Source organism: Poecile atricapillus, chromosome 2 (assembly GCF_030490865.1).
Source record: "Poecile atricapillus isolate bPoeAtr1 chromosome 2, bPoeAtr1.hap1, whole genome shotgun sequence".
NCBI lineage: Eukaryota > Metazoa > Chordata > Aves > Passeriformes > Paridae > Poecile > Poecile atricapillus.
The window spans coordinates 44,489,878-44,561,966 of record NC_081250.1 but is presented as its reverse complement, the minus strand read 5'-3'; the positions used below and the strand labels follow the sequence as shown (position 1 = coordinate 44,561,966).

General features: G+C 43.0%; 1 protein-coding gene and 1 long non-coding RNA gene across 2 annotated transcripts; one reads left to right on the top strand and one right to left on the bottom strand.

Annotated features, from left to right (window-relative positions):
- Positions 1-16,629: 16,629 nt before the first annotated feature.
- Positions 16,630-71,243, bottom strand: LOC131576708 (uncharacterized). The gene is made up of 3 exons (XR_009277047.1): positions 71,158-71,243; positions 32,507-32,593; positions 16,630-17,279 (listed from the first exon to the last, which is right to left on the bottom strand). It is a non-coding gene; the product is annotated as an uncharacterized LOC131576708 (long non-coding RNA).
- Positions 22,393-52,995, top strand: TMC2 (transmembrane channel like 2). Its single transcript, XM_058833666.1, has 20 exons — positions 22,393-22,438; positions 22,752-22,799; positions 24,720-25,059; positions 25,795-25,947; positions 28,171-28,261; positions 29,194-29,275; positions 29,562-29,668; positions 31,496-31,594; positions 34,789-34,931; positions 36,382-36,529; positions 36,957-37,145; positions 38,625-38,804; positions 39,618-39,770; positions 41,120-41,248; positions 43,410-43,477; positions 43,920-44,159; positions 46,045-46,170; positions 50,322-50,400; positions 51,492-51,612; positions 52,742-52,995. Exons 1-20 carry the CDS (start codon positions 22,393-22,395, stop codon positions 52,993-52,995), a joined length of 2,796 nt encoding a protein of 931 aa, XP_058689649.1.
- Positions 71,244-72,089: the final 846 nt, after the last annotated feature.

Genomic DNA, 72,089 nt, shown 5'->3' with positions numbered 1-72,089 from the left:
ACAAGATCAGACTGAGTCTGCTATAGTCCCTTCAGTGTGATATTTATCCTTGTCCTGTTCCTCAGAAAGAGAGCACCAAGATCTCCAGGAGATACTCAGCCCAGGTAGACACAGGGAACGGGAAGAAGGTGGAGATCTGCCTTTAAAAAGCTCCAACTTCTTCCAGACTGGTGGTGGTGTATTTTCTAAAATAACAAAAATTATTGTGACTCATGATTTTCATGGCTGGTGCATCCTAATTACAGATGCCTGTTCATTTTGTATGCTCATTATACTGAATTACATCTTAGATGGAAAGTTACCACTTAATTTAAAAAAAAAAACCAACAAAAAAAACCCGAACAAAACCCCAAATTTTTTATTTTTATTTTTTTAAATCAATTAGTTTCCCAGATGTTTGAAACTCCTCAATGGTCCCTTTCTGGAAATTCAAGTAATTGTTGAAAACAGTCTAAATCACTAAGAGCAACTGGAGATATTTCATCTTGCAGCCCTGCTATTTGAAGGTAAATAATGAATGTGAACTCCTGACTATGAAACCAGATGTTGGAAGGGTCACCAGAGTTCTGCCCCTACAAGAAAGAAAATGCAGGCAGAATACATTTCCCTTCAGTGAGACTGGGATGATGAATCAGTAGGAATATTCATCTTCCTTATTAAATAATCCCACTAATAAAGATAGTAAGCTAAAAAAACCCCAAAATATAACCCCCCATAAAAGGGCTTCTGCTTCTAGTCACTTATTTCGAAAAAACAGATTTCTAGAGTTGTTTTGTCAGCCCAAATAAAATAGACAATTTAAAGTCATTGCTGACTTTATAAGGCTTCTAAAGATTCTCCTGATACAGATTTTCACCAGCTCAGGTATTGTTGGCTCATGCCATGTGAAAGCTTATCTCACAGACTTCCATCAGCCTTCAGCAGGTTGTGCAGCAGAGGAGGCCACAGCTGTCTCTGAGACACATTAATTACTTAAAACTATGACTAAAAAAGCCAGCTTGAAGTTAAACTCCAATTTGCAGGCTTTGCCATTTTGTGAACTGAGTGAATTCCCCTCAACCCTGACAAATAATTGGAGAGCAGTATATGTGATACTATACTCAATATCTCTATCACCTGCATAGTCTAAGGCCATTTTTATGGCCTTCATGTTTTGAAGATAACAAACAATTTGTCAAATGTACAAAGCTTATGTTCAAGCTTAACAAATTTAACAAGTTGGAAACTAACTTCCAATAGATTCACTGCCAGCCTCGTACAATTGTAGATGCCACATAAACAGTCAGACCAATCTGCAGTGAATTTGTAGAGTAAAAACCATGATGGGACTAAGACACTGAGCAGCAGGTCATACAAGGTGTGTATGCATGCCCAGGCAAAGCCTTGGGAAAACAACCAGTTGGAAAATGTGTGATGATCCCATATGCTGCCATTTCCAGTGGTCTCCCTATCATAACACCCGCATCTGCACTGATACAATGATCAAATCATGTTTGCTTGGGACTCCAAGCCTTGATATCTGCCTTCCTCAAACTCCCTGTGGACAAAATAATGTAGAAACAATAAAATCTATTCTCATTTTGAAAAAAAAATATGTTGAGAGTGTAAATGCCCCCTGTGTGTGCTATTGCCATCTGACAAAAAACAAAACCAAACAAAACAACCAGTATAAACAAGTTGATTATGATGGGAAGGGAAAGAAATCACTTTTTTTTTTTTTCCTGAGTATTTTGGTGTTTGTTCTCAGGTTGTTGATATATTTTGTAAACTGCAGAGATTAAATAGATCCCTGGGGTTCCCAGGTGTGAAAGATCAGCACTACTGAAAGTAGCTGAGGGAGGGAATGTTCACGAACTATATCCTGTCATCATTAAATCATTTTGCTGAATACATCAAAATGCTAAACACAAATATTTACATATAAATCAATTCATCTATCTATTCATGTTGCTAGCACAAATATGCAAAACATATGCAGAAATTTAACAGGTCCCTCCAAGGGCTTCCCCCCCTCCCCAAAAATAATAAAAAAGGAAATTCACAATGAGAAAAAGCTACCTCATAACCTGAGCTGTCACACCAGCAGCTTGAGTTTGTAAACAAGCAAACCCAGCAGTTCAGAGCAGCATGAATCACCTCCGCTCATCTCAGTGGGGCATTAGTGTTGTTCCCAGTAACGAGCCTCTAACGCAGTAACACCGGGAATTATTTCACTGCTGACCAAAGTGTGCAATGGGTGGGAGCGAAAAAGAAACCTGCATTATGTGCTTGGAGCAATACCTTATTTTGGCACCATGGTGATGGAGAAGTGCCAGCTCCAGGTGGTCTCTGGGACATGAAGGAGCCACATCCACAGCTCTGGGGAGTTGTGCCAGGGAAGAGCCTGGCTCAGCTATTCCCAAACAGGATTTCCTTTCTCCATAGGGAGGGATTCAGAACTTCAGAACTGTAGGTAATTACCATGATCACCTGGCTCAAACTCAGAAACCCCTACAATATTTACATTGTGGTCTGTCTACACAGTCTTTACTGCTGCCAGCAATCTTGACCAGTTCTGGTAACCTTGCTGGAATTTTGGTTACCATTCCTTGCAGCACAGGCTTTGCTCCCCTCAAATAAAGGCAAGGGTTACAGAATTAGGCCTTGAGCATGGCAGGATAAAGGCTCCATCTATTTAAATTAAGGTATGGCATTAATTCATCCCCGCACAGGGTCCAAGGTGGGCAGGAAACAGCACAGAGCACCCACAGAGATTTTGTTTTCTTGCAGAACCCGTCATTGTCCCCTCTCATAAAACCTACATGACAAAAGGGGACCAAACTCCAAACACACAGTGAAGACTTTAGGCAATTATTGATTTTGCTATTCAAGTAGAAAGAGCAGTTCCCATGGCAACGAGCCCATCACTCCCTACCTATGGCATCGCTTCCTCTCATAATTCAAGCTCTTTATTTAAAGAAATATGTATGTTCACAGAGCTGCCCCTCAGAGACTGATTTCCTTTCATTTCACCCAGGCATAAGCGACGAACCACTCTGTGTCTGGCTGCTTGAAACCACATTGCCAGCTCTTCCCACATTCCACAGTTCCCACAGGGAGAGCAGTGGTTGCAGCCTGGGGGTGACCACCCAGAGGAGCTGGGGCTGATGCTGCTCCAAAGCACTTCCAGGTGAGCTATGTCAGGGAGCAGCCCCTTGTCCTGCTGACTGGGTGCACAGTGAAACCCTGCTCCTTTTGCATCAACACCAAGCAAGGACAGAGGAGCAGCCCCAATATTTCTTAGTTGAGTCACAGTCAACCTGGCATTGGTGGGAAGAAGATTTACCTTCACTGTATTTCTTCAACAAAATAAAACAAGTAAATAAGTTAATTAATTAAAAGAGATATCACATCACGACAGAAAATTATGGCAACTCTGATTAGGAAAAGTCAAGCACTTTTGATGCTTTCATCATTTAAAATAATGCACCAGCAGGACAGGCTGGCTCCTTGGGAGGTGTAAATCAGCACAGCTACCTGCAGTTTTAAAAGCAGTCAGGTGGCACAGGCTGATGAGCAGGCTCCACGTCACAGAAAGAGAAACACTGCTCAGAAAGAGGGGACACAGCAGGCCCTCTTAGGGTGGTTGGCATGGCAGCACTTGGGGAAAGCAGGTCACACCACAACCCCTGGGCTCACAGCAGGGCTTTATGTTCGTAACATGGCCCTCTCCATGATGAGAAATGGGAGGAAAAGGTCCCACATGCATCTGTGAGCAGCACCATGGCTGGGCATGCTGCCCCATGCTGCCAACAGGGAAAGCATTTGGGCTCGAACAAGAAATGTGAGAAGCAGCAGTGGCACTGGTTCACCTGGAAAGTTAAAGGCAAAGTCTAGTCCAGATGAAAGATTTTCTTTCTAAAAATTAGCCATTGAAAGAGAAGAAGTGGAGATTGACAGGTTTGAGAAAAGCTGTGGCTGGGATGAAAAAGCAGCTCACTTTGTTTCTGATTACACATGGGAGGAAAACACTTACAGACCCAGAAACTTGTGAGCAGGGTCTTTCAGGTGAAGTCCAATCTCTTGGCAAAATTTTATGAAATATAAGCTATTCCCAAACTCTTTTCTCACACATCCCCAGGGCCCTTAACTACATAACTGAGCATCCTGGCTAGAGCTACCAGTGCCCATGTGAGCAGGATGCTGGCCCTGGCTGCATTTCCAGATTGTGGTACCTAAGAGATTTGCAGCAAGATGCCTTGGTGGCTTTGCAGATCAAGATCAAGCCCAGCCACTCATCTGAGCTACAGACAGTGGGGTGGCATTGCAAGAGGTGCCAGGAGCCTGGACAGGGGGACCCCAAACCAGGCACAGAGGAAGGAGGTGAAGATACCCGTTTTGGAAGGTGATAGAGGAAATCATGGAGAGAATTACAGTGAGGGACATCAGACAAGTCTTGGCTTGGAAGAAGCAAAGGTGTTTGAGATGAAAAAACAGTGGCTAGACTGAGCAGAAGAATAAATACTAAAAACAACAGCTGAAGGATATAGATCAATTGGAATAGCTGGAAGTGAAAAGGTACAAGAACATCAGATGTATTATAGTGCAGATCCTCTAGAAATACAACAAAGATTGATGAGACTAATGGATTTAAAAAAAAAAAAATTAAAAAAAGTCCCCAGGAGATGCTGGATACAAGAAAAGATGATGTAAGGAATCTTTTTTGCCTTTCTATGCTAGTGTCCAGGTCCGTAAAATTCCACTCAATGCAAGGGAACATCTATTTCACATAATACAACTGGTTCAAGAGCATTAGCAAGCATGAAGTAAACCAAGGGGTGATAGAGGGTAGGACTTGTACTTTATCAGCCCAATAATTCAGCAAACAAAGAAAAAACTGGTTTTCCACTACTAATTTTCATTTTAGTCAGTTAATACAGCTGAAAATACAGTCCTAGGATATGATAGAATGATTAAAAATAAGACAGGAAAGAAAGTCACTGATGTCTTATATCATACACTGCTTATCTAATGCCACTGATTAATAGCAAAACTGCTTGTTTACCCTCAAGGCATAGAAGCCTAAGATTCTTGCTATTTTGCTTCCTTTCCTCTTTCCAATTTTCCACTGATTTTCATGGTGTTGAAGGCACTGTATCACATCTAAGGATCAGCTTATAGAGAGGCATTAAAGGCGGATGAGAGAGTTATTTCCTTTTTTACCGCAGGATGCTTTTATAGGAATTATCAAATCTTTTTCAGTGTTCGTTTTTGCACCTGCACAGAATGGCTGATGAGGAATCAGAAAGAAATTCTCTGGGAGTAACTGTGGGCATCAAGGTATTCCATACAGAGCCCCATCGCAGCACAGCCAGCTGTTGCCTACTCTAATGGAAAAGGAGCTGTGCAAGACAGATATCCATCTACATGAGAATTGCCATCAATTTGATGCAGCCAGTGTAGGAATAACAGAAGGCTTCTCCCTGCAAATATGATTGCTGCACTATTCACAGCAGAAAAAGCTGTGGCATGAGGGTTTGTCTTTTTTACTTCATTGCTGAGCAAGCCTGGGATGGAATAGGAAAAATGACCTTGACATCTCTTACAAAGGCACATAAACAATAATAAGCCTCTTCTTGATGTCCATTGCCTTATTCATGCCTTTATAGTGCAGAATTGAGAAAGAATTCTTTACGTATAAAGATGAGTAAATACATCTGTTTCACGATCACAGCCATTAGGATAGAAAGAAAGGGATTAAAAAGTAGACTTTCCTGATATTTAATCTTAGGAGAATGGATGGCTCTTTTTCTGTCCACATAGCATTATTCCATGAATTAGTCATGATGGTTCAATTATGTTCAAAGATGTAAAGCACAACCTTCTAAGTAGACTAATTTACGAGCTTGCTTCGTAGCCCTCTGCTTCAATTTACCACTTAGTCCTAGATTAAAGGACAATTTTCCTTAGTGAGGTGGCTTGGAGGATGTGATAGCAGTAATATTTGACTCTTTCCTCCTGCGAGAGCAGGGTGCTTCTTTCGTGTGTCATGGGATCAGAAAACTTGACTGCTTTTTCCATAGCACAGCTCAAAAAGAACACAATTGTCTCCTGTGTTGTCAGAGAATGAGAGAGACATGGCAGGGGGTTAAAATTTGCAAGTTTTGATCTTCTGCAAAGCTGCTCTGAGTTTAATCCATTGTTGAACAGCAGCCCCAAGCATCAGTGCCCTGTGGGGCTGTTACAATTCATGTGGTGGGCAGTTTGGTCACCTAGAGGTACCCACCTAAACCAGGTCATGATTAGCAAAAGCACTGCAGGGTTTATTTTCAAAGGTAAACCCAAGGCTAAATGCACAGGTACTTTCAAGGACCAGGGAACTGTGGAGCCATGAAGTGCTCTTGTGCTGGAGCTTCCCCCCCAGGATGTTTCAGTGCCTCAAAGCCCAGCTCAGGCTGCCACAGCCACAGAACCTTCCCTGCACTGCACCTTGTGCAGGGGAGGACTCCCATGCTCCTTTCCATCACAAAGCACCCGACTTGAAGGGGCCAGCAAAGTTGTGAAGAAGGTGGGAAATAATGCACTTAAAAAGACAGCAAAGGCATGTCTGGGACAGGAGAGAAGGAACACCCCAAGTTGAAATAAGCTGCAAACATTTCTATACCTACCAATGAAGGAGGCTGTAAAAGAGGATGCTTCTGGATGTATTTAACAGGATGCTGCTTCTGCACACATTTGAAATATGTTTTTGTTAATTGGCAAAAGCTCAGAAAATAATATTTTTTGAACTATCAATTAGTACCTTAAATCTTTTGATGAATGCAGTTCAATCTAGAACTATCTACACCTGATTTAGTAAGAATCCACTTGGACTTACAAAGAAAAACACGCATACATTTACAGATGAACCCAAACCATCAGGTAATTGAAATAAATGTATTCATGCCAAGATTCATCCCAAATAAAGTCTAAAAAGAAGGTGGAAGTATTTTCTACAATGATTGATTGAATAAGGTGGTTTGAAATGTGCTGGATCTTAGCTGTGCAAAGTCTTTAGCTTTTCAGGAAAGAGATACTTTAATCCAGCTAAAAATTTAGGCATTCACTAATAAGTAAAATGAAATTACTTGACCCACGTGGCAGGGAAATCCAGATTGAAGGGTCATGATTATTTGCCCAGCATTTTACTGGACTGATGCCTGTCTTGCTGATAGTCAGTATTAGTACCTCTGCCAGAAAAAATTCTTCAGGGATGGGAGGTCCTCAGGCTCTAGCTGAAGTGGAAAACCCCCTGAATAGGGCTACAATAAGATTTTAGATTTCTTAGCACCTTCCCATTCACAGATATTAATTTACAGTATCAAAATCGTAAAAACTTTTTCCCCCTTAATCATCTGGGAGCTACCTAAAATCAGGATTTTTACCATTCCCACAGGCACTACTTCTAAAAGCCTTCCTATGATAGGTTTATGCAGGTTTCTACAGAAACATTGATTTTTTTTTTCAGTCCATATATAAGTCTTCTTTTTGGAGTAGGAAACCAGATAGAAACTGATTAATAGGTATTAACTGTTTCAAAGACAAGTAATGAAAATGAAGCCAGGTGTCTGTACTGTGAATGCCCCAATAAATGAACTTTTAACCATTGATCAGAAAATAAGACACCTTCTGAGACTTTCCCTAACGCAGAGGTCAGACTCCAAGGAGCAACACAGAAATTCCAAGACTGAAGAGCAGTTTCTGATACAAACTGCAAAAGCAAGAGGATGATGGGGATGGACACGCCTCTCTGGGCTCTTTGGTTCCTTATGGATATTTGATACTGCACTTCAGAACTAAGCAATAGATTGCCACAAAGGTGCAGAAGTACAGCCCAAGACAAATTAACAGATGCTCTCTCCTTTTTCTGAGTCTCTTGGGGCAGGCAACTTTGGATTTAACTGCTGAAAATGCACTTAACCATAATCTGTTGCCAGATGTTTAAGAATTGAGTGGGATTCTCAGGAAAGGGTTCCCATGGAGGACGATCAGCATGCAGCTTTTCGAATGATGTGCCAGTCAGCAGGGTAGCAGCCTCCTCCTGGGATACACAAATTGAAGGTGGAGGGGCAGGAAGGTGGAGGTTTCTGCCAACTTCAGTCAAGAATGTTGATTAAAAAAAGAAAAAAAAAACCAAAGCAACACATTAAGTAAAAGCATTGCTTCCTTTACATTGCAAAACACAGGGCAACAGCACAGAGGGGCTGTAAGAGGAACAAAAGAAATCCTCTGCAACTGGAAGTCAGGAGACCAGCCAAAAACATGGTTTGTGTTTGCAGAGCTTCTTTAAATCCATGAGTCTTCCCCTATTTTAAATCCACAGGGATTTTCCCTTCCCAGGGAGCTAATTAAACTACACAGCATGTTTTGTTAGCTAACAAGGAGCTTAGATCCTTTATGGGACTATGAAAAACACCAAGAAAGTCAAGCCATCACAAGCAAGCACTGCACACAGAGCACTGACGTTGCCAGTGCTGTGTAATGCCAAACACACCAGCATTTCTCACACACTTTTCAGGCTTTCAGAGTTGTTTTTTTCCCACTATTTCCCAGTTTCCATCCATTTCCACCTGATGCTGACTTTTTAATTTTCCATCCAGGTGACCAGTTGCAGGCACAGCCAATATTGTCCCACACACGAGGGATGTTACCAGTCCAGGAGTATTTGCACAAAAACCAAGAGAAATAATTATGGATCTCATCTGCTTAAATGCAGGTAGAACCAGAGGAGGTGGGTCTGAAGTTTGGGAGTATGAAAAATTCATAGGGACTTCTGTCTGCCTCCTTCACTTGGGGAAAATGATGCAGTCTTGTTCCAGCAGCATCACGTGCCCAGTCCCTTGAGCTGGACGATCTCTCTGCAGACCATCACTCTCCAATGTCAGGAGATAACACTTAATTCACATTATTGTTTTCCTTGGCAATTTTGTCTCTCTGCATGGTCAATGTTGCATTTCAAAATCTGCACCACTTGCTTTGCTGTGCATGACCTTGGATGTTTCATTACAAGCAGCCCATATCTTGGCCCTGAGCTCAACGTCCAGACAAAGACCAGGATACAGGCAGTGCCCATGGGAAATCTGTGTGTTACAGATGAGCAGCCTGAAATCTTTCCTCTATGTCCCTGCAGCCATAGGGCAGATCCTGCCCTTGTGCACCTCAGCCTGAACCGATGGCAGCAGTGGAGGCTTCACAGAGATGTTTAGATCAGACTATACAGTCTGTATGGCTGAGATAAGAAGGATGAAGTGGGATTTTTAAGAAATCTAGTCTTTTCAAGGTGCAGTGAAGGACCAATATACATGGAACAGAAAAATAGCTGGAGGCTGAAAGAAGTTTTGGCTTAGGTTAATTTTGTTGCTCAGAAATCTTGTCTCTCATTTTGACCATTCTCTCTAATTAGAGATCAGAGGGCCTGGACATTAAGAGTGGTAGCAATTTTTCAAACACTGGGGGAGGGAAAGAAAGAAAACCAGCATGCAGAAGGAGTCTTTTCAATAATTTCATCTTTTCTTTTTCTAACCCTCAAGTTCCACATAGAAACTTCTTCTGAGAAAGAGATGTGCCTGCATTAAATGCACTGAACTATGATCAGAGGTTTGTTTTTTCTCTACTGAGAATAAGGAAGTGCCTCACAAGCCATTCTAGACAGCATGTATTTTGAAATACTAGATACTGTAATTATTTCTATCCCATTTTAAGAATAACACATCAATAGTCAAGCAGCAAATACTCCCTCCACAGCAAACTGAAGGAAGAGCCAGATAGCTTGTTTAAAATTCAACACATCAGCCAGAAAAAGTGCAGCCAGAGAGAAAAGCTTGTGTGCATTTCTGCTAACTGTCTTGAAAGAAGACAGAAGTCAGACACAGGCCACATCAGAGGTGACAGCAGTGACCCAGAGTGAATTCTGCCCAGCCAGCTTGCAGAATCCTACATCCTCACTGCCATGGCCCAGCCTGCCTGCACCTCATCCTGTACCACAGTGCAGTTAAGGCAGCAAACAAATACATCATCAGCTTTCCTTTCTTCTGCGAATGAAGGGACTTCCCTGCTTCACACGGTGCTGGGAAATTAATTTATTGATACTTGTAAGTGTACTAGTACTGCAGCAGTGCTTAAAAAGAGAACTAACACCTCCACTTTTCCAGACCATATCCAGAGCTGATCCTTTTTGTGTTACCCCATAGTTAAATTCCATCTGGGAAACTTGACCATAGTTTTCCCTAATGCTAACAAAATGGCCTAGCTGAACTATGGACTTGAACATATGACAGTGATTCATTTATGACATCTCCTAAAAACACTAACTGCACTCAAACCAGCATTTACTCTAACCCTGCTTTGGCCAGCACTTCTAAACTAGACATGTCTGGGGAAGTGCACCGCTAACAGAGGCAGCAGGGGTGTCTTTGGATACAGATCTGGCCAGGTTTCTTACACTGAATAGGAATGGTAATGATCTTCTGCTCTTCAGTACAGCAAGATGATTTATACTTTCTGAACCTCTAGGCATCACTGAGGTCCTCATCCTTATATATGAATCACAACCTTATTGCCACATGAATGAAATATATATATATATATACACACACAGACACATATATATGTATATATTCACAGAGCAAGGAATCTGCAAGAATTCAGAAGAATAACCTTCCTGTTTTGCAGTTCTGTGATTCTTGAGAAGAATTTCCAAAGCATTTCACATCACAGCAAGTTGGTTGAACATGTACCAGAGCTCATGATAAGAAGCTGAGGAAGAAATAAATTCAGATAAAAAGACAATGTGTCCCACCACTATGAAACCCAAAATTTAAAATGCCCAGAGGTTTCTGGCCAGCCCACAGGACATCCTTGCATCCCTAGTACTGTACATGTCCCTGTTACTGTTCATGCTTCACACCGCAGATTTCTGAGCGCTTTGTGCTCACTGTTCACTGCAGCACTCCCTGTGATGATGCACTTTCCCTGCTTTCACTCCAGCATAACATTTTAATTGAGAGCAAATTAACAAAACAATACTCCAGAATATCCTTATTTCCTCCAGGTAGTACTGAGAAGCCAATAGGTGCCCCAGCATATTCTTGCCTGCACTCCAGTACAGCGGCATGACGCATGGGCTTTTATAGCATGAGGACTGTAAATTGTAATTGGTTATTGATGGATTTGCTTATGATCAAAAAGTGCCATTGACTGCCAGGGGGTGGTTCTTCATCTTCTGTGACCTAGCATACACTAGCCTTTTTCTGCTTCAGTCTTACATACATTAAAATTCTGGCTTGTGTTAGGCAATGTAAGAATATACATATATGCCATTTGCCTTCTATTAAACCATGATGGCTTACAGATTCCTAAAGTCAAGAGTCCTATTTCCTTAAAGCAATCTTCTCTTCATCCTGCCCTGCATCTTTCAAAAAACTGACATTTAGAAACAGATTCTTTTCAAAATTTCCTTTCACAGATCATCTACAAGAGCTTGCTCTGATTTCACGCAGGATCTCTATAGTGTATTTCAACCTCTGCTACCAATTTCCACACTTGCAATTTTTGTTTGTGAAATCACTTTGGTAAAACCATGCACAAACAGTGCTTGTGTGCCTCAAAACTGAGAGAGGTATAAAAAAAAATAAAAAATCTAGCAAGTTAAACTTGTAAGAAACTCAGGGAGTGAAGAAGAGCAGCCTGAATACCATCCTGACAGCTGCTGGTGGTGATAAACACAGCAAGGAAGTTTGCTATGTGAAGAAAAGGTTGGATTTTATCAGCAGGGACCCGGGAGGGCCCTTCTGACAGGCAGACCAAGATGTTTTTTAAGGTGTGAATCTATTCAAGCAACTTTGGAGAGGCCTGAAGATTTGAAAACAAATATCTTCCTTTTATCTGGCAAATATCACAGTTTATCTTCCTTTTATCTTGTCTGAAAACTTACTTGTCTGTTAATGATACCCTAATTTTCCTTTAAAAATGCCTTGGCTGTTTGACTTCTATAGATTGATCACTACATAAGTCTGCTGCTGTAATCATTCTCTCTCCTCTGCATTTATAGCCTTGCATCCATTAGATTTGCATATATATATATTCAAATAGGCACTTGAATCTCTGAGTTTCTTGACAGAGCAATCTAATTTTTATAATTTATGTATTTTATTATAATAGCAACATCTCATTCCCAGTATATTACCAAGTTGTTTTCAGTGAGTGCAGCAACACAACACTATTTCTCTGAGAAAGCAGTAAGAATCCTCCCAATGTAACAAAACCCAATTGAGACAGCATCAATTTGCAGCATCTGGGAGAGGCAGGGGTCCAAAGTGAAACCCCACTGAAGTGGTACACCGCCATCAATGATAAGCATTTCTCAGATCCATACATCATAGTCAATATCATCTTAATTACAGCAGAAGAAATTGGCTCAAATTAGCACACAGAATTAGGTTTTGTTTCATCTAGGTCTGTCTTGGTTTAAAAAGCAGTAGCTTTCCCTCCTGGGTCACTGTTTGAGCTGTGGAAATCATCAAATATCTCATGTTTGATGATTTCAAGGACATCAAACATGAGATATATCTATGGGCTGTTACTCATCTGCCCCGCACTCAACCCACCCAGGATACAGTCAGGACTGACAACATGCCCCAGGCATTTGCATTTTTAGTTCACTCTACCATAACATCTCCTTTTGGTCAGCACTGTTCTCACAGAAGATGCTGCCCCTCAAAAAAGGTGCTGGGAGCCAGTGGAGCTCCTGGCCCCAAGATGATGCTTTCACATCCACTTTTCCAGATGCCTCTATGGCCACGGTCAGACACTGATAATATTGTGTTTCCAAATGAAATTTTTGCTCTACCTGGTTTGCATTCTCAACCCGGCCTAGTCAGCAGGGAAATGTCTTAATCATGGTTTTAGGAGTTGCAATTTAATAAAAACAGGAATTAGGTCCTACTTGGAAATCTCTAGCAGGAGGAACAGGTGTTTGCATCACAAAGGTGAGATACAAAACCTGCAAGTAAATGTGGGTAAAAGACAAATCTGGGGATTAGAAGACCAAAGCTGAAGACCTTCATTAATGTTCTGGAATTCATAGTTTAACACCCTTCAGGCTAAGTTCCCTATAGCAAAACAAGAATAAGGCTAGATTTTTCATGGAGCAAATTTTACTGATATTTTTCTATAGAAATACAAAATATATGAGCAGCAGTATTCTGGTAACTTTAAATGCCACACATTGAAAATTATTTCAGCATAACTTAACAGGATAAAAATTCGAGTCTTAGGCAAACCCCAGAAGAATTCTGAGTTTTGTGGGTCAAAAATGAAGGCCTTTCACATCTTTTTCATATTCATAAAGGCATGAGGTTTAGACAAAACTCTTCAAATTCCTATAAAGCCAAGAAAACAAACAGCCTGGTGTTCTGGGGAAACAGGAATAGGTTTCAGGCTGGAAGCAGCTGGTGTAATCAGCATTTCTCTCTGTCACACAGATGGAATCCTAGCATCCTTTTTGCAAGGAAAAGGAGGGATTAAGAACTCTAGCCCAAAGTAAAGGTTTAGATTATACAATCTAGGTTATTCAATGTAGATTAGCAGCCCCTCCTATGCCCTACAGGACAGTTCCCATTAGCTCACAAGTGCATAATATTTTAAAGTAAGATCGTTCAGGCTGAAAGGACACCTCAGGATATCCCAAGTTCAAGCCCTTGCTCAAAGAGGAGCTCAGACTAGGTTTCTTAGGTGTTTGTCCATTTGGTCTTGATAGATACAGTTTGATCTCTCTCTCCAATGGCTAGAGCAAGTTAATATGGATTTTGACAAGAGTCCTGCAGTCATAGCAAGCAGCCACAAACCAGAAGGCAGGTTATTAAGGCAAAAGCATGACTGTGTAGTGACACTGTAAATGAGCACTTGCTAGCAAATTGCCTCAGCAGCAGGGCAATGCAGTAAAAGCAAAAACAAAACCCAAAATCCATTCTGCACTCCACACAAGGGATTAATAGTTTAATCAAAAGGGTTTTGTCTTGTTTAAATAACCTATCTTTCAAATCCACTCATTTGCATCTTCATGGCAATGTAGTTCACCTGATCTCAATCTCACTCAAGGGTGATTTAACAAATAAAATAATAAAAGTCTCTGATCAGAGAAGCACCAAAAAAACTGAGCCAGTGACTATGTACTTGATAAAATTTAAAGCATCATCAGGCTAAATTTCACTTTGTAACACTACCACGTGAGCCAAGTTTAGCAGCAGTGGATCAGCAGTATCATTCAGGCTGATCTGCCCAGGGAACAAAAAAATATTTCTTAGGAGTTTGCCAGAAAATCTTTTCTCAGCCTGTTTCATCTTTCAGAAGATCATGAACTGCCCCAAATGATAACACAGACCAAGATGATGGAAAAAGTTCCTTGTACACACCTGCATTCAATATTTACTTTAAAGCTTCACAAAAAAAACAGTTTCATTGTGAGTCTGGAAGCCTCAGCCATACCAGCTCAGTTTTAGTTTTAACATTTGACTTATACAACTCAAAACCTGAATCCTCCAGAAGGTAAAGGCAATGTATATATTTGTAAGCTCAAAAGAATATGAACAGGAAGCCATGACCATAAACTAGGAGAGGCATGCAGAGGTGTTTTACATTATACATTATACATTATATTAATTACTATATGCACTCTATTAATGATAGCCATGAAGTTTCAGCACATAAACACACTCAAAAACACACAATCACAAATATATAGGACCACACACATTATTAATAATAGTAACAAATTACCCTCTTCTTACTTCTCTAAACAACAGGAGCTAATCTGAACATAATCTGCTACACACTCCAAGACAGCGAAGCACAGTCCTTTATCATTACATTTTTCTTAGTCACTATTTAATAATACACATTTTTAATAATAAGTGTGGAAATAGTTAACATTTAAAAATCTTGTAACTTGTTGGTGATTGCTACTTATTAGAAATTTAATTTGTTCATGAGACCAAACAACAAGTGTTTCTACTGAATTTAAGGAATATTTTTCTATGAATGAGAATCAAGATGTTTCTGAAGACATTCCAGCCTGTTGCCTTAAGATCTGATACTCAAAATGTACATTTAAAATGTACATTTAAATGTACTTTAAAAAATACATTTAAAAATGAGACATCATAGAAGCAAATTGGAATAATTCAGAGAGACAGCCCAGAATTTTTCTTTAACAAGGGCTTCAGGTACCTCTAAAAAAGATTTTCCAGCATCACTAGATTTACACCAGAAATCAAAGGGGTGTCATTTCTGGCTTTGTGTGCCATCAGAGACTCGGACTGGCCAAGTTTCTGAAACCATGCCTAACATAAAATATTTACATGGCAGGGCTGTAGTCAGGTGAATTACTTAGCTTTTTACAGACTTGCACAGCCTTACCCCCATATCTAAATGCTTTTCTATGATTGTGCTGAATTACTGACCTCAGATCCCAGGCTCAGCCCTCCTGTGTAGACTTGCTGAGCTCAGCTGTGATGGATGCCTCGTCAAACCACTCTGCTGGGAAATAACAAGTTTAATTTTTTCCAGCTCCTCCCCCAGCAGTTTGGGGCTCTTCTTAAAGATAGTTGTGATAAATATTTTGAAAACTGTTCGGGCTAATAGTCCTAAGAGACTTTTCTGATCTGCTTTTGTTAACAAAGTGGGAATTCCAACACCACCTCTGTTCTGTTAACTACAGGAAACACAAATTTATAAAAACGGAGAAAAAAAGAAAACAGATCCTTTAATAGCAAGATATTTAGTAATAGTGGTTAAAAGAAAAAACTAAGAAAAAAAGTTAGAATAGATAGAATATATAAAGTCTTCTATTAAGGACTTACACAATATGAAATTAATATTACAAATGGCCCGGCACGTCAGTCATGTGGGATAAATGAAAGTTTAAGCCCCCAAATCTCTCTTGCTTTCTTTACTTCTTTTCTGCTTTTTGGGGCCGTAGCTCCAATTCTGCCTAAGAGAGCAGAAGACAGCCATTTCCGATTTTAATCCAGATGAGGCTGATGTAGGAAATCCTTTGGCTGTTGGCTCGTGAGCACGCTAGGAAAATGAAGAAATACCAGTTTCACACAGGGCGAGCCCCCATTCGTTTATCAAGCGTCCTGCCTCTGCCAGAAGAGGTGGAAAACCAGCTGAAACGGGGAATTTGCCGTGCAAAGGGGCTGCCACAAGAGGGAGGTCCCATTGCACCCAGCTGGGCTCGCTCACCTCAGCTGCTTGGAGCATCACCCAGCCGGCCGGGAGAGCCTGGGAGCCACCCACTCCTGTTCCTCCTGCTTTCCTCCAGCCCGTGCCCCTGAAATGTGCTCCCTTCCCTTGAGACCTCACCTCGCCTCTCCCTGCCTGTGCAGAAGCCGTCCGTGGGCTGAAACTCGTCTTGGCTGCACATCACTCCCGAGTGGGAATACACCGGGAATACACCGGGAGCATGTTACAGGCAAGCGATGCTGCTTTCACAGGGGCAGAGCAGGGATGCACTTCTTGTGGGTAGTATCTGCTCATCACAACTATTCATCACAGTGGCACTGAGGTAAAGGAGGATGCAGGTTACTGTAGCATGATGTAAATGTATTAAAAGAATCCCTTAGAATGCCAAATCATTGCAGTCCTCTTCCTCAAACAAATTGGTCCTCTTTTCTCTCAGCTAGCTCTCGTGTTATGTGACTTCTGTCTTCCGCCATGATGCTGCGATTTATTATTTTAAAAAAACTGATCTGGAAAATCTAATAAAAATAAGTTAATCCAACACGTTTCATTAATACGGCTTTGCATTTTCAACAATGGCACAAAAGCTTATGGGTTTGGACCTTTTCATCCAGGACAAATCAACCACGTGTAGGGCCTTGATATCATTTGAACAGAGATACTGGTTCTGTATCCCTGTATCCCAGTCACCCTGTTACCTCTTCTTTTCTGACAGAAGCAGTAATCTTCACAGGGACCATCTGACTCTGAAAGAGCATTATGTGGAGACCCCTCAAGATCCTGTGCATCTCTGAGCGTACAATCCAGCAGAAGTCCTAGGGCTTCTGCACCACAAACCCATGGCTGGTGTGACTTGTCAAATCCTCATGAAAATCACAAAAGCTTTAGGAGTTTGTAGCAGCAGAGGGTCTGGCAAATGAAAGCAGAGCTTCTCTGGGAGCCTTTAGGAAGAGGTTAAAGCACATAAGATCCCCCGGTGCAAGATCCATGAGCACATTGTCAGGCAGCTTTCCCTCTGATTTCTAAATAAAAGAAAAAGAAACAAGATGCTTTTCAGGCAAAGAGATTCTAGGAAAAACGTGATTTTTTTTTCCTCACAGACCCAGAACCAAATAAAGGGAAATCCAGCAGCAGCAACCCTTCTGTGTCTGGAGGGACTGGACAGGAGTTAACAAAAAAGGCTCAACTCCTGTGAAGGGTGTTCTTCTCCCGATCTCACACCGTGACCTTCATATATGCCTTTTCAAGGACCTCCTTCAGACCTGAGGGGACCATGCTAAAATTTTCTACCAGAAGAGCAGGAGTATAAGGCAGAAAAGGAGCCCAGCAAAAATGTTCCTCAAAAAAAACCCTCCTACCTCAGAATCTGTGCAAAAAACATGCTCTTTTCTGGTTTTGCACATAAGTTCTCTAAACTACATGTCTTTTCATATAAATCCTATATGACAAAATCATTCTCCATTTAAGTCCTGCATGAGAGTGTTGACTCATTCATGTTTTAGATTAGTCCAGAAGTTTGCTGTTTTAATAATTTTCTCTTCTTGTCCTTGGAAACTTCACGAGAATTTCATTTTTGGATTTTATTTACTCTGCATTCATAGAGTAATTGCTTGGCAAAAATGTTGTGTTGCCTCCATTCCCTAAAAGGAGTGTGGGAGATGGATGGGAGGGGTCTATTCGTGCTTGTGTTTGGAGGTGATCTCTCACTTTTAAATGTCTCTCTCAGATACATTGTTAAAGGTGGCTCCTGCAATTCACAAGTTTTAGGTCCTCATCAAAATATCCACACACAGGTCAGGTATTATTACTATTATTATTATTATTATTATTGCTCAAAAACCCTCTCAAGTAAAGATTACTTATAGATGAGATGAATGTTGAATAAATGTAATCCATGGATTAATTAGCTAAAGCCCTATGTTAATCAGAAAGCAAGAAAGGAAGAAACACTAGCTCATTAAGCATTTACAAGTATGTTGTATGTGCTTCCAGGATTCAGTTACCCTCTCTCCATAACACAACTGTTTTTTATTTAACACTTGGATGTGTGTGAGACACCCAATGTCCTCATATGCTAAAACTTAAAACTGTCAAATTATATAGTGTTAGTCATCGCCAATGTGAGGAGAAAACTAATAAACTACACAGTAAAAACTATTTGTGCTACAGCTCCATAAATTGCATACACATAATATTTACATAAGTAATAGCTGGATTTGTGGCTGTGCATTACTTATTCACACCTTGTGCGGAATAACTCAAGAGGTAAAAGACTCATCCATTAATCTCCTACCCCCAGTCTATAATCCTAAGAAATCCTAAGCCCTGCAAGACACTCGATCCTCTTAGGAAAATCAGGCTCACGAGCTGAGGATGGTGGTGTGCTTGGTGCTGTAGCACTGCTGATGAGCTCCCCATTGTACGGCTGTGCAATCTCTGGTGGGCCCTGCCGTCAGATGGACACAGGCATGGAAAGTCCTCATGTGCCACCTCTCTGGCAGTCCAGGAGGCATCTTGCTGCTCTGCCAGGCCTGCCGTGCTGGCATCTCATTGCACCATTTTTGTGTATATTTCTCCCGTAATGGAGCACCTTCTACCATCAAAGATGGGTGTCAAAAGGACGTGAAGCTCACTTTTCTTACTTCACACACAGCATTTTGTAGAATATCCCACCAAAAGGTTTTTTTCTACATGAATAATTCCATGTTGCAATATCTTTTCTTTTCCTTTAAACTTTTTGGGGTTTTTATTGTTTGGTTTTTTTTGACCAATGCTATTCAGTGTCCACAAACTACAAGCAGACTATCACACAGGCAAAACCAGCCCAGAGGTATGGCAAGACCTCCACCAGCCTAATTCTGGGGGGGAATTACAGGTCTCTCTGCACTTAAAACAAAACAAGGCAAGCAAGGCTGGCAAGACAACTTAAGCATTTTGCACTTTTTCTTGGTCTCATCTTGCATGACACCACTTCATTGCACTGAATCCCACTCCTCTCCTCCTCAGGCTCTGCTGCCCAACCTTCCTCTGCATCATAGCCTCTAGCACTGCCTGGTCCACCCCAAAAGTGACAGTGGCTCTGCAAGTCTGCCACGTGCTGCCCTAAGGACGTGTTCCACAAAGAATCAAGATTCCAAGGTTTCTCATCATGCTTGTGTGGCTACACATCACAGCCTCAGGGGGACCATCATTTCCAGAGGAGTCAGACAGCATCAGATGGAGTAGGTTATTCATTTCTCTTGAGACTCTAAGGCAAAGGGAGCAGCATGTCATATGCAAAGGGTCTGTTGCACCAGAGGCTGAGCTGGCAACCTAATGTAGGGATTTCTCCTTAGGGGTAAGTTCTTGGGCAGACACTTTAATAACACTCTCCACTAGGCAGTAATTGCCAGGCATTATGCAACTCTCCTCTCCATGGGAGGGAGTCCAGTGGAGTCTGAGGTGTGAAAGATAAAGGTCCCTACCTACGAAATAGCGAAATGCTGCTACCCAGCCATTAACAGTGCAGTTTTATCATGGCCAGTCCTACCACCTTTGGCCGTGTAGGTACAGGGGAGCAAAGCAACAGCCAAGTAGAGCTTATTGTAAATATGCTGATCCATACTGACGTGTTGCTTCATGGGAATGATGTAAAACAGCCCCCTTTCCTGCTCTGTCCCATACACTGGCACCCCTCAGCTGTCACCCCCACTGTGAGGGGAGAGCAGGGCAGTCTTATCCCCCCATGTGGCCAGGGGTGCCCATGGCCTGTGTGACTGCTTGGAAATACCACACCCTGCCCCCACTACTGCAAAAATCAAAGAGCAGGTGTTTCATCTCAGGGCAGGAGACAGGTATTACCTGGCCACAGATTTTGGTAGTAAAATGAACTTGCAGTCCCCATCACTTTTCAAAATCATGTACTTGGTACCTCTGGGCATGCCAAGTGGCACAAGCAGCTTTGGAGCTTGCAGCTGTCCCAGCTCCAGTGCAGATCATGGGTGAATCACCAACTGTCTGGTGGAGTAGAAACCAGGACACTCAACTCTGCCAATGAGATGCTCACTTAAACAGACCTTGGACATACAAAAAACATCTGAGCATGCCTTGGTGGGAAAGAAGGGGTAAGGTCCATGAAAGGACAAGGGGTAATGATTTTAAACTAAAAGAGGGTCAATTTAGATTAGGTACAAAGAAGTTTTTTGGCAATGAGGATAGTAAAACAGTGGCATGAGCTGCCTAGAGAGGTGGTGGATATCTCATTCCCAGAAACATTCAAGGTTAGTTTGGACAGGGCTATGAGCAACCTGGTCTACATGCAGATGTCCCTGCTCAGTGCAGTGGAGTTGGAACAGATGGCCTTTAGAGGTCAGTTCTTGCCCAAAGCATTCTGTGATTCCATGAGGCAGAAGCAGTGCTATCACTGAGTACAGTACTGGGGGGGAAGAGGGTGGGGTGTGATGAGCATCCACAGCCCTTTTGCCTCCTGCCACACAATTCTTCAGAAACTTGGTCTTCATTTAACTAGAAGGTTTCTAGATCCTCTGTTTGGGAAAGAGATGCTTGGGACTGAGGAGACTGAAATATCTTGCAGAAGATCTGTTCTAGCAGCCTCCAGCAGCTGGGAATTTCTCTTTTTTCTTTCCTGGAGCAGTATTAATGCAATGACCTAGCGATCATATTGGAAACAAACCGCATCAACATATAGAGTTACAGGTGAAACTCATTCACTGGGAGGACCTTCAAAAGGCATTATCATTGTCTCCAGCCCCAGTCAAGCCCACCAGTGTGGGGAACACACAGTGAAAATGCCCTGTGCAATGAACTTGTAGGGTTAGAGCTGTTAATAATGCATGGGCATATACCATACATTATGTATTAAGCTCAGGAGAGCTGAGCTAAAGTCAAACATAGATCAAACAATCCATGGGATTGGACTTAAAGTACTTGAAAGGTGCCCCTGGACCCAAATTCAACGGGAAAAAGCAGCAGAGAGAGAGGTTCAGGCTGGCACCTCCTCAGTCACTACACCTGATCCAAAGCAGGAGTCATCAGCACGTGTCAGTGGTGGCAACAGCCTCAAGCTGATCTCCAGATCAGCCCTCTCTTTTGGAAGGGAAGGAAGGAATTAGTGTTAATCCTTGGAAAAAAGTCATTATGCCAGGTCCCTGAGGGACAGCTGTGCAAGCCAGGGGTCTGCAGTATATTTCATAGATAGTGTGAGGGTAAGCTCTCCTTTTGGGAAGCCAAGAGAAACCCTGCACCGGGAATGAACCCTTGGGTGCTCTCTGCAGAAGCTACAGCTGAGGCAGATGGTGCAGGTTTTGCTCTGGACATCACTCAGACAAACCTATTCTTGGCCCACTGAAAACTACAAGCTGCAGAATGCAATACAATACTTTGTGGTTCTAAAGGACCTTCCAAATGAGGGTCTCGCATTAATTAATTAAGCCTCAGAGCACCTAGAAGGAAAATCTATCCTATTTTACCAGCAAGTGCAATGAGTATGCAAAGGTCACACAGAATAAAGGAGCAAAGGAAAGAGAGATCCTGGTATCCTGACTCCTGACTCCTTGCTGCATCTATTAGCTCATGAGTCCCCTCCAAGGGACACGCATGGAGGACAAAAGGTGACCCACAGCTGTGTCCCAAGCGGTGCTGGCTGAGAGATTTAATAAGATGCAGGAGAATGACTAACAGGGTTACACAGATTGTCAGAGGTCAGTAAAGAATATGGCATTAAGAAAATTGATCCTTTGAAAGCCTCCAGCCACATGCTTATGTCAGAACCAGACGTGACTTGTGTCTGTGTTTCATACGACACCACCAAGTACCCACCAAAGGGCTTTCCTTCATGTTTAAATAATGAAATGCAATGTAATGCCAACAGGTGCTTTTTTCACAGGGAGAAGGGAGAAGAAGGGAAAGTGTTTGGGTTGGCTGAGGCAGAGCCCAGGTCTTCCCTGCCTCTCCCACCCCTCCCTGTCCTCATGGCTCATGAGCAAGAGGTCACTGAAGGCTGGACTTGCCCACCTGTCTGCAATGCCAAGGAGACAAGCACATGGGCACTGGAAGAGGGAGTAACCCGCGTATGACTGGGGCGTGTGTGCAGCGTAGCAGCCACGGTGTCGGGGCAATACAAGACGGGAGGCTGCCATGGGGAAGAAAAAGAAAAGTGCTCTACAGGTCATCCTGGAAGATGGTTGGTATCACTGTGAGATCATTTCACTTCACATGCTGCCAAATACTTGGCTAAACCCCTCCGGGCTTCCTCAACACACCATTTTGCATCACTCAAAGATCATACAATTTCAGTTTGTTTGAGAAGGGGACTGTTGTCTGTCTGCCAGACTAAAGTAAATATTAAGAGCATCGCTGTAGGGAAAGAATATAATTTACAATCAATAAGGGATATGCTGCCAAGCTCAGCTGGAACTTGAGGGTCAGCTGTGTAAAGCATCACATATGTAAATTCCAGCAAAAAATGCAATTACTCTTTGTTCTTTGTTTTGCAGCCGGAATAGAGTTTGATGGAGAAGTGGAAACTGACACAGAGAGTGAAGGTAATGTAGAGATTAAGAAATGTGGTCTTGTTTGAAATACAAGAGGTGATGCCTTTTCCTTTTCTCTCTGACTTATGACTTGGTCTACAACATGAACCCTTTCATGAGCTACTTGCAAGCAAGCAGATTTTTCCCTTGAGGTTTGACTTTTCACTGTGATATGTAAACACCATTCTTAAACAGTCCGTCCTCTTTTATCCATGTTCCCAGAGCTGGAGGCTATCAGAGCCCACATCCCTTGGGAGTCAGCCCCCAGTAAATCAGGCACTGCAGTAAAGCACCACCCTGTGCAGGGCAGGGGCTGCTTTGCGCTAAGCTGAAGTCGTGCTTGCCCTCCCTGTAATGCTTGCTTAGACCATAATACTCTGAGATCTTCATTAATCATGGCCACAAGAAGATAACGATGAAAATGGATTGAAGGGAGACTTATGACCGTGAGGGAAATCAGGAAAAGCCCGTGACAGGACTAAAACCACCTTTAACTCTGCATGTATAGTATATCTAAGGTGAGAGAGAGAAGAGGTAAGATCATAATAGCACTGGATAGGTGATACAAGTGTAGCTGTTACTGCAACAACAGTTCACAACTGTGTCTGTATTACTCACAGAATATGAGAAAGCAGGCAGCAAACTACTGGGACCTTTTTTTTTTTTTTAATCATATCAACCTTTTCCATATAGGCAAAAGAGGCAGTAAGATAAAGATAACAAATTAATGCTTCATATTTAACCTAATACTTGATAGGTTGCAGATAAAAAAAAACAAACCCTAGATTACTGGCCGTCCAAAATGAACATTTTCCCAAAGAGAGTAGGTGGTCCTTTGATCTAGATGATTGACCAAAATTCAGTTTAGATGGACCATTACATCGTAACTAAAACCTGCATAATGGCTCCTGAGAAATTAGTTGGAAGCTCCTTCTCATTCTCAGTGTCAAATGTGACAACAACCACTGCCTACTAATTTTTTACCACTAAAAACCAGGAACTATTTGCTTGTCATTAATTTCTAGATTTTCACCAAACCAAAAATGTAAATACTCAAATTCTTTTTTGCTTCTATTTTTCTCACTTTTTTGGCTCCTCATTTTATATGCTTTTATCACAATTTCCTTCTTCCATTATAATATCTCCAAGTCTTTATTTTCATCAGCCAGAAATTTTGGAAAATAAGAAGCCAGAATACTCTGGAAAACTATTAATTTTAATAGACTTGGTAGAGAAAAAGATGGAGAGACTTGGGGGTTTTGATAATTTTTCCCCCTTTCCATAAAATTCTGCAATTAAATCATGCTCCACTTCAATCCTTTAAGTTTTTCTGACTTCCGGAAAGAGGAGGCTTTTAGTTTGCAATGCCAGTAAGAATGAAATGTGCCTCAGAGACTATCTGGTCTTTTTCTTCCCTGAATATACACCATCCAGTATAAAAGAAAACTCAGAGAAAGAAAACCAGATACTGCCTGTGCTGTGCCTTTTCTCTCTATAAATAGAAGAACTCCATTCCCAGCCTTGAAAAGTAAACATCTTTCAAGGACATCACATCAACAAGCAAACTACACATTGTGTAACAGACTGCAATTTCTGTTTCCTTTGTTCTGCTGTGTTTACAGGTCAGGGAGATATCTGTCTGTGCTGCCTGATGGATGGGCTTTTGCATTTGTAACTAATTTCCAATTTTCTTATGGTCACATATAAGACACTGCTGTGCTAAATCGTGCTGTCTTAAATGGGAGTTGCACAGCCAGAGTTCCACCTGGTTCTTGGACGGGGCATAACACAAGGCCCATCGAGATCAACAGGCACCTGCTCTTTGAATTTGCCAGGGTTTGCATCAGGTGTCCTGGCTGCCCCTGCTCTTCTGATTAATCTTTATTCTGCCAGCAAGAATTTCCCAATGTAATTGTTTTTTATCGCTTGCAGAAGATGAAGTAAAAGACAAGAAAACTAACAAACAACACCTCAGGGAAACTGGCAGAACAAGCAGACTTCAAAGCAAAAGACGAGAGAAAGACAAAGAAGAAAAAGAAGACATAGAAGAAGATGAGAGCAAAGAGGAAGACAATGGCAGCCAACAAAACAGAGCTTCTAGAAGAAAAAATTACCAAAGGAAAAATAGAGATGGAAAAAAGGCAAGAGAGGAAGAAAGCCAGAAGAAAGACAGAGGCAAAACGGCTCCTACCAAAGATCAAAAGGATTCAGAAAACAAAGAAAAGAAAACAACCAAGAGAGGGAAGGAGGGGAAGAAAGACAGGAAAAACAGGTAATTAAACAAACCCTGACTATGGCCCCTTGTTCAGACTGGCAGCAATATTGACATGCCAGTGGCATATGGATCAGAATGGCAAAACCAATAGACCGCAAATAAGTTGCTGCTCTCCTAAAAGAGACACAGTAGAAAACAGCATAAAATGCCACAAAACCAAAAAACTGTTTCCAAGTCATTATAATTTCTCAGCCAGGATCAGGTCTATGCATTTAGTGGAGTCTTAGTACCTATAGCCAGGGGTAGAAAAGCACCCCTAAAGAAGGTACCTTGAGAAATTTGGGCTTGGAGACCTTTTTTTGGTTGGTCTATAGAAACATTCCAGTTAAAATGGATCCATTGTGTTTTCAGGTCTCTTCCTCTTCCAAATCTTGCTTGTCCCAGCCTTCGACTTCTCCCCGTATCTCCTATTTTGTTATGAAGGCATGAACACCATTTCTCCGGAGCCAGCTGTAGCCCTGGTAGCTGTAAGCTATAGCTGAAATGTGACTCAAAACGTGACATTGAGTGAATTGCAGTGGGGCACATTTGCCTCCTCATTATTCTGTCTGGAAACTGCCCTGCTCTGAGTGCCATGGGCACTGGCATAGCACTGAGCCAGGGGATGTTGAGGCACTCTGCCCACATCAGAGTGGAATCCCCAGGGCCAGCAGCAGTCTGCCTACCCCAAGCAAGGCCTTCCCTCTTACCCCTGTGAGTTTCTCTGTGCCCTTTATTTTGTGTGTCTTCCAGTACTTCTTCTGCTTCCTCCAACTCATCTGATGAGGAGTCACTGTCAGAGGAGGAGCTCGCTATGCTGAAGGAGCAGGTGGAGCAAAAGAAAAAACTGATTTCCACCATGAGGAACAAGCCCTGGAGGATGGTGAAGAAGCTGTCGGTGCTCAGGTACCCATGAAAATGGGAACCCCCACTCCTGGAGTCTCTGCTGGCTCTTGTCAGATGCACTCTGTCTTTCCTTGAAATTACATATTTGCTGCTGCTGTAGTACCATAGTACCAGAAAAAGTGACCAGCAGAACCTGGCCAGCCTGTCTGGGTTCAAACGATCAGAGTTAAAATGTGCAATCTGATTTTCAGCCTCTGTAACCAAAGAACAGACAAAGTGCAAATCTGTTCAACTGATACCCATAGCCAGGTCATTCTACCCTCGTGTTTAAAACCAAATGCCTCACTACAGTCAGGCCACTTGTTAAAGCAAACTCCGTACCCTGGCTTGCTTATTCATGTCTTTTGTCAGACAGAAATCAGAGCAGCACAGTGCCATGTTAGTGCACAGTCCTGAGATGGGGCTGATTGGAAAAAATGCTGTATTTTGAGAGGTTTATGGAGAAAAGATAAATCTGCCACACAGCCCCTGATGAAGGTGGGAACAACTCAGGCAGCAGCAGAGACCCCTTAGTGCTGGACAAAGGGGGGCAGGGGACAGAGCAGACCAGGCAAATCAAAACACATGGGTTGATAGGGAATGGCTTATAACAAACCATTCCCTTGTCAGGGCAATGATTCAACTCCCAGCTCTACTGCTTAAGGAACCTCTGAAACCCCTTTCTGCCAGGAAAGATTTCAAAATAGCATTGCAAAGCACACATACATTTTCCTGTTAACTAAAAACCAAGCTATGTTAAACCATGACACAGCCCCACAGGGAGTGGTGATGCCCGTGCTTTGTGTTTGCTGAGAGGTTGCTCAGAGCTGCAGGGACTGTGCTGTGAAAGCTGACAGTCACCATGTGTCTCTGCTTCTCTCTTTTATGTCCTGAAGGCCAGGACCTGTTCCATCTTCCAATAAAATCAGGAATTGTGAACTCTGCCAATTACTTCTGAAAATCTGGATAAAGGTCTATAACAGGGAACTGTGTTAAAGTAGCTTTTCCACCTCAGCTGTACTATGAGCCTGAGGTCTTAACAAATAAATTCTTATGGCCCTAAAATTCTAAATTTTTGTAGGAAAAGAAAAAATAACAAAGTAGAGTTATTTCTGATGCATTTTTCCCCTGTGGTGTAGGATCCTGACTAAAATTCTACTTAGAATTATGTTTGACAATGTACTTACATACTGTCATCTTATTTCTGAGCTATAGCAATCATCACTACCTACTAAATAGTCTAAACAAAACTGCTGCATTGCTTGTGCAGGGGTCTCCAGAAAAGCTCTCAGCACACTGCACATTCATTAGATAGTTTTGGTTGCATAAACTCAACCCTGAGAGAAGAAATTATTAGCCTCGTTGCAGAGATGAGAGGTGTAAAACACAAAGAGAGCGAAACAATATGTTCAAGACTTAGAAATCTTACTTTAGGTTTGCAAATGAAGTCACAGGTGATTTTCCCAAGGTTACAGCCTGACCTAGCCAACTATTTACACCAAGTGGAAGTCCATCTTTTCCACAGGCTTAGGATGGCAAAAAACCTCACAGCTCCTGAAATTTAATCTCTTCTCATTGGCAATGCCAATATACAATATTATTTTATTCACAAGCTCAGCACACTCAGCATAACAGCATCTACCTAGACTATTTTCTCTGTATTTCTCTTAGATATCCTAGTGTAAAACTAATTTCATTTTGCAGCTTGATTTTATTCCTGACTACATGAACGAGGGCATACACTCATTCCTCTGGTATTGAGATTATCCCCTTGGGACATTTGCACATCTCTGATATTTTTCCTGGGAGGTGTTCATAAAAGAAAACTCTGAACTCTCTCGGAGTTTATTTCACTAGGCAATGTTATTTTCTTCCTGACCAATGCATCAAGAGAGAGAAATTATAACAGGCATGCAGAGAGCTTGCAGTGAGAGGAACAGGCAGACTGTTAGTTTTCGCCCAGGGAGAAGTGTGACACAAGATTTGGGGCACTAACAATACTTTTAGCTAATATAAAACATCTCTACATGAACATGAGTGCTTTGGGGACCCAATAACTAGTCTTGGGTGGGTGTCTGAGCTCTACATGGCACAGGAACTGACCAGCAGAGAGAAGCTGGGGGGAGACACCAAGTCCCCACCTTCCTACAAAGCACAGTTGCTTATCCCACTGGTGCAGGCAGGGGTGAACAGCTGAAGACCCCTTTGCTGTTATAATAACCTGCTTGTTTATTTTACAATTAGGGAGGCACAAGATTTTGTAGAGAAGTTTGAAGGAGCTCTGGGAAAAGGAAAGGGCAAGAAGTTGTATGCATATAAGATGATGATGGCTAAGGTAAGTGCTACAGTGATGTCAGGGAAAGACTCGGATACTCAGTTATGTATTCAGAACATTTTTAGATTTATTGACCTCCATTTATATCTATGTGAAAGAAGCACAAGGAAGTCAGAATAAAGCTTCTTTCCCACTTTCAAAAAAATACTAGCTGGCTTCAAATCTATGACAATTGTAGAAAGAACAGGGGGAAATGTACCCTAACCTGGACCTCATTGTGACCTTTCCTGAAGCAAGGGAGGGTTTACAGGAGCAGGGAAAACCATGGCTTTCTGGCTGCAGTCTCCAAAACCTTGATATGTGAGAAAAGATATCCCTAAAGGGGAAAGAGGCCCTGCCAAATCCTTGTACAAGCCCTACTCCTGTAAAATTTCATCTTCTCCAGTGATGAGGAGATAACAGGGAGAATGATGGCTGTGTTTTGAGACTGAAGTTGGTAGCCAAGTTGCATGTTGTCATGGAGATTATATTGAGAAGTGCAAAACAGAGCCAGACTAGAGATTATGAAATCAGTGGGAGTTTAGCTGCTGGCCTGATGAGGCAAGATTCAAACTCAGTGTTTTATCAAATAAAATTTTGTTTTAAATAGAGTTGGTTCTGAACCAATTCTTTCAATCCAGCGCCATATCTGAATTTTCTACCCCTATATAATCTGATCAATCCATAGCACAGCTGCAGCTTTCCAAATGCCTGGAAAGGTTAAAACTCTTAAAACTCAAATCATAAATGTGAACACTTGGGAGTGAGGGGGATTTTTGGTTGAAGGGAGTTTCTGAAATAGTCCAAAACATAATACCCAGACCAGAGCTCCTGCTTTGGACTTTACACCCTCACCTAACCATGCTACCAAACTCTGATATTAGAAAGCCCTGCTTCAGAGCAGACCCCCCTCTTCACACCTCTCTGCTCACTGCAATGTTGTCTTGTTTCAGAAATGGGTGAAATTTAAGAGAGACTTTGAAAATTTTAAAACTCAGTGCATACCCTGGGAGATGAAGATAAAGGAAGTGGAGAGTAAGTTGAAATTGTTGTGTGGTGGCGGTGGGACATTTTCTAAGATAGCTCTGTCCTCATACAAACAATGTTCCAGCTTCCTGGTCCACAGTCTCCACTCGGCCTGGGCATCAGTGCCAAAAAGGAGCACACATCCCTGGCAGCCCCAGGTGTTGCTCTGTCCAGCAGTTGTGGGGACTGTTGGGAGGCTCATAGGAAACGTGTTGGGGAGACCTGAGGGCAGAGGGCTGCTGAGGACAGTTTAACTCTCCTGAACTCCTGACCATGAAATGTCTTCTGCTTTAAGGTCACTTTGGCTCCTCTGTTGCCTCCTACTTCATATTTCTGCGGTGGATGTATGGAGTGAACCTTGTCCTTTTTGCGTTAATATTTGGGCTGGTTATAATTCCAGAGGTGAGTGCTTAATTCTCCTCTCAGTAATATCTTTGCTTGACACAAACATGACATTGACAGACAAATGCCTTATAACTGGCATCGTTTTAGGAAAATGGAATACCTGAGGACAATTATTTACAAAGACTTACTGACACAGGATCAGAAGTCAGATTGATACCAGGAGACCTAAAATGCTATCAAAGATCCTGCCCATCCAGCAGCTGAAACAGGGGCTCAACAATCTATCGAATTCAAAGCTGATTTTATATTTTGACTAAAGTGAAGAACGTGTCATTCCAATCCTAGGCACCAGGTCTAGTCTGCAAGAGCAATAAGAAATGGATTGTGCTCTGAAAATAATGAAATACCCTCATTTTTGGCCCCTCTGAGGGGCATGGCCATGGGGCAGCAGCCATGGCACAGCCCCTCAGGGAATAGACATTTTCCCAGCACTTTGCTAGCTAACACTTGCTTGGGAAATAACCCCTTTTTGTACTCCCAATTCATATGATTCACAAGCAATTGTTTTATTTTTAGGGGTTTTTTTTATTTCTCACTCTTCTTGGAGAATTAGAAGAATCTCATAGCCAACTTTATATGATCATTTATTGAAGAATTTTTTAATGTAGCCATTACAGCTCTAGCTAAATTACTCAGTGCAGTATTTAAAGGCTGTGCAATCCACAGACAGTGGCATCTGTTCTGTTCAATGCAGAATTTTATGGAGCAAAAATGCACTGCAGAATGTCTCCTGAGGACCATGTTTTTATTCTCCTTAATGTGCTAGCTCACACTATGGAAAGGGAAAGCTCAGTTTCCTCCCAGGACGAGGAGACATAACCATTAGCACTGAACAATACAAATGTGTTTGGTTAGGAACCATGCATATGGCAGGAGCTTTCGTCTCTGAAGTGTGCACACTGTTACTCACTGCCTACTGAGCTGTTACGATATGGAGAGTAGCTGGGCAATAAACATTTAATCATAAATTATTTTGAGTGTAATTAGATAGCCCTAAAAAATTAGTGATAGATTATATGCTAGAACCTTTCTAGGCTATGAATGTTAATGAGATACTTTGGTATAGGCATCAGACAGCTTGTAAATATAATAATTCTCCATAGCCCTTGGCATTCTCTGTCTGAACTTCTACTGCTGCTCCAGCTGCAAGATCTGCTTTGCATGGAGCCATCAGGACAGGCTGTGCCATGAAGACTATTCTTTGCATCTTTTAGTTTTTCTTTTTTTTTTTTTTTCAAAACCTGATTGCCCTTTACCTCACCTTGAGAACATCTTTTGACTTAGGATTGAAAAATACAAATTATATTGCAAGCTTGACCCAGTGCTCTTGACTTCTCTCAGAGGAGGAGCTCTGCATAAATAGATGAAGCTAATCCCTTTACTGCATTAGACCCATGAAATTCAAGCAAAGAACTCCTTGCTAAACTAAGGACATTTCAACTGCAGCTGTTCATTGAAAGATACAGTTTCTCAGAAAAATATTTCCTGTGCAATGGATGTGCCCAGGGAAAGGGAAGTCCTCTGGTTATTTGTGTGAAATTAATGTTAATATTAACAATAAATTTAATTCTGTACATTAATAAATATACTTCATGCTAAATATTAATACAGATAAGTAATACTAAATAATTATTAATTAAAGTAATGCTAAGCAGTTTTTAAAGACTGCTGCTTTAGCATTAAGAAATAAAATATATATCAAAATCAACAGAAAACGAAAACCAATCAAAAGCATTAAGTTTTTTCTCATTTAAAAAAAGAAAAAGTTAAAATCTCTTTGGTGTTTTATAGAATATATGCATCACTGCTATTAATGTTCTCCAGGTCCTGATGGGAATGCCATATGGGAGTTTGCCAAGGAAAACTGTACCCCGAGCTGAACAAGAAACAGCTATGGATTTTTCTGTTCTTTGGGACTTTGAGGTAAGCACACGAGTGTTAATCATAAATGATCGGTTGAATTCCTCTTAAAACCCCTCAGAAGTTAGTGGTGCTACAAGGATTAATTTCTTCCAAGATAAACCAGTGGAGTATGTATTTCTTCCAGAAGAAGTCTGGAAAGCCTTTTGTTGAAACGAAATCTTTATGGATGCTGAGACTTCTGGCCAAAACAGAATGTCCACATGCAGACACCTCCATCTGGATTTGAACCCCTCCCATTATACCAATGTGCTGCCTGGTGTACATCACGTGTGTGTAGACACAAAAGCCGTTTTGCTTCCAACTGGAAAGGCAGCAAGCACCTTTCACCAGGTGAAAGGCTGGAGCTGCTCCAAACCAGGCAGCCAAACAGAGACTTAAGCTGCAGACCCCCTTCACAGGCAGGGAGCACCTTGCCAGACCACTGAAAGTGACTGGGATGGGGATTGCTCCCCATGTGCCTGCCCTCCCTGTTCCCCTGAAATATTTACATGAGACTGAAGTGGGAACCAAAGTTTAGGACTTGCACCCAAAGGAAAATCCCAAGTTTTCAGCCATCTCTGGGTGCTTGCCTGCAATACCAATTCACCTCCCACCCCAGCTACTTTGAAGATTTAAGGCAAAGGAATTAAGTGTTTTTTGGGTGGCAGCCAGAGACAAGGTATATGTGCAGGGGGTGAAGGCTTTTGGTTGTAACCAGTGCCTTGGGAAACCCCTTTGCAATTTCCTTAGCGAAAAAAAGAAAAAAAAGAAAAAAATAAAAAAATAAAAAAAAAAAGAAAAAAAGAAAAAAAGAAAAAAGAAAAAAAGAAAAAAAGAAAAATACTGAACCAACCAAACAGCTATTTTATTCTAAACCAGATTATTTAAACTAAGTTATTAATAAGGCTTTAATACTGGTGTCCGGGAACCTACCAGGGCCAGGCCTTCTTTTACCGCACATAGTCTGCTGAGGATGCTTTCTACTCTTCCTCTCCCAGCTCTTTCCCACACTTCCAGAATCTAGAATTCAGACATGAATTAGGGACATTTTTAATAGCAGTGTAAGGAATGAAAAGCTCATTTGAACGGAGCACTGTAAAAATACAAGAGGAAACATTTAAACTCATTAGCCAGGAGATAAAAAAACCAATAAAACTCCAAAATGAACAAACAAAAAAATCTGAGGGAGTGTTGATTAAATGCAGCTACTGATTTTCTCTGGGAGACCATAAGTAATAGACCAATCAGTAAGGAAACTTTTCTCTGGATGAGGCTGTGTGCTTCCAGGAAATGCTTACTCCCATGACCTGCCAGTCTCCTGCCTCTGGCTTGGTGCACACGTCTACATTCCCCTGCTGTCACTGAGGTGTTGGTCCTCTGAGCCCCTCTGCTGTACAGGTCCCCATCCAGTATCCATTCCCTTCTGGTCTGACATCAGGGAGTGACCATCCAAGCTCAAGAAGCACCTCCAGCTACCAGGCTACACTGTACACCAACACCCTCTGCAGCCAGGAGATGTCAAATGAAGCCCTGTGCAGAGGTTTGCCCTTTGAAAATGAAGAGAGGCTTACTTCAGCATGCTCCACGGGAGAGGTGCAGGGGGAAATATCCATCAGAGTAGGCATAAAAGAAGAGTCAATACCATTACCCTGAGAAATACCTTTCAGGAGAGAGGAGCTGGGGAAATGTATGCTTTGGCAGCAAGGAGGTCACATCACGGATTTCTAGAGGAGTAGAAAGGCATAAATCTCACTTGGACACCAGACACCATGTCTCACAAATGGAGTTTAAAGAACATACCGGATGATGTGAGCAGAGAAACTAATTTTTCAGTCCTTGGCATCTGATGAATCAACAAGACAAAGGTTTGGAATTACAACCTGAGAAGCAAACTTCGCTAGCTCCTTCCAGGGACATTATATTTTGAAAGGCTTTCTTCCACCACACTTCCCCAGCAGACACTGTGTGTGACAGGCTACAAGCCCCAAGCAGCCGAGCTGTGGTGTGCTAGCCCCAGGCTTGCTGCACTGGTAGAAACACACACAGAATTGTCCTGGACCTGTGGCACAGCGCTTTGTGTAGGGCAAAAATGCAGCTTCCATGGCACCTGGGGGTACCAAAGCTTTTTATTAAGCTGGGAATAAAAAGCCTAGAATTTTGGGGAAGCTTAGTTTAATTAATCAAGTGACGGTGGTCAAACACTGGAAGAAAGGCCCAGAAAGGTCGTGGGAGGTCCGTCCTTGGGGATTTTCAGAGCTCAGCTGGACACAGCCTCAAGCCACAACACTTCCTTTTGCAATTGGCTCTGCTTTGAGCGGGGGGCTTGGCTAGACAGCTTCCAGAAGCCCCTTTACATGCAGACCCTTCAATGTCTCTAGAAAAGATCATTACACAGGCTCAGATATGAGCTTCAGATTATGTCTTTCCAAAGGCTTGATCACAGGGGAGCTTGCTCAGCTATCATGGCCAGACTGACTAAGTACACTTCACTTAGGAGATGAAAGACAAGGGGCAAAAAATCGAGAAGCACAATGTGCAGTGATACACATAAACTTGGATGAGATATGACAGAAAAACAGGCAGAGATTGCTAATGTGGATTAGGTGATCTGCACGCTCCTTGAATGCCTAACAGATTGCACAGCAAAAAATAGATCTACTTGAGACAACATGGTTGATATTGTGTCTGAGCTCTGCTTTACACAGGAAACTAATGCTTTGATTTCTCTCTTTAGTTATATTTGCTCTGCAGGTGGCAGCCTGTAAATGGAACTAAATCTGCAAGGCACTGAGCATCAGCTGCCTCCTACCTGAAAGTAAAAGTTTCATATCATGGTGGGAAGAACCTTTGCTACAGATTTTCTACAAGATCTGAGTGTTTCACTATTGGCTTAGAGAAGCAGGTGGGCTACAGCCACAAAGAGAAATAAGGATTTCTTTCTGGGAAGGATGAAAGCGTGATGGATCAAAACTATATTTTAGTTTTAAGCCGCCGTCCTCTGACATGTTCTCCCTCATCTTCCCTCTCTTAGGAAGATAAACTCTTAAGAAGATGGCTCTCAAAGGTGCTAGGGCAGCAAACAGACAAGAATAAGACCCTAAAAACTTTTCCATGATTATTTTCCTTGTTTTAAATCTTCGGTTTTCTCTAGAAACCCCTTTCCTGCAGAAGAAAACTGCACAGCTTACACAGGATTGCTTTTGCTTTACCTCCAGGGCTACATCAAATACTCAGCACTCTTTTATGGCTACTACAACAACCAGAGGACAATTGGTTGGTTGAAATACAGGCTGCCAATGGCATATTTTATGGTTGGGATCAGCGTATTCGGCTACAGCCTGATGGTTGTTATAAGATCGTAAGTGCAGCTGACATTGCCCCCACTGCAAAATCCATCAGATGTGTCTCACAGCTGGGTTCCCCCTCCATGGGCACCCAGACTTGGTCCAGCCTGGGCTGGATGGTTGGGGAAATGTGGGGAAATGAGTGCCTGCTGTTTTCATGCACTTGGCCTCCCCATCCACCCCATTGGCTCTGGTGGGCGGGGGGGAACTGGGCACTCCACTGCTTCATCCCTGTACTCATGTGCACTATTCTGAACCCTTCCTACTCCAACCTCTTATTCCCACTCCTTCTTCCTCCCCTCCTCTCCAGATCTCTTTAACCCTTCCTCAAACATTACTACAGGGCCATCAAGCAGCTAGATTTTGTACATGAAGGAGGATTTTACTTGTGGTAAATTTCAAAGGTTCCTCTTGCATCCTTTCATTGCAAAATAAACATTCTTGAACACCAACGTGGGTCCTACAGATGGTGGAAGGGTTGCCGAAAAGAGACAGATGCTGCCAGATTGTATTTGTTGATTCCCTAAATGAATCAGTGTAGTTTAAAAGCACCTCTTGTGCACTGTCCCCAAACACCAGTGAGGCTCCCTCAGCATCTTCAGGGTACTCAGGATGCAGCCAAAGCACTTGTCAGTCCTTTGTGGTCTCTGCACAGTTGAAAATAAAAAAATAAGCCCTTCTATCTCTGCCTGAAGGACACACCGTGAAAAGGTGCCTTCTCTGGAAGAAAGAATAAGCCCATGGATTTGTATTGCTTGCTGAAACAGGCCATATTGCTGCACAGCAGAAAGAGCCTCTTGAGCCTTTGGCTGGAGTGGGACATGGGGATTTGCTGTACATTTGCCATGAAATTGCAGCATCTCTTGTCTTGCCTTCCTCGAGGGACTAGTGCTAGGAATTCAAGGGGGCCTTACAGAAGGATTTCAGGGATCAAGTAATAGAGAGGAAACAGCAGAAGCCATATCTACTCCTATGCTGATTAACAAGAATAATCCTTTTTCTCTCCCTGCATGACTTGCTGCAAGCTCTTTGGCTCCAGCACTGTGCAGCAAGAGAAGTCTCACTAAAATTTTTTGCTGCAGTGGGCATATTGGACAGGACATGGGGGTTTTGACTAAATTTAACTAACTAAAGGTAGCCATACCATATACTTCAGCCTAGGACCCAGAAGCACCATAAATAGACTTTCTTCATCAGTTGGAGGAAGCAATCCTTAACCTCCTTAATCACCTATGCTATCACAGTTTTAACCTGTATCACTATTTTTAATAGAAGACCTGCGTGGCCCTGATAGTGACAGTTCAGTCCTCCTTAGACCTAAAGTCCAATGGCACATTTTAGTCGTTCCCAAACCCCAAGAATGGTTTCTCCACTCCATCTTACCCAAGCTTTGCAGAGCTGAAGGATACGTGGTGGCTCTGTGGAACAGCGTCTGACCTTGTCACTGCACACATCTTTACACAGGATGGCACGCAATGCCAACGAAAGCACATCAGACGGGGATGATGACAACTTCATTTTCAGCTGGAAAATGTTCACCAGCTGGGACTATCTCATTGGCAATCCAGAGACAGCAGACAACAAGTTTGCATCCATCACCACCAGCTTCAAGGTAAACCTGTCCTCTGCCTGCCCCTGGAGATGCTCCCAGCACCTTAAATGGCAGAGATTTAATGGGAAATCTGGATACCTACTCAGCATCTCCCCATATGAGCAGGGCATGGTGCTGATCCAAGGCAGCTCCAGCCTCTGTGACCTGCTTCCCCTAACTCTCTTTTTTTTGGCTTTTAAAAGAAGTTGTATTAATTTAGAGTGTAGTTCCCCTGAGATAGGTCAGGTTCTTTGCCATTTGATATCTTTCAGCCAAACCAGGATGCCTCTATGAAGCTTAGTTTGGATTCAACCAAAACTACCAAGTTGGATACAGCCAGAATAGCAGAATATTGCATCTCATAGGGTGAAAAACCTTGCGGTGTGTCTTATGCTTGGTGCTGCATAGACATCCATTCCAATTTCTTGAGCACCCCTGGTTTTTTCAGGAGTCGATTGTAGATGAGCAAGAAAGCAACAAGGATGAAAATATCCACCTGAGGAGGTTCCTGCGAGTTTTGGCCAATGTCCTCATCATATGCTGCTTGTGTGGGAGTGGCTACCTCATTTATTTTGTGGTGAAACGCTCCCAGACATTTTCCAAAATGCAAAATGTTGGGTGGTATGAAAGAAATGAGGTAAGGAAATTTTGCTTCCAGTTTTCTGCTGGGATAATTCACTTTGGACATCAGCAAATTAATTGTCATAGGTTGAGGACAGAATCCAAGGCAGGGGGATTCCCTACCAGGGCCCAGAAGTCCCATTCAGTACCTTTGCATTTGTTGTAGCTGCCATGAACACTGATCTCATTGAAAGTTCCTAGGGAAAAATAACAACTCCTGCAGAGAAGGGAAAATACTCTTATAATAAATCACTAGAAAAGTCAATGGCTTTTCAGCATTTTCAACACCAATCACCATCATAAGAATCAAGATGCATTATAACACTTACAAACTCTGTTGCATTAGAAAGCTGTCTGGGTGATAGAAATGTCCATAATCAGGCATAACTCTAAAATCAAACCATTTTCATTTACCCTGAATAATAGGAATAAAATTTTAGAACCTGCAAAAAAATTCAAATTGTCAAAGTTTTCCTGTGTCTGATTTTCAAATGAGAAGTTCAAATCTTTAAGCTCTTCACACACAGCAAAAAATATCTCGACCTATGGAAAGGTTTGATTTCACCATCTACTACATTTCATGTATTTATATATCAAAGCCAAATTAAAGTCAAAGCCATGTATTTTCAAAATTTCATTCAGAAAACTTTAGAAACACAGCACTTGCTTACAAAATGCTTTGATTTATCTCTACTGATTTTTTTCCCAAAGAAAAAATCTAATTAAAAAAACCAAAAAGTTTAATGTCTGACCCTTTTCCTGGTGATAATATGAGATCTGAATAAATATAGTGCTGAGTACTGTTGGAAAAGAAAAGCAGAAAGAGAATTCAGAGACTGCCTGCCTGTATAGATACTGGCCATGGGCCTGTAGGAATATAAAAAAATTTAAAGCCTGTAAGTCATGCTTGAGCATGACTGGCCAATGACCTCATTGACCACAGTACAACTTAGTATCTGGCATGATAAAGAGGAACAAAGATACCACTGGGTCATATTTTCTTGAGCTGCAAAACTGAGATCTTGATGTGTTTCCGTTCAAGTCTGTAAATGCCTTCTGCAAAAGCAAAGGTGCTGAACATGGAAAATAAACATTAGCATTGATTAATTATCTTTATGCACACAAGCCAAGTCTTGCGCTTCCTCTGAAACTAAAATAAAAACCTTGGAGCTGATGCAAGCAGTACTGCAAGGTACTTGAGGAACCTGAATATTCATGAGTCTGGACTGACAGGGAGCAAATTCTTTGGAGCTCATCCCTTTGAGATAAGAGCAAAAGTGCTCCTGCAAGAGCTAGTCATGCAACCCAGCCCTGAAGTCTGACGCTGCACTGCCTGCGCACTAAGCAAAGGCAGAAGCTGAGTTTGCTTTGACTCCCTCCCCTTTATAAATCCTTCAGAAATATACAACCAGATGCTGGCAGCTCCTGCTCTGCTCAAAGTAAGATAGTCACTGCTGTTACTATTAGCAGTTATCTCTTTTTCCTCATGTGGCAGGTTGAAATTGTGATGTCCTTGCTGGGCATGTTTTGCCCTCCGCTGTTTGAAACCATCGCTGCACTAGAAAATTACCATCCCCGCATTGGGCTGAAATGGCAGCTGGGGCGGATCTTCGCGCTCTTCCTGGGGAACCTCTACACGTTTTTGTTGGCCTTGATGGATGATGTCAATGAAAAAGTAAGAGCAGAGCCAAAAAGCCACAGTCAAATAGCATTTCCCAGAGTTGAGGGTGAACACAGCCTATCCCCACAGCCAGCAGGGACAACCAGTCCCTTTGTAGCAGGTGCTTGCTCTGTCCCCAGTGCTCTTGAGCAGTGCCCCAGGGAGACTCACCAAGCAGATTCTCTGGCTTCTCACTACAGCCCTGAAAAGAGCATAGTTATTGTCTTCCTATAATCACAGCATGTTAGGCTAATTCTATTTTTTTCTCCGTCTGACACTGTTTGCAATTTCTATTACTGCAGACCCTGAGGATACAGTTTATAATCCTCTTCCCCTGCCTCCCCTCTTTAACATTATCCTGGTAGCGTGTTGTGGGCAGATAACTGCAGAAAAGGATAAATGTCTAACTTATCCACAGAAAAAAATTACTCTGTTTTAAACTGAGAAAAATTAGAGAAATCGAGGTGCTTTGCTCTGCCCTGAAAAATTATGAATAATGTGAAGGAGGAGGACTGGGTGAAGGCCACATCTGCATACAGGAGTCTTGAAGGAGGTCTGACTCCTCCATGTTCATGGAACACGTTGCTTGCTCCCAAAAACTCACAGAGTCTTGACCCGCTTTCAGCTGCTGCTCCCCTGCTCCTGGCAAAAGAGGAGTTTCTGTGCTATTGCCTGCACTGTAACTCTGTTGTGGACAGACGTTTATACAAGGGGTGGTAACTTGTAAGGAGGAGGGAGGAACTCAGTGCCTTGGATTTCTTCATACACCTCTATGTTTTCCATTTTCTGATGGTTTTGTCGTGGGGGTGGGGGGTGGTCTCATTGCAGCTGGCAGAAGAGGATGTGGTAAAAAACATCACGCACTGGACACTGCTTGGTCACCACAACTCATCTGCAGGGAATGCCAGCACTGTCACCCCACCTCCCCTTGACCCTGCAGACGTGCCCAGGGGACCCTGCTGGGAGACAACTGTTGGCATCGTAAGAAATTCATTATGTAGCAAGTCTCTGTGTTGGTTTGGCATGGTCCAGTTTGGTTTTCTCACTGATGTCTTCAACGTTTCCAGGCCTGAAGTTTCCCTCACTCTCATACAGCATCACCAAGGCAATACAAGCCCTTGGCCATGTTTCTCAAGCCATGGTGATGAAGTCCTCAGCTGGAAGCAGCCAGGGCATGCACAGCTCCTAGGCAGTGGCTGTGAAGGGCACGAAAGGCCAGGCAGTCTGCAGCCACGCCTGCACCATGCTCTTGTTCAGATCACAACTGTGCCTTTGAAGCAAACCTCTCTTCTCCATTCATTGTTGCACTTGTTCCAGAGAGGCTTGGGTGCAGGCATGAGGACATGCCTCAAGGGAACTCCTGGCATGTCCCAATCTATAACGCAGCATGAGGCCATGGGATGGAAGAAGAATTAGGCAAAAGCAACTCCCTTGAAAGGCAGGCAGGATGGCCTTCAGGCCCCCAGAATTTCACCACACAAATCCTCTCTGAAACATTTACATTGCACTAAGAATATCTGCAGCCAGACTATACACAACTTAAAAACAGATGTTTACTGGCTGACAGAGATAGTTAGGGCTTGCCAAACTACAAGGCTATTCATTCCTGTGCACACTCAAGGCATCTTCAAAAGCCAGGTAGTTCTCAGTCATGTGGGAAAAAACCAAAGATGACCAAAGATGGTCACCCCACAGACGGAGCTGATCCTTGGTGCAGCTGAACTGCCATTCAGCAGATCTTTGGTTTTTACCCCTCATACTTTAAAAACCTTTCTAGTAAGGTAACAAGGTTCTTGTAACCTTTCCTTTTGAATCTTTGGGCCACCAGTTATTTCCACCCTGTGAGTCTTCCTTCTGCCTGCAATTTTTTCTTCCTTGTCTTGCACATGTCCTTTCTCTACACTTACACACAGCTCCTGTTTACAACTGAACTATTTTCTTAGGAATCCACATAAAAGTTACAGAGCTGAGCCATACCAGAGCTACGCACAACCAGAACGACTGAGGGCATACATACATTTTATACCAGCAGTGCTGCAGCATTAGCATTCTGCTCCCACTTTCTGTGCTGCCACAGCATGCAGTGCAGTCAATAATGCCAGCAGCAGCTATCAGGTCTAACAGCTATAACAGAGCTCGTAGCTCCCAAGCACAGAGGTAAAGCTTAGGCACTGCACAGTGCTTGAAAACAGGCAGGGAGTTTGATCATGGCATGCTTTTGTGAAGATTACTGTCATATAAAGACAAATGGCTTAATAAAAAATACAGTCCTGAATGCGCTACTGAAATTACAGGAGTTAAATGGGGTTTTCTCCTTCTTTTTAATGCAGGAGTTTGTGAGGCTCACTGTGTCTGATATCCTGGTGACCTACATAACCATTTTGGTGGGAGATTTCATCCGAGCTTGCTTTGTCAGATTTGTGAATTACTGTTGGTGCTGGGACCTAGAGGCTGGATTTGTAAGTATCTTATAACCGAGCCAGTATCTTATAGCCAAGAAGATAAAAGCAATTTAGGGCCATTTGGTCAAACACTACAAATGAATTTGTTTTGAATGATTCCAGTGGCTGTCTGCTCTTGCTGGATAATTGGTATCCATAGTCTGTGCATCACTTTTCTGGGTCAATCAGCTCCATCCCAGTAAGAACTCTACAAAAATGCAGTTCTCCTCCCCATCTCAGAACTTTAAAATATGAAGCTGATTTTAAAGAGAAATAATCCTGTGTTCATTCAGTTGGTATAACCGCAAAACCTTGGGCCCTTCTATCCCTTTTCAAAGCCCCAGACCTTTCTGTTCATTGCCCACCCTGGAGGCAGGAACCTGCTTTTCTCACCACAGTGTCTTCTGATTGCTCTTGGAAGCTGGCACTTCTTCTGCTGCAGTGGAACAAGGAGCATCTCCTTCCCCTCTCATGTGTGTGTAACACACAACAGCACTCGACTCTTCCATATTCATAAAGGTTACATTACCAAAGCAGTCAGTGCTGAAGCTGCACAAAACACAAAATAAAATAATGGAGGAATGAAGTCCATAGATTCACTTGAGAGGAAATAAAACCAGATGGATTCAGCCAGAGATGAAAACACCTTACAAGATTATGAGCACATCAGTGCAGCTCCTGCCTTGGGAGGGTTCCCAGGAGTGGTTTGGAGAAGAGAAAAGAGGAGGGCTTTTGTCAAGGAAAAGCAGGTGGAACACAACAGACATTTTGCTGCTTGTGGAGCACTTTGTGTTTCTTCTGAGGGAGACACAGGACATTCCTCAGGGTGGCCAAGGGAGGTCCACGCAGCATGAAATTACTTCAATTGCTTGTGCAAAGATGGTTTGCTGACAGCCATCTAACCCAGCCTAGCCAGGGACACCAGTACAATTATATATATATCTGCGTTTTTCAAATGCAGATAGCAAATAAGCTTCTTGTTTAACCCAGCCTTCTCAAATAGGAAAGCTCAAGGCAGAGGACAGCAGACTCTGAAAGTTGTCTTTATTTTCATCTGAAAAAGAAGCCAATAGTAACTTCTAGCTAAAGATTTAAAGTAGAAACGTACCAGAATCAAAAGAACAAACAGTGTTTGCACCCATCCCTTCCCAAAGCAGTGAGAAGTCAGCTAAGCAAGACTCTGACTAGGCTCCCCTTGAGTTTTCAGCATAAAGCACAAACATCTTAAACTTCAATTTCATGAATTTCTGACAGTATTAAGTAAATGCAAACGGTATGAAAAACAGACATACCACATAGGGTATTCCAAAGACATAAGAGCATCACTTATCATTTCTTAGAATTCAGTTTTCTGCATTGCAGTTAAAAAAAAAAAAAAAAAAAAAAAAAAAAAAGTAGGGTTTTTTTCAAGAAAACATAACATGAAAATCTTTACACAAAGTTTCGTCTGCCAAAAATCACCTGAGTCTTGTGCACACAAAATTAGATGCCTATAGAAGAAATAGCTTCATCAGCTATTCATTAGACAAATCTAACAAAATAAGAATTTATAAATCAACAAATACTGCCAGTAGATCAGATCAGATCAGCCTGTTCTGGACCTGCCACCATTAGTATCCACATCAGATAGCTAAAATACAGCTTTATATGGAGCAATATATCAGCTAGCACGGAGTAAAATGTCACTTAATACCCATCAGGTCATACATTCCCTCATATTTCTCTCCCTTTGCCCTGTGCTTCTGGTCTTCAGCAGCTTGGACCCAGGGACACGGACATAATCCAGCACAGCATTTGTCTTCCAGCTCATAATTATCACTGCTTCAAGATTCAATATTTTGCCAGGGTAGAACTGCAAGTCCATAGCCAGGCACCAGCTGGAGTTTAAACATAGTCCCGTGCCATGCTCACAGCTGGTGTCATATTAGCAGGGAGAGAGAAACACAGAGCAGCTCTAAGCACCTCCATACATCTTTCCAGTTTTCAGGAAGCCAAGAGAGAAGCAGCAGCTACAGTTCTGTGTTCCCCACACTGCTGCTGGTCATTCAAGCAGCATGCACGCAGCAGGAGCCCTCCCAGGAATCCCTGCTTGCCAGCTTTAAATGAGCATCATGCACCCAGCAGAAAACAACAGCAGGTACATCTAGCAACAACACACTTTTCTTTCTTTCCCATCCAGCCGTCCTATGCAGAGTTTGACATTAGCGGCAACGTTTTGGGTTTGGTTTTCAACCAGGGAATGATTTGGTAAGATATTTCCTTTTTTTTTTTTAATTTTTCACATTGTTTGGAAAAGCTCTTAGTGGAGTTAGAAAGCTTGCAAGCCAGTTAGATAAACCGTTGGGTCCTGTCTTTCCTGACTGATTTGCTTTCTGTGCTTAACTATAAAAGTGGGTCTCTCCTGGTTACATTCACCTCCCATTTTCCAAGCCATCTCCAAGAACTTTTTGTCACAACCTGAAAAACATTCTTTCCAATCCCTGAGACGTCTGAGGCCTTGCTGGTCCTTCAGTGAGGGGGGCCATACCATGGGTGCAGGTGGCTTCTAGAGGGGTAGCACCTATCAACCTGCTCAGGCTTGGTTTGTGACCAAACTTGTCACCACACAAACACCTCCTTTTGTCTTCTTGAAAAGAGTAAACCTTCCAAGTCTGTCAAAAAACAGTGCCTGTCCTCTTTTCCTTTTCAGGATGGGATCCTTCTATGCACCAGGGCTCGTGGGTATAAACGTGCTGCGCTTATTAACCTCCATGTATTTTCAGTGCTGGGCTGTTATGAGTAGCAATGTCCCTCATGCAAGAGTCTTCAAAGCATCCAAATCTAACAATTTTTACATGGGATTGCTACTGCTGATCCTCTTCCTCAGCCTTCTGCCTGTGGCTTACACCATCATGTCCCTGCCTCCCTCCTTTGACTGTGGACCTTTCAGGTACTACCAAGACACCAGAAAGGATATTTTTTTTCTCTGGTACATGAGAACAAAATTTTCAATTTGTTTTGAGAACAAAACTTTCATATTTTCATGAAGTTAGAAGGACTGGACCCCAGCAGAGATGGTAAAGTGTTTAAACCCTTAGCAATGTGAGGCAAAGGGTCATGTCCAGCTATGGGGTGTAAACAGTCAGCTGGGAGTGCTGGACCTGCTCCCGTCTGCTGCTCTCCTCTGCTACTTGATTCCCAGTGTTTCCTCAACATACGCCGAAGAAAGCACCAGAGAACAGCAGGGGTGGGACAGCAAAGTGCAGCCCTCAGTAAAAAAAAGCCAAAAAAACTTAACTGAAGGATCCTAAAGACTCTTTGGAACATTGAGGAAACAAAATTAATCCAAAGGATGTATTTTACTAGTTGAATTTAGTTGACAAATAGCAGGAAATGGATAGGGGTGAGCCTGTAAAATTGCTGGGGGGTTTTTTTGGTTGGGTTTTTTTGTTAGCTTGTTTTTGTTTTGGGGCGTGTGTTCGGTTTTTTTTGGTTTTTGGGGGGGGTGTTATTTGTTTTTTTGTTGTTGATTTTTTTTGGGTGGTTTCTTTTTCTTGGTGTTTGGGGAATTTTTTTTTATGTAGCGGGGCTTTTTTTTTTCTTTTAATTAGGACAGAATCAGCACTGCACAAAGCATTCAGTGGACTGGATTAAGATGCCAATAAAGTCTAATTTGATTGAATAACGCCATTTCCTGGGCCTGCTGAATCTGACTCAGCAAGGAGCCAGCTTGGAACAAATTGTTCTTGTAGATGCACTGTTTTAGGTTATCTGCTTGCTGACGGAGAATGACATCAGAAAGCTAAAAGACTCGGGGGAAAGGCGAGAGACCAAAATACCCTCAGTTCTATAACAAGGACAGGTGTCAACGAGTAATGTCAGAAGATCTGACAAGTAACTTGTTGCACGCACACTATCATTTGGAGATGACTAATCTGCAATGTGAAAGAGTTATTTCAATTCCCAATCAACCCTTCAAAAGCCACTCAGCCTGATTCAGACCCTTGGCAGCTCAACTGAAAGCTCAGCTCTCCTGAGCTCCTGGCAGTTGATGAGGTTGGGATACTGTTTATCCAAGTTTTCTTTATTGACTCTCATCATCAAGACAGAGTCCAACACCCTCCTGACCGGAATCCTGCAAGCTCCCAGGAGGCACCAAGCCTAAATGAAAGGAATAGCACTGACAGGGTTGAATTCCCAGACCCAGAGATGCTGGGGAGAGAAGAAGGTCAATTACATAATCCAGTCCTTTACAGATTTGTTCTTCTTTCATACAGAATACTCTCATCTGCTTTATCAATCCCATTTGAAATCACTCTTTCACTGAGTCTCCTATTAAGCAATAATCACTGCTTGCTATTTTTGTCATTACTTAGCAGCTCTTCAAGTTGGCTCATTATTTCAGAAAGCTGGAATTTGCATATGGAAAGTCATCTCTACCATGAAAAGGCCATACTTAACAAGATATTCATCAGAAAAATGTAGTTACTGCAGCCTGTAGCGTTTTATCTGTTTCAGAGGGGTAAATAGTCAGGACTTGTAAAGGAGTCAAGTATGGAAATAAACGTATTGACTCCAGGAGCAAGTTGGCCTAGCAAAGATTATTTGTATAATCAATGAGGGGTGAGAGGGAGGGAATGAATGAACCAATAGATAAAATAACGTTAAACTTGAAGCTAAAAATAAACTAAAGTTTTAAACTCCCTGGTGGCCAGCAGCAAGCTGATGTTCACTGAAAGAGAGGTGAAACATGCTGCTTAGCACCATGAGACTAGGAGGCATTGTGTCCCTCCAGAAGATATCTACACTCCTTAATTGGCCGTTTGTCTTTCCAGTGGAAAGAAAAGGATGTATGACGTCATTCAAGAGACCATCGAGCTCGATTTTCCACTTTTTGTTGCCAAGATCTTCAGCTATGTGGCAAATCCAGGGCTGATCATACCTGCAATTCTGCTCATGGTGTAAGTTTTCCTTGCAGTATTGCATGCCTGGCTTGGGAGAGAAGGTTGGGAAAAAAACACTTTGGGATATTAGTTGGGTCTAAATACAGCTTCTGCTGAGAAAACATCATGGATTAGAGCAGACACGTGCTCCCTACTCCCCTTACCTTTGCCTAACCCAATTTCCCAAAGTTTAATTACCTGACCCAATTAAATACAACTTTGTGGATGAAATACATTGCTGACAGAGGCCTTGTAGATATCAAAGCTGTCACAGCTTCCATATGAAAAATTTTCTGTAGCCAGCAGGAAATAAATGGACAGTCTCAGCCTGGTGCCTTTTGGAGAAGCAATTTCTGTCACAGCTGGTGGTATTTAGAGCACAGCCAAGACAGGGCATTCAAAAATTACTTGTTCCAAAAATATGAAGAGTCGTGAGCTTTGTTTGGGTTTGGGGCTTTTTATTTTTTCATTTTCCAAATAATACATCTGGTATTTGTTTTAGTGCCGTTCTATCATTTCAGCTTTGAAATCAGACTTAAATCCCAGCACCTTCAGCAGTACTAGGATTAGTTCTCCTTTTCTTTTTTTTGTTTTTTTAAATATACTTTTGGCATTGTTCTTTAGGTTTTCCAAATCTATCAAAATGAGTAGAAGGGTTGTGGCCAAATTCTTGCACTTCAGACTAATCAATGGGAGATAGGGAGAGAGCTGGGCAGCCTGTTACATACAGAGCTTCCTGTTCTGACTCTTTCTGGGGTATCCACATGCACTGGGGATGAGCCTCTGGGCTGATCCAGTACAGCTGCCCTTGGGCACTGTGATGCTTCATCCTGCATACCTACACCAAAGGTAATGCCAATAAATTATATCAAATACCAGTTCCATACAAAGCTTCTTATACAAACAACCTGAGAAAAATCCTAATTAAACTGAAAATGACATGTCACTCCTCTACTTGCTCATTTTCACCTAAAAAGGGTGAGCAGGTACTGTAACTTGTGCAGGCAGATCCTACACCTGTACGAACCAAATCAGGTCTGTGCAGGAGACAAGAAGTCTCGCACCACATTCCTAGCATGGCCAAGCATATTATAGACTAATAAACTCTGCTCCTGTGGGATTCAGAAGCCATTGTGAACACAAAATAAAGGCTGCAAAACACCTCAAGTGGGGCACCTTTATGAAAGGGCTGCAGGCCAAGTTTCTGAGGCTTTGATACAACCCTCAAAACAGCTGATGGGAGAGAGTAATGCCTTTAAAAATGTTGGTTTTTTTTCCAGTGACAATCTCCTGCCCTTTCCTCCACTGACAGCTGGGAAAAGTAACAGCACAAATTCAGTTTATTTGTTGAAGAGACACCTTTTATCACACCTTTCCAGTGTTGGCTATTCCCACTCCACTGACTTATCATCAGTCCATCGCTCAAAAAAAATAAAAAAATAGACTGCCTGTATGTATTACATACTTTTAATTTCCAGCTGTTCAGCTCCCGAGAGTCACAGCTCTAAAGAAGTGGCTTCCCCCATGGTGCCTGGACCTGTCAGACATACAGCCCCTGGGCAGTAGCTCTCACATGCCCTGAGGGCATTGGGTGTCTTGCAGAGGCACTGCTTGTTATCTACATACTCACCTTGCCTGTGATAATCCCAGACAAAATCACAACAACCAAACAAGGCTGTTTCTTAAGGCTTTTGGCCCTTTTCTCTTCTCCTTTTTCAGCCAAGTGCCCAGTTTCCTGCCTTGTCTCTGAAAATCTTCAACTTCTGCTGTGGTGCTGAGAGGCAGACAGGGTTAAGCTGGAGTTAGTCCTTATGATGAACCCATCCAGTTTTCCAAGAGATTGAAACCAGGGAAATGCAAAAGCCTTATTTAGTCCTGATGAGCAGAGAGCCAGAAGCTCTCAAAGCAGCAGGCAAAGCAACCTACAATCCAGCCTAACTAAAAATAGCCTCTACAAAAAGCAACAGGTGGATCGTAAATGGACGGTCTGTTGATTTTGATTGCAGCCTCTCAAAAAATGTGTTTTCCACTTTTGTGGACTGAATTAAGTAATTTTCTCTAGCCATGACAACCCCTTCTCTTTTATCCAGGTGCAATCCAAAATGCATCTTCTATTTATTTTGGTTCTTAGCTCCTGGTTCCAAACAATGATGGGGTCCAGCGAGTGGCATGGGTGTCAAGCTTACTGTCCTGCTTTTAACCACCCAAGGACAAGGGAAATAGGAAATACAGAGAAAAAAGAATGACAGATATTGTGCCCATGGGCACATAATCTAATTCCACTCAGGTTGAGAGTAGGATTTCAAGCTGTGGCCTGCAGAGCTTCCTGGCAGAAGATAGAAGCATTTCACTGTATCAAGAAGGGGGAAAAGATAAAATTCCTATGCAGGCTAGAAATGGACAGTGACCCACACTGTCCCCAGAACTGGGGAAGCAATACATCAGATAAAAGAGGTGCCAGGGTGTCATGGTTTAAATCCACATGGAAATTAGGCACTGCCCAGCTATTTTCTCAGCCTCTTCTCTCTCCCCAGTCCTGGTGAAATGAGGAGGACAATCAAAGAAAAACTTGTAGGTGGAGATAAGAACAGTTTAATAATCAAAATCAAAGTAAAATATAGTAAAAATAGCAAATGATAAATAATAATAAAAAGGGAAAAACAAGTGACACACAATACAGTTGCTCACCACCCATTGGCTGATGCCAGACTCCCTTCCCAAAACCAGATTGGCCCCTGTTAAAGGTAACTCCCTGTTTATACACCAGGCATGACGGTCTATGCTGTGGAATATCCCTTTGGTGCGTTCAGATCACCTGCCCCACCTATGCCCCCTCCCAGTTTCCTCCTCACTGGCAGAGCTTGAGACAAAAACAGAGGTCCTTGCTCAACCTAGGATAAACAAGAATCAGCAAAACAAAAACATCAGTGTGAAAACAACACCATTCTTATTCGCAGCCCTGATTACAAGATAGTGTTTTTTAAACAGTGAGCTTGATAACATCGAAGAAATAAAACTATCACACCGTTACAGAAGAACACAAAATAAAAACAATTTCCAAGAGGATTTGCAGGACAGAGAGCCCAGATCACCAATACTGAGTTTTGGGTTAATGCTAGGCAAAAGGCAGCAAATGTGTTTCCTCTAGACAGACCCCTGTAAAAAACCTCAAGAAAGGCAATCCTAAGCACCACTTCCTGATCTTCCACCTGGAAACCCACATGCCAGTACATGGTGCCTTTCTGGGTCAGGCACTCAGTTGATGAAATCCTATAGCAGTGAACCAAACAGCTGGTACTTTGGTACTTTTCCTGGGAATGGCTTGGAGTCACTGAGCAGATGATGGTTATAATTTAGAGAAATAAAGGCACTCCACAAAAGCAGGAGACATTTTTTACTACCGAAATATTACTGGCTGGTGAGTGTCAGAGGTGGTGAGACAGACCCAGACTCCTGGACTTGTTTTAAAGCTCAGCCTCCCTGTGTGCCAGAGGCTGGCAGCCAGCATGCCCTCTTCCCATCCCCACTTGCCTTTCAGTTCCCCCCAGCTTGGCTCAGTTTTCTGCTGGCTTTGGTGTGCCCTTTTTGGAGAAGACAGGATCGAAACAAAAGCCCACGGCTCTGCTCCAACCTGGCTTCTGCTTGCCCTCAGTTTCTGTCTCTGCTTGCTCTCAAGAGCTCTGTCCAGGGATACAGGATGCAGCTGGTCCTGGAAAAGGGAGAAGGAGGACTGTTCTTTGAGCACTGCTTTTCAGGAGAGGTGTCAGGGCCCTATTCTACCACTATTTCCCTGGTTTCCCAATTTTTACTAAGGTCCCTGTGTTACCTGGTGGCAGTTCCATCTCAAGGCTGGTGCCTGGTTTCCCCAAGGCTGGTACAAAGGAAGTGGAGAGAGTCCAAGGCCAGCCAAGGTGGAAGCACAAGGGCAGGCTGGACATTGTTCTTCTGTTTGAGCACAACTGAGCCCTGGATGGGCTCAGCCTGTCTCAGCTAACCATGCCACAGGAAGCCAAAATTTTTCCTAAACCCTGAGCTTCTAAAAGAAGTTTGGAGACAGCTGGTGGGAAAATTAGGTATTAGAAGGTAAGCAAAAAATTAAATGTTCCTTCCTTGTGAAACTTTCTCTTTCCCCTGATCCCATCACTACAGCAACATGTTTTCTTTTCTAGCCTCACCATCTATTACCTGAATGCTGTGTCTAAAGCGTATCAGCGCGCCAATGCAGAGCTGAAGAAGAAAATGCAAATGGTAGGTATTGATCTGTCAAAGCCACCTTTGAAATACCATGCACTTCAATTTTGATGCATAACATATGTTTTTAAATCACTCTGCACTTTGGTGACACAAGAAGATGACGTATTTTATGCTTGTTCTGTCCCCTCTGATGGCATTTAATGTCTAGCTGTGCAGAGTGGTCACATCTCATAATAGCCTACTATTTCGTACACCAAAACTCCAGCTTTCTCATGAACTGTGCTTTTTATCTACAAAAGTAAGTTACCTCAAAGTTCAGACCATGTTTTTGTGCCTGAGATTTCCTGGGAACAACGATAAGCCCATGAAAACCACAGCCATTTTACTGGCACAGGACAGGATCCAAACCAAGGAAGCAGTGCCACATAAAGAAAAACATCACATCAAGCAGAGATTGGTGCAACATTAAAAGTGAAGGTGTGAGCACTGAGAAATGGGACTTCATAAATTACATTCAAATGCTGAAATACAAAGTTAATCACTTGGCCTAAAGGATTAGGAAATGTCTTGATGCAAAGGGCCTCCTCGAGTACTGCAAGAGTTGAACATGTGCTACAGCATGTTCAGATTTTGGGGCACTCTATTTCATGCTGCACAACCTGGCTGAGATCAGGGCTAAAGGAAGGACTCAGCACTATCCAAAAGTACAGATTCCGTCTACCATCCAGAAGAAAATCTTTTGCAGCCCTAAATGTATGCAAGTAAAGCCAAAGACAGCCCTACAGCCCATGCCTGTGCTGCTGTACCCTCTTCCTCTGGATAAAGCCTGACACCCTCTCTCACTAGAGGCTCACATTTAAAAGTAACCAATACACCAGAGAGGGCAGATTGGTAGCTGCAGCAACTCCAGCCATATTATCAGCAAGTGCTTTGCCCTAACAGGAGTAGAGCCACTGTTCTCCAGTCCTGCCTGGGAAATACTTTCTTTCTTGGAAACACTTGATCACCAGACCAGGATTCAGCATCTTGGCAAAGAGATTCATTCATACCAACAAACACCTAGTCAGACAAACATGACAGCAGTCCACCATTTCCCAGATTACATCTGCAGTTTTTAACTAAACCAAATGTTTTTATTAATGCAGCAACGTGAAGAGGAGAAAAACAAGAGAAACAACAAAGCCAGTACCAACCCTATGCTGCAAGATCTGGAGGATTTACTTACACCAAGTACGAAGACTGAAAGTCCCCCCAAACAAGCAGAAGGTAAAAATTGTACAATCTGCCCATAACACTTCTGAAAAGGCTCATTTAGACAACAAAGTGACTGGTAGCATTGAGAAACTGGAGGGATACACCTTAGCAAGGGATTGGATGGGTATAATTAGCACAGATTTTGTCCTGTCACAGAAGTCCACCTGCCAATGGACACCAAGGAAGGGCACATTTTTAGACTGGACTATGTCTCGCACATGCTTGTCACAGTGGGAATTGTAATCCAAAATTATTGTTCATGATTCACATCCCAGCTATTAACCATGCTGCTCATGAAACCAGCATTTATTCTGGGAACACTGTTTAAACTCAGTGCTGTTTCAGGGCTGATGAGTTGAGCAGACTTTTTCTTCCTGAGTTGAGCTTTTCATTGGAAAATTCATCATGAATGAGGCAGAAACTTTTCATAGGATTGCACTGAGTCTTAGGGTAAATAAATGCATGCTCTCAGCTCTGCTGTGGGGGGGTCCATGGCTGGGCAGAAAGAAACAGGAGGAGGCATTAGCACCATGGTCGGGTTTTTTTAACAGAAAATGGATCCTCCAGGCTCGACCTCAACCAGCCACTTCCTGGCTTCCAGAGCCTCTGGCTCTCATTTCTGAAAATCACTTGAAAAATTTTGACTTTATCCTGGTACAGGTGAGAAAAGCAGACTAGTGCCACCATAACCCCCTTGAATTTGATGGGCTGAGACAAAGTGGAAGGTTCAGAGCAACCCAATACAGATCTTCTCCAAAGCAGACTCAAGGCATCAATTTAAATGGAAATAGTGCTGGCAGTGTTTTGAGTGCACTGAAAAGAAAGACTAAAATCAGGAATTACCCATGACCCCCACCCCAGCCCCATGCCTAGAAGTGTACCAGCATGGCTGGTAGGATTCTCATGTCTTATAAATGCATCAGTAAGAACCTGAAAAGGGAGGTTGGGCAGCAGAGACATGTACTGGCTGTTGAGTTGCAGGGTGGGGAACATTCTTATTCCTGTTTTTTTCACTCAAATGCTCAAACACAAATCCCCAGACACTCCAGTTCTTGCACATAGAAGAAACAGCAGCCACTGGGGAGAGGACAGGAGGCAGTGTTTGCTCCCAAGAAAATAACATCCATAATCTTTGCTCTAGACAAGAAAACAGAGTCTCTGAATGAAACCAGCCCTGTCAGGAAGCCAGGCAGAGGAGAAATCCTGGCTGGCAGTCCCATGGCTGGAGGGAGAGGAGCAGCCTTCACCCCGCCATCACAAGTGTTTGTCACACAGCCACGGACACTGGGCATGCGGGCACCCTACCCTGGCCAGCCCAGGCCATGGGGACACCCCCTGGGACCAGTCCCTGGAAGAGGGAGAGGACAGCCATGCTACCCATGGGCTGCTCGGTAACCTCAGCAAAGTTTCTCCTGTCTGACATTAAAATAGAGAGAGGTGCTGCATGAACCACTGTAGTTTTGGTAGGAAATGGTTGCTGCATGCTGGACACCCACCTGTGGTGCTCTGTATCTATCCAACACCCTCTAACACAGATTTGTTTAGACACTTAGTAGTACTTGCAAATTGTAACCCCCAGAAGCTGTCCTGATCTTGATCCCAAGGGAAATGGGAGGTGGTCAGAACAAAAATCAGCCATGACATTGCTGAACTGCTTCACACACAACACAGCCCTGTGGCCATCAACAGCAGCGAACTTGCTCTGTGGAGCAAGTGCTTGCCAGTACTTTCAAAGACTTATTTAATTAATAAAAGTGGTGTGACTTTACCTGTCATTTAAACATTTAAGTTGTTGTGGATTTTTTCTGCTGTTCCTCTGCCTGAAGAATTTAGAATTAGAAAAAATTGAGTATCCCTGCTCAGCCACAGGCACCTGCTTCTAGAGGATACCTACCAGAGGAGGTTTTGTCCCTTGTGATAGCTTTCCTACAGTCTACCTCCTCCAAACTTCCATCTTTTTGTTTCAACCTCATCACCACTTTCTCTAGGTTCCCATGATACTCCTCTTTTCACAGTCTGTTGACAGTAGCTTGCACCATTATTTCAATCCCTGGATATGATTCCTTGTGTAGCAACACCACCCAGCACAGCTGAGAGACTAACAGTGCCTTGGCCTAGTTTCTGATTGTAACCAGTTAGAAATTCCTGGTGCAATTTAAGAACAGCATCATCCAGATCTACAGGACTAACCAGGACTCTGTGACAGACCTTCTAGGGGTTGATCTGCTCTATAACACCTACAGTTTCTTCCTGTTATTGACATTAACCCACCCTGATCAGCTTATGTTATAAATGCAAAGGCAATTTTGGGATAAAATCAAAGACAAATTTATTAATAAACAATAATAAGTAAAAACAGCGATAAAAACCCACAATAAAAAGATCAGCGCAGCGCTGGGTGGACAGGGGTCTACACCAGAGGTATAGGTTTCCCAAATCCACGTCTGAGCATCCTCAGGATTGGGGTTTTATAGGATTTTTAAGTCCTCAGGCCAAAATTCCAGGCAGGTTCCATTCACCAAGTGTCCTTGATTGTCCAGTGAATGGACTTCCTGACATAGAATGATGACATTATTTCGTGTCTGGCCAGAATCTCCTCATATGCAAAGGAGACTCTGTGTGTTGCAATGTTAGGTTTTTCATGACAGGGTGGTGGAATCCGGGCTGGTGCCGATGGGTATCTCGGCCGGGTTTCCTCCTTTGTCTCCCCTGATTGCTTTTTCAACACAGAAATGTTTAAGTCTGGCGAAGTCTTTCTTTTGGAACTTGTCTTTTTCCCACTGATCGGTTTCTCTACCCACTGGAATCCGCAGGGCGTTGCTTGGGTCCGGAGGTAGATAATTTCCCGAGCTAGTTTCATTGTTTTCCTGATGGTCCGTGTCCTGTCTGTTTGTTTGGGTTGATGGGCCGGTTTTGGTTAGTTATCTTGGGCGTTGCTGGCAATCAGCAACTCCTTGGAGAAAAGCCTCATCCTACTTTGAGGAGAGGCTTTTCCATGCTTTATATTTTGTTTTGTCCCTACAAAACATATCTTTCTTATATACACTCCGAATTTTTAATACAACCATAATTTATTACAGTCCCCCACCTAATAATTTATCACATTTAAAAATTCGTTATTTTCACACTTTCTTTTAAAGAAAAGTATCCTTTTCTTACTCCTTTTTCATCATCATTTTTTCTTTGTTTAATTGTCAATTTTAGTGGTCAGCATATGTTCGTTTTCAAATTTTTCTAAGGCCCTTAATGCCTTATTACTCTCTTTCTCTTCTTCTAAAACCAGTAATTTAGAAAGAAGGGCATTTTTATCTTGTGATTTTTCCGGATCTATTGGGAGGGCGGCAATTTGCATTCCTTGCACTACAGATTGTATTAGCCTAATCAGACAAGGAATTAAACAAGGCAAAAAGATGATTCCGGCTATTGAACATCCTATAAAGAACACTAGCTTTTTCCACCAAGCCCCTTGACCGAAAATTTGGTCCCACCAAGAGGCTTGTAGAATAGAATTCCATTTTTGAACTGGCACATGTGCCACTTTCTTGATTTCCGCAGCTAGTCCCTTTATAGTCTCGCCATAATCATCTATTTCCATGCAACACTCTGATTCATTGAATCTCCCGCACACCCCCCCCTCCTCAGCTAGCAAGTAATCGAGAGCCAGTCTGTTCTGGTAAACAAAGGCTCTCATTTGAGAATGTTGCCTTGCTAGGAGTTCCAGGGCTTCTGAGGTGTGATTTGAAACTACCTCCATTACCGCTTGCAGTCGAATGAGCCGATTAAGGAGATAAATGGGGGTTCTATAACCCCAACTTCCATCATTCGCCCAAGTGGCCGGACCATAGTATTGTATGATTCTCTCGGCCGGCCATTCCTCCTCGTTCCATTTCTGGCTCCCTCCTGCTATCGGTAATATCTTTTTTAGGTCCCTCTTTTGTCGAGCTAAGGTTTCAAAGAGGGGAGCCCCTAGGGACTTACTTTCACCTTTTGGTAGTGTAAAGAAAAATGGCCGAATTAGTCCGAGTGTGCATGACCCTTTCCACTTCCGAGGTAATTCACTGTATGCCTTTTTCCCGCATATCCAGTAAATTCCATCGGGAGCTTCCCAGTTTTTATTAGTTTTTGCCAGATCCTCCCAATAATCCCTCAGGCCTATGAAAGTATGGAAGGGATTGGCCCCTGGTTTCTTGTTCCAACATAATCCGATAGTCTCTATCCACTTGCAATTGTTTTCCCGATAGGAGATCCAATATCCTTCGGGTGATTCCGGGTGCCAGATTTTTGTTTTCTTTTCTGAGTTTACTGTGAGGGTATTCACACACGGAGTGTATCCTACCAAATCGGTAAACTCTTTTCCCTCCCGGCTAATGCAAAAAGTCCCAATTATTCGGTCATCTATGACCCATCCTTCTGGCCTCCGGGTTGTTTTTGAGAATTTTAATTCTGTCCCTTTTAATATTTGTTCCGGGGTCAATCCCTCTCCTTTCCATGGCCACCTCTCGGCTGATTTTAAGCCACCGCATATCCAGCAGTTGGATATACCTAATTCGGTGGCTATTTCCTGCATTAGATCAACAAACAAGTTTTGGTTGGGGCTGGGTAATTTCCAATTATCGTATTGTTTTTCTAATAACTCATATTGTTCACTGAGAGAGTTTAACCTCTCTTGCTCCAGCCTTTTCTTTTTATTTTCCATTTCTTGTCGTTTTAAGTCTATAGCTATTTGCTTTATTTTACTCTCTGGATCTAATCCTTCTTCATCTTTTGAAAAACAGAACACTGGGTCAAACTGAAAACACGAGTTCTCGTCATCTGACTTCAATAGTTCCAAAATTATGGGTTCATTATTGAATGTCAGCTTTGTCTCGTGTTTCACATTCTTCCCCTCCCAGTACAATTTTCCCCCCATCATACATGGTTTTAAGTTTGCTTTACTGTAGCAGGTAGGGTTAACTCGGTGGTAAGCCAGAAATGTCGAGTGTTTCTTTCCCCCAACCCAGACAGTTTTATTACACTGTCTGCAGACCTCGATTGGGGAAGTTCCCTTAATTTCTCTTTTGTTTCGGAAGTGGGTTATTGCAACCCCTTTTTCTTCCAAGTTCCGAATGGGTTTTTCCTTGATACTTGCTCTCGAATTCGAGCACCAGATTTTCTCTTTTGATTTACACAATTTGAACTGAGTGCCGTTGAGCCAACAAATACCTGCGTGTAGTTCTAAAGGACACTCGGTCAAGTGCTCGATTTTTGTGGCAGTCTGACACTGCTCACACTTCCCCTGGGGACCCTCCCCTGGGGGTACCTCGGGCTCTATTTCCTTGATCGAGCACATGACTAGGCTCAGGGACATCAGGATTCCCCACAATTGCATCCCTCTGCCATTCCCTCCGCCCGTATAAAAGTATACGGCGGGGATAACCATCTTCCCGGCAGCAAGGACTGTCTTCAGGGGCCCTTGATGTCCTGATGGCAAACCTCCGCTTAAAGGTTGCCCACCGAGATGCTTTAACCGGTTCAAATCTGCACGGTACTTTCACGGTCTTACGGCACTCAATTTCCAAGGGTTCGGCTTTGCAATCAAGCTGACCCCCTAATCCTTTTTGATAAAACAAAAACCACTCCGGAGAGTCTAGTTCTAAAAGGCCCGCTCGAGTTGCAAGTATCAGGAATCTATTTGTTTGGTCTAGTTCTCTCTCGTGACACCTAGAGCACAATCCCCTCGGTTTATTTCCCCTTATGCAATGAGCTACCCAAATCTGCTTACAGTAAGCACACTTAAAATGTATAAACGGAAAACAATAACAATCGCGGATATTGCAACTTATCCTTTCGCTATTGTTCATTTGTGGTGTCTTCGGAGCTTGATTTTCAAATCTCCTGGCGGGGTGGTGATCTTCCACTCGGGGGCTTGGCAATCCGGAACCTTCTTGGCCCGAGAGAAGTGAGTCCACCCTTTCTCGGCCGTTCGTACAGCAGTGTCCGTGGTCAGGAGAACGAGGAAGGGACCTTCCCAATGAGGACTGAGGGGAAGTTCCCTCCACACCTTAATTAATACTTTGTCGCCCGGCTGGATTTTGTGAATTGGAAATCCCAATGTCGTGCTTTGAGGAATCAATCCTTTTTTCCGGAGTTCCTGTAGATTTTTATTTATAGAAATGAGATAAGGTTGTAATTGCACATCCTCTATTTGAGGGTGTGCCACCGGCATCCCATGCCTATATGGCATTCCATATAGCATTTCAAAAGGGGATAAACCGGTTTCAGAATGAGGCATGGTCCGGATGTTTAACAGGGCTAAAGGAAGACATCGGACCCAAGTCATTTTTGTTTCGATTATTAATTTGGACAATTGCGATTTTAATGTTTGATTCATCCTTTCTACCTGTCCCGAGCTTTGAGGGTGCCAGGGGGTGTGATATTGCCATCTGATTCCCAATGCTTCTGACAGTTGTTTAATGATTTTGGAGGTGAAGTGAGTCCCTTGATCAGAATCGATATGGTCTATTATCCCATATCTAGGAATTATTTCCTCTAGTAGAATTTTAGACACGGTTTGGGCCGTAGCCTTTGCTCTGGGAAATGCCTCGACCCAATGTGTCAGTTTATCCACTATCACTAATAAATATTTATTTCTCCCAATCTTTGGTAGTTCCGTGAAATCTACCTGGACTCTCTCGAATGGCCTATACGAAAGTGGCCGGCCACCCCAATTTGTTTGTTTTGAATTGGCACGATTTACTTTCTGGCATATCACGCACCCCTGTACCTCTTGCTTGGCAAGTTCAAAGATTCCTTTACATCCGAAAAATTTTAAAAATTGTTCAGCCAGTGCTCTGGTTCCCCAGTGGGTTTGTTCATGCAATCTCCTGAGTATTCCTCTCGCTATACTTTTTGGAACCAGCTCCCTCCCGTCTGGCAACCACCATTTATTTTCTTTAAAATATCCACCTACCTTCTTGAAATCTTCTTGCTCCTTCTCTGAAGGAAGCACAGACACTTCTGGGGTTTCTTTGGGACTAATCTCAGGAATACTTACCGCCAATAACGCAGCTCGTTTCGCCTCTTTGTCCGCTAGATTGTTTCCCCTGGTGTGAAACCGCCACCCAGTTTGGTGTCCTTTTACATGGACTACGGATATCTCCTGGGGCTCTCTGATAGCTTCTAAAATTTGTTTAATTATTTCTCCATGTATTAATCTTTTTCCCTTGGTGTTAATTAAACCTCTTTCTTCCCATATTTTTCCGAAAGTATGCACTACCCCAAATGCATACTTTGAATCCGTAAAAATTGTTCCCCTTTTTCCCTTCAGGCCTTTGAGGGCTCTTAAGAGTGCAAATAGTTCACAGGCTTGGGCCGACCAGCATGCCTGCAGGGGACCTGATTCTATGATTTGTTCGGTCTTACCATTTATGATGGCATAACCTGACTTTCTTTTTCCTTCTACCATTTTTGATGAACCATCAATGAACCATTTTTCCCCCCCTTCTAACTCTTGATCTTCCAGGTCCGGTCTTACCTTAGTTTGCAATTCTACTGCTTCAATGCAATCATGCAATAGCTCACCTGTGGGTTCCCCAAACAAAAACTGCGCCGGGTTTTGGGCAGTAGTTGTTCTTAACTCGAGGCCTGGTGAACTGATTAGCATGGCTTCATATTTCAGAAGTCTTGAATCAGTTAGCCATTTCTCGGCTTTTTGTTGTAAGATATTTCTTACATCGTGTGGGGTGTAGACTGTTAAAGAGGCTCCAAAAGTTATCTTTTTTGCTTCCCCAACTAACAGAGCTACTGCAATAATTGCTTGCAAGCAAGTAGGCCACCCTCGACTGACTGGATCTAGGATTTTTGATAAAAATCCTATGGGCTTTTTCTTTTCTGCCCACTCCTGGGTCAGAACTCCTTGAGCTGTTTGTCCACTTACATCAACAAATAGCTGGAATTCTTTGTTTGTATCTGGCAAGGTTAGAACAGGGGCAGTTATAAGTGCAGTTTTCAATTCCTGAAACTTGCTTTCATCCTGAGTGGTCCATTTCAATCTATCTGTGTTTAATCTCTCATACAAAAATTTTACTTTTTCGCTGTATCCTTCAATCCACTGTCTGCAATATCCCAGGAGCCCTAAAAATTGCCTGATTTGTCTTTTCGTTTTTGGGGCTGGGAGCACGAGAATCCCAGCCACTCTGTCAGGATCTAACATCTTTTTCCCTTGAGAAATCCAATGTCCCAGATATTTTACCTCGGGCTCCGTAAACTGCAGTTTGGATTTTGATACTTTCAAACCCTTTTTTCCCAAAAAATTCAACAATGAAATTGTACTTTTTCTGACTTTTTCTTCCATGGTTCCAGCAATTAATAAATCATCTACATATGTAAGAGCTTTGTCCCTTCCTCTGGAATGAATTCAGTAAGTAATTGTTCCAATGCCTGTCCAAATAAATTGGGTGATTCCACAAACCCCTGGGGGAGGACCGTCCACCTTAATTGTTGATTTCTATTCGTGTCCGGATCCTCCCACTGAAAGGCAAAGAAATTCCTACTCCCTTCATCCAAAGGACAAGTCCAGAATGCGTCTTTTAAATCAATTACACTGTACCATACATCCTCGGGTGAGAGTCTGTTAAGTAAAGTATAAGGATTTGCCACTACCGGAAACCTGGTTCGGGTTCTAGCATTTACTGCCCTGAGATCCTGAACCAGTCGGAAGCTCCCATCCGCTTTCTTTACTGCCAGGATGGGAGTGTTATGTTGGGACATGCAGGGTTCGAGGGTACCTCCTCTAAGGAGGTCATCAATTACTAGTTTCAAACCCCTTTTCCCTTCTATCGGGATGGGATATTGTTTTACCCTTATCGGGTCCTCTGGGTTTTCTATTTCAATTTTGATGGGGGTGATATCTAATTTCCCCACCTCCCCTTTTGAATGCCACACTTTGGGATCAATTTCCCTTTCATCTTTTGGAGTTAAATGAAATATCTTTATTACTAATTCAGAATTCTTTACAACAATGTTTATACCTAACGAGACAATCATATCTCTTCCTAACAAATTGTAATCGGCTTCTTCTACTAATAATAAATTTCCTAGACATATTTTATTTTCAGACTCTATTTCCACATCTTTAATTACAGAAACTTTGAAGGGATCTCCCTTCGCACCGATTACCACTACCTTTTCTTTGCTTGCTACGCATCCCCCGGGTAATTTTTGCAGGGTGCTTCTCTCAGCTCCCGTGTCAACCAAAAACTCTATTTCCTCACGATGGGGACCTACTTTTAATTTTATCAAGGGCTCTTTAGCTGTTATCGTCCCCATCTGAAAAAGCCCAAGACTTCCCTAATCTTCTTGAAATACTTGTTCATCTTTTATTTTCTGGCGGCAATTCCGTTGTAAGTGTCCTACTTTCTTACAGTAAAAACATTCTGGGGGATCTTTCCGCGGGGCGGAGCCATCCTTCTGTGGCTCCTGCGGCTTTTTCGGCGCTGTTTTAAACTTGCCGTGTGCCTGTTCTTGTTTCTGAGCTTCTTTTACTGCGGCCACTAGTATTTTGGCCTGAAGTTTCTGTTTCTCGTCCTCTCTCCTCATGTAAATCTTTTGAGCTTCCCTTAGAAGCTCTTGGAGACCTTTCTCTTGCCACCCTTCAATCTTTTCTAATTTCTTTCTAATATCCTCCCATGATTTCGTCACGAATTGTGTTTTGAGTAACACTTCTCCTACCGGAGAGCTAGGGTCTGTCCCAGAATAAATCTGCAGACTTCGCCGCAATCTCTCCAACCACTCGGTGGGGGATTCCTCCTTCCCCTGACATTCCCCAAACACCTTACTAATATTTTGGCCCCGGGGAACCGCTTCCCTTATTCCTTGCACAATTATATTCCTTAAATCATTCATACTCCTTCTGCCATCCTCTGTTTGAGCGCTCCAACTCGGGCTTACGCTCGGCCACTTCTGGTCGCCTGGCGTTCCCTGAGGGTTTCGCCGCTCCCAGTCTCTGATACCAGCCTGTTTAATCATTTCTCTTTCCTCCTGACTAAACAGAGATCTCAAGATAGCCATGAGATCCTCATATGTATAAATGCTACTGCCTAAAAATTCATCCAATCTCTCTGCTACTCCAAACGGATCATCTAACAATCGTCCCATCTCTTTCTTAAACGCTCGCACATCCCCTGAATTTAGGGGTACATTCACAAACCCAATCACTCCCGGAGCCGTAGGCACTTCCCTGAGAGGGAACATTCTGTGCCTACTCTCATTCTCTTCCCATTCTTCACTCATCTGTCTAGCCTTAAGCCGAGTCCTGCTTGCGGGGGGGGAATAGGGGTTTTTGAGAGTTTGTTCCTTTATTGCTGATGTAAAATCAGTCGCCACTAGGTTATCATGAAGGATTCCCCTTGCCAAGTTCGAGGAACCTGGCTGGGGCAGTGGGACGGGCAATGGGGGATACGGAGATCCCCGACTTTGCGCTACCATGTTTTCTGGGGAAACAGCAGCGGTTGCGGTTCCCACAGGAGGAGCCAGAGGAGGGGCCACCGGAACCACTACTGGCGCCGGTTCCCCTGTTCGCGATGTGTGTGCTTCACCTTGTTGCGCTGGCGAGCTCGTGGGAGCTGATGGCACCACTTGATCCACCCCGGGAGACCCTGCTGGCCCGTGGTATGGAGGGGGTAAATGATCAAGGGGCTCCCAGGTTTCTGTTTTTGTTTCACTCTTTAGTTTCATCGGAAATAGTCCTACTCTGGCCTTTAGCCAGAGTCTGGCATATTCCTTTTCCTCGGGGTCCGAGGAAACCTTGCTCTCTACATAAGAGAGTAACTCCTTACACGTCCACTTTTCAAACGTTCCTAATATTGGCCAAGTGAGATGGGGTCTCAGTTCCTGTTCACCCCAAACCTCGGCACAATAGTAGATCATTTTTGCCTTGGACTTCTTTTTCCTCTCAGGGCAATTTTCCCAATATTTTAACAACCAACCTAAAGGACTTTCTGGTGGGATGTCTAACAATTCCTTCGTTTCTATGGAAGGGTTTTTCTTATCTACTGGCTTTTGTATTTTACTCTTTTTCTGTCCCATGGTGAAAAAAAGGAGTCTTACCTAGTACTCTGCGTTGTGTTTGTGTTTTGAGAGAGTCAAAAGTCTGCTAATACTCACCTTCGCGGTTTGCTGTACCGGGGTCTTTCTTAGCGCTTTGATCTCTCCTTCGGACCTCTCCTGGATCCTAATTGCTAGAAGAGTTTACTCTTTCCCGAGCTCTACTGGACGTCCTCTTCCTCTTCCAGCCCTTTGTGATCGGTCCCCCAGAGCACCCCTTTGGCCCCAGGTTTTACAAACGCGTATAGAGACCCCTCACACCGATTCGCTTCCTCCGTAGCCGGCCAATTCCCTCGCGGGAGGATGGAACCGCAACTTTTGGAGTCCGCACTCGCTCCGTGATCAGATCACGTCTCACACACGCTTGCCCAATCACCCCGCTCAACCTCGCAGTACTTACAGCAATTTTCTTGCGAGGATGTCTTCGTGCACAACTGACTTTTTATGAGCTACCAAGCCGCGGCTTCTTTTCCCGAGCTCTTCTTGGATCCGTATCCTCTTTTATTGTGGTTTTTACCTTAGCCTAAATTTGGTTCGGGTGTCGGAGTGAACTGCGGAGGTTCTCGGCTTCCCAGGCCGCTGAAATCAGCGGGGGTACCCCCCTGGATAGCGAGGTTCTCCCACAGTTTTTCCGATCCGAGTCACGGCACCAATCTGTTATAAATGCAAAGGCAATTTTGGGATAAAATCAAAGAGAAATTTATTAATAAACAATAATAAGTAAAAACAGCGATAAAAACCCACAATAAAAAGATCAGCGCAGCGCTGGGTGGACAGGGGTCTACACCAGAGGTATAGGTTTCCCAAATCCACGTCTGAGCATCCTCAGGATTGGGGTTTTATAGGATTTTTAAGTCCTCAGGCCAAAATTCCAGGCAGGTTCCATTCACCAAGTGTCCTTGATTGTCCAGTGAATGGATTTCCTGACATAGAATGATGACATTATTTCGTGTCCGGCCAGAATCTCCTCATATGCAAAGGAGACTCTGTGTGTTGCAATGTTAGGTTTTTCATGACAGGGTGGTGGAATCCGGGCTGGTGCCGATGGGTATCTCGGCCGGGTTTCCTCCTTTGTCTCCCCTGATTGCTTTTTCAACACAGAAATGTTTAAGTCTGGCGAAGTCTTTCTTTTGGAACTTGTCTTTTTCCCACTGATCGGTTTCTCTACCCACTGGAATCCGCAGGGCGTTGCTTGGGTCCGGAGGTAGATAATTTCCCGAGCTAGTTTCATTGTTTTCCTGATGGTCCGTGTCCTGTGTGTTTGTTTGGGTTGATGGGCCGGTTTTGGTTAGTTATCTTGGGCGTTGCTGGCAATCAGCAACTCCTTGGAGAAAAGCCTCATCCTACTTTGAGGAGAGGCTTTTCCATGCTTTATATTTTGTTTTGTCCCTACAAAACATATCTTTCTTATATACACTCCGAATTTTTAATACAACCATAATTTATTACAGCTTAGATCTGGTGTTCACACGAGTGTTGTTCTTCATAAAAATGTCTAGTAAAAAAAAATTCTTCAATAAATCTAATCCATAGCCATAGATAGTAGCAGTTCTGCTAAAGCTGGGATATCTGGGTTTAAAAATGTCCTCACTTTGACTTTTTTTCTACTAAATTCCATAAAACTTGTGATGTTCAGGACAGAAAACTCAACAACTTATTTCTCCTCTATGTCTTAAGAGAGCACAGAGGATTTGACCTTCAGCCTGGGAATGTCCACCTTTCAGGAGCTGGGAAAAGCAGACCAGTTAGGTCAGACTGGAAAAAGTATTCAGTCTTTCAGGTCTAATACAACAAAATATTTTAGACATCTGCTTTTTCACAGAAATTATGAGCTTAAATATTGTGCTGTGCTTATTTGTAGAGCTTATTGAGACCTAGCTTGTTTGTTGATGTCTGTGCTTTAGAGAGACCAGAGCCCTAGAGAAGTACTTCCAGGAGATGCAAGTAAGAGACAAATAAAAGGAGATTTTAGAATTTCTTCAAAAATTAAATCACTGCATTTTTCTTTCAAATGCAGAAAAGTCAATGGATTGTTTCTAGAAATAGCTGTTCCTGGTGCACAGCTCAAAGTCAGTTTTGCTGTTCCCAGGACACTGCTGTGGGTAGGGTTGGTCATTCTCCCATGGAGCCTCCATGTGAGAAGCTGCTCATCAGATTTATTTCCTGAGCTTGGAAGGACATTTCTCTGATCTGGGTCCCACAGATAAGACCTTGTCTGGGCTCTTTATTGTGAGAGCTGCTGATGCAGACCAGCTGTGGTAAAGTCTCTGCAGAAACACCCATTCACTGAACTGAAGTCAGATGAGAAGGCCTTTTCCAGGAGTGCTCATATTGGTCAGAAAGTGCTGGGGAAAGGTGTTCCCAGCCTGCTAACCCAGAAGGATGTCACAGAAACAACACAGTGCCCTGATTTCAGCACATCCTGTCTGCCCTGCAGAGTCTGGCATCTTAGGGACTGGTTACGTATCAAGGAAGAACACTCTTCACTCCTCAGCTCACACTGAAACAAAGTTTGGAAAGGGGAGAATGTGGCTTCAGATCTCACTCACCTGTGCTAGAAACAGGGGCTGGAAGTGTGTGTGGGACTACATTATCAAGAAGCCATTAAGAACTCCAGACAGGTTTTGAAAACCAAAGCAGCAGAGGCAGACTTAGACCAGATGAGTCACTATTACAGGATTTGGATACTCTCTGAACCAGGCCCCTGAATCAGACCAGTAATAATGTGGAGCGTTCCAAAGCACTGTGTCATCTCTGGAGCACACAACGGCCCATTAGCTAATTACTCCTTCAAGGCTTGTTTATCTCTAATTATAATACATTAGGTTCACCCATTGATCAGTGTATTTTGCAAGCTCAGAGACTCCAGGATACTAGAGTGATATTATCAGCCAGACAATTCCTGCAGACAGACAGTGGCAAATCTCTTCCCTGACTCCAATCCACAGTGGGGTGCTCTATTAGAACACAAGAGTTGTGAAAGGTGTAAAAATACCAACCCTCAGTCCTCATATTTACTGAAATGATTATTTGTCTCTTGGAGTTTTGAGTCCATTTACCAGTTATTCACATGCAACTGAAGGCTTAACTCCACAAACTCACTGGAATATTCAGTAGTGTTTGGTTTCATTCCTATTTTTCTATTGTTAGAAACAGCAAAAAACCCTTATCTGAGCATTGATTTCCACCCCCCTAACATTTGTTGAAAGACTGTGTCCATCTCAATCTTCCTACAGGGCTCGGTCAAATTTCAAGTGGAAAGAAAAAAAAAGTGAAAAGCTCAAAAGGCTCCTAGTAACATCTCTCACAGCTTGCACTCATAGATGACTGGAAGAGCCCTCTGCTTGGCAAATTTTTCACGTCTTGTCCAGCCACTAGCTCAAATGCTGCAGCCAAGAAGTTTTGGTAAAAAACCAAGGAAATATATCAGCTTAATTATTTTATTATTCTTCTCATCAGAGGTTTGTTTTTAAACAGGCAGCTCTCATGGGCATCAGTTTTTAGTTTGCATGGCCAGGCAGAGCATCTGCTCAGTGTTACTAATGAATGGGAACCTCAGCAAAACAAAAAAAATTTAAAGGGTAATTTTGCAAAACACGTGGCTAAACATGAGCTGTGAAGGGGATTGCAACGTACACTCTTCTCTTTTAGAGTCCAAAACATAATTGAGATATTTCTATCATAATGTGCTCAGAGGTATACAAGACAAACTGCTTTCTGTACTCTCAATGAACAAAAAATAGTAGACATTGTTTAGCAGGTTTGCTCATAAACCCAGAAAAGAATGCAAAGAATACACTGATTTTGTATTTGGTACCAAGGCACCTTGGCTTCTCCAAAGCAGAAAAATCAGCTTTTTGCTGCAGAAGAACAGTAAGTTCTTTTTAAAAGGGAACCTTGAAATACCTGAATTTGTATTTTCAGGTAGCTTATATGAAGCTTTCCGAGGAGAGAAAGGGAAACAAGCACTAGGTGCCATCACTACTGACAGTATTCTTTTTCCTGATAACCTCATGTATTCTAAACAAGCAGTCAAGATCATATTGAGCTTTCATCCTCTTCTCCTATAGCTGACCCTGCACTATGACAAAGCCATTTATCACACATTCTGAACCTCCACAGAAAGAGAATTGTCATCTTGCTTGAAAATGTGAGCTGCAGAGGTCTTGTGTGTCATCCAACTCTGTTGTTCTTTGGAATCTTTCTCTGCTCATAGGACAGGGGAGAGGGTTTCCTCATACCAGCTAACAAACCAGAGCTCTAGGGATGGATTTTTAATTTCTTTCAGGGTGCTGAGGAGGGTTTTCAGCTGCATATCTAAGCTATAGAAACCTCTCACCTACAAACAGGCTCCAGACATCACAAGAGCCATTGTAGGAACAAGGGCCCCAACCTGCACTGGCACCAGCCCCAGTTTCCAGACCTACCCTAAGAAACTTCCTCTGACAAATCCAGGCAAGAAAGACAACCAAAAACCACTTCCCAGAGAAAATTCCTGATGATGGAGACTGGGATTTTATCAGTTTATCCTGCCCCACAAACTTGAGGAGCCCTACGAGCTCCTGTCCAGCTGGGCAGGAGATCTTCCAGCACCAGACTGGGAATGTCCACCTTCAAGGAACTGAGCAAAGGAGCCTGGTTAGATCAGACAAAAGGCAAATTCAAAAAGGATTCTGCTTTAAAGGTCTAACCCAAGAAAAAACACTTAAGTATCTGTTTCCTCACATTAGGAATTTAGAGTTTAAATACTGTCTTGTACTCATTTGTAGAGGCCTAGCTCTTTTCTTGGCATCTTTGGCTTATAGAAGAGACCAGAACCTTAAAAAAGAACTCCAAGGAAACACAAGCAAGAGACAGATAAAAAGGAACTTCAAAATTTCTTCAAAAATGAGGTGGTAGGGTTTTGCTTTCAAATACAGAAAAACCAAGGGGTTATTTCTAGAAATAGCTGCACCACTCAAAGGAGGACATTCACGCACTGGCAGAAGCCCAGCCAGGCAGGGCCCCTGCCAGTGTCAGGAGCACCAGAGCAGCTTCTACACTGGTGAAGATGCACTAAGAATTAATGTCTTGTCCTGTGGGCCCTTGCCTTGACCCCAGCAGGACGAGGGTACAGCAGGTCTCCCACCTTTCCTGCATGTTCAGACCCCTCTCTGCAACCACATCAGTTCTTTCACTGGCAATGAAGCAGGTCAGACCTTTGAGCCTCACCCCACCACCTCTCTAAATCATATCCCTTCAAAGCAGAAATGTCCTGGTTAAAAAAAAAAAAAAAAAAAAAAAAAAGGAGTGCTTGCCAAAAAGCTTTAAATTAGTGATTCTCCCCATTTTGATTCATGTTGTATGCAGTGTTATCAGCTCTCCAGCCTGACAGCCATAGGGATTTTTTTGCTCTCTGTCATGGTTTTCTTGCCATTTGCCTGAGCCCTGAGGCAGCAGCTTGTCCTTTGGCAGGTGGCAGCCCGGCTTCATCTGCAGCCAAGGCTTTATCACTCCCAAATGCTCAGATTCAGTTTTCCCCTGGGGAAAAAAGTGATTCTGAAACCCCAGGATTTCTAGGTCCTGGCCCATTTCTCACACAACTTAGTCATCAGTGCTGAATCAGAACTCAGACTTGTGTTTTAAAAGGACTATACCAACACAATGCTCTGCTGTGTCGAGCTAATGCAGGGAGGCTTGTCTTTGCTGCAATCACAGAACCCAACTCCCTGGGGTCCCCTTCCATTCAGACATCTATAAACATCCAAACCCAGTTGTGAGCATTGTCTCTAAATCTTAAATTGGTACCACATGGTGCTACTCAGAGAATACCCACGTCCCCCATGACCTCAGCAAACAGAGGCCACCAAGTTCCCACGTTATCAGGAGATAGACTGTGTATGCATGTATCCACACAGGGAGTGAGATCAAGATGAGTGGATTTTTAAAATGTTTTGAATTTATATTATTTTCTGCACCAATTCTCCATGATTGACAGCAAAACCAGAAAGCACTGAAGCACAGAGATTTCTCTGCAGCTGGTGCTCCAAGCACACAGGTGGAGGGAGGAGAGCTGACAGGCACCCAGGGATGGATGGATAGATGGATGGACAGAAGCCATTTCCCAGTCGACAAAGGCTTTATGTGCACCAGCCTCAAACCTCCATGGAAAGACCCAATGGACAAAAGTCACTTGGAAGGTGGCAAAGAAGCCAAGAGGAGGAGAGGTACAACCACTGAGAGTCTTCTCTATCTCCTGAGGACCAGACCATGCAACAGAGCAACAGTGGGACACAAAAATCCCCAGTGCTGATCTCAGCTGTGCTCCCCAGAGGTTCATGCCCCAGGCAATGAGAATGGGATTCAGCATCCCTTAACCCCACTCACAGAGCTGGGAAATCAGGAGGGTAAGAAATTCAAGAGCCCTGCACCTGCCTGGGGGCCAGCACGGAGATAAGGGCACACTATACCCACCACTGCTACACAAAAAATGTGAAAAATCTTTGCAAGGAAACAGCTGCAGGATATAAAAGCAGCAAAGCTTCTCCATTAGGAACTGAGCAATGCTTGCAGAAGCTGCCAGTGTCATCCCTCTCCTGGCAATGTGGGAGGGAGAAAAAATAACTTCAGCTCAGTTGAAAATAAAATGAAAACAGCCATAGTGGCATAGCACTCTTACCTGGAGTGCTTGAGGATAGACAAACCATCACAGTGATCAAGTCCACAGATCAGATTAGTAGGAGGTGGAACATTATTTTAATAGAGTTACTAACTCATTTTTTCCAGGGAAGAGCAGCTGTAGAAACATCCCAAGCAGCTGTGTTCTCTCCCTTCCTCCATTCTCCCTCCCTCAAAGCAATGTTGTTTGGGGGAGCCAAGGCTTTACTACAAAAGCCTGCAGATCCAAACCTTCTTCTAATTAAGAAACATTTCACACATATGGGACTTCTGGGGTTTTTTTGGGTAGCAGCACAGTAAATTATTCAGTGCCTTGGCAGATGTGTAGGATCTTCAAAATATGAAGGCTATTATCAGATTTATTTTAATAAGGTACCTGGAGGGCTCAGGGCCAGGAATAGAGGAAAAAAAACAAAAACTAAACACCGTAATGAAAACCATGCCTTCTCCATTAGCCAGAGTACTTTGCTACAGCAGCTTGGACAGAGCAGCACAAACACTGCTTTAACACCAACACTTCACTGCCACCACAGCAGCACCACTGCAGCTTGCAGATCCCTCAGCTCCGTGTAGCTGCTGCACCATGGAAACAACTCCAAGGCCAGGACTGCAGGGCTTTTGCACAGGGCCCTGGCAAACTCAGCTTCTGCTCCCCAAGAAGCCCTGCCGTTTTTGGAGGAAAAGGCTGCAGAAGTGTTTTGATACTGAATTTGCAAATATAACAAGTGAGCCACTGACAAGGTTTTATTCACAAGTAGCTGCAGCTCTGCCTGTGGAACTCTCCACAGCTTCTGCTCAACTTTCTACACCTCTGTCATCATGCCCACATAGGATGGGGTTGTGCCACAGCTGCAGAGAATCAACAGTGGGGAAACATCTGCCTTACCACCGTCCTGAGTGTTGACCTGTGGACAAAAGCAGCTCCCTTGTGCAGAAGTGGTGGAAATGTGCTGTAACCCATCTCCAGGGAAAGCCCAGTGTCATGCACACGCCCTTTCAGCCCTTTATGTCCTCCTCAACACCTATGCCAGTAACATGGAGGGTAAGTAGCTTTTAAAGACCTTTAGCTGGCTCTGAGGAGCTGTACTACTCCCGCTGGAGCAGGACGAGTCACCACCTGGGTATGCCACACTACCATGGTGCCACTGAAGCCAAGTACTGTATTTGAACTGGTTATCCACCAAACAGCCAAAACCTTCCCATTACTGGGGATGAACCAGACACACAGAACTGCTCACAGTACTCCTCCAACCCAAAGTCCAGGAGGAAAAGCAAATCTTCACCTAAAATAAAGGGTTTCCTCTTTCATGCCACCACTAGACCTCAAATTCAGAGGAAAGAATAGAGAAGGCAAGGCAGAGCTTCTGAAAGTAACATCTGTTTAAACTGTTTGTGAGATTACTGTTCCACCTGGCCTTGCAGGTGAGAAGGCAGCCTCTGGGCAGTTTTGGGGGCTCCACAACAAGCAGATGCATCCTAGACAGTGTCCCTTCAATCTCATCTTACCAGGAAGACGTGCCAAGCACAGGTTTGCCACAGGGGTCCCTGTGAGCAGCTACCACAACTGCTGAGCTCACCCCAGCCTAGGAGAGCAAGGAGGCAGCTGCTCTGCCTGATGCCCACCCCACTCCCCTCTGGTTTGCACTGCCCCACGGGAGGAACTCATTGCTCACCTCCGTATTTTGTGTTGCAATTATCTTAACAGCAAAAGAGCAGTGCCTACCAAATGGACACCAGAAGGGAAGGTAAATCCAGTATTCTTGTAACTATAGAAGATTTAAAATAAAATGTAAAGAAATGCAGACACTTGACACTTACCTTAAGAGAGCAATCTCCATTCCTGTGATCCTAGGGGAGCAGAGACAGCACCGGTCAAAAGAATGGCTTCACAGAGTACTCATCCCACCTGGGGACAATGCAGAGTTGATAACTTGGCATATTTAAAATCACAAGTCTCAGATTTGACATTTTAATGAAGTTCCTTCTTCTATATTTAAGGTATGGTTTAAAAATCCCAGTTCTCATTTAGAAACCATAAACACAAACATGTGGTTTTCATAGGGAAAAAAAATAAAAAAATTTAAAATGAGCACAGGCAGTATAGGAGACAAGGAGAAACCCAAGACAGGCTTAGGGAAAACAATTATGACTTAAAAATTTTATCTCTAAACTTTCCAAAGGGCTGAACCCTTGAAATCAGAAAAGCTAGTTGCTAGACTTCTTAGCCCTCCTGAAAGAGCTGGTGAAGAACCACTGCCTGCTTACAGCACACAAAGTGGCTTTGCCTCACAAAGCCAAAAAGAAAAGCTGAGACCACATTGACTCCACACCAGTCCTTGTGAGAAAATGGTAGGAGACACTTCAGCCCATGGCACCTGCAGCTCATAAAACCTTACCCAGCTGGGAGCAGGAATGAGGCTTAAAGGAGCCTTCAGAAAAGATGCTGCAGAGAGGGAAGTGGTGGTACCTTTTTAAAAAAAGCTTTCCTCTCAAATTAGAGCCTCTAACAGCAAAATAACAAGTGTGAGAAAATGGTTCACACCTGATTCCCTCTCCACATATGGTGGTTAATTTTTTCATATATAAACAAAGCCAACAGGTGCAGTGAATTGTATACCTAGGAGCTTTGAGAGTACTAGGGAGAAGACAAGCCATTTTAGAAAATGCTGGAAGCAATCAGCCAAACAGAAAAGATGAATTAGAAAGTTTCCAATATGGAGTTTCTTCAACTAGGCACACTCCCATCCCAC

Coding starts and splice junctions, on each gene's coding strand:
- TMC2 (XM_058833666.1), top strand. CDS start 22,393: ATGGGGAAGAAAAAGAAAAGTGCTCTACAGGTCATCCTGGAAGATG. Junction 46,171..50,321: donor CCTGCAATTCTGCTCATGGT/GTAAGTTTTCCT, acceptor TTTCTTTTCTAG/CCTCACCATCTATTACCTGA. Junction 50,401..51,491: donor TGAAGAAGAAAATGCAAATG/GTAGGTATTGAT, acceptor TTATTAATGCAG/CAACGTGAAGAGGAGAAAAA.